Below are 72,089 nucleotides of genomic sequence, written 5' to 3'. Positions count from 1 at the left end.
TTGCTCAAGTTTTTCCAAATTTGCAACAAAACATCCACGATGAAAATTGGCTATGTGAAAGAACTATACTAGCACCAAGAAATGAAACAGTTGCGAAAATCAATAAAATTATCTTGGACCAAGTAACCAGCGATGCAACAACCTACAACTCCATCGACACAGTCATGTCATCTGAAGACTGTACGAGCTACCCCGTGGAGTTTCTTAACTCTTTGGAGCTATCCGGGGTCCCATCTCATAAGCTCGAATTAAAGGTCGGTATACCCGTTTTGTTAATGCGCAACTTGGACGCCCCGAGATTATGTAATGGCACTAGATTGCGAGTCACTGAACTAGGCAGGCACATTGTAAAGGCCACAATTTTAACTGGAGAAGATAAGGGTGAAAATATTCTTATACCACGCATCCCAATAATGCCCAATAACTTACCCTTTAATTTCAAACGTTTGCAGTTCCCACTTAAAGTTGCATTTTCAATGACCATCAATAAATCGCAAGGGCAAACTTTGAAGGTAGCGGGGATACATTTAGGCACGCCCTGTTTTTCCCACGGTCAGCTATACGTAGCTTGCTCACGTGTTTCTAAATCGCAAAATCTACATATTTTCGCTGAACGAAAGAAATCAAATAACATAGTTTACAGGAGTATATTGCAGTAAAAACACATAGATAAATTACCTGCAGATGTCCATTATTCCAATTACATACTAATTCTTTACTAACACGAACAATATTAAACGCAAATAACTTCAGTCCGTCCTGTTTATTAATCAGTGTTTAGTAATCCGTTTGTGATGAAATTTGATATGGATAATTTCAAGCCTGGGGAAGGACATAGGGCTACTTTTTATAAACACACCATACAGGCGAAGATTATATAAAACTGTAAACCTGATTGACTGACACACCTAGCGGTCAACGCACAGCCGAAACCACTGAACTTAGCATCTTGAAATTTGCAGATAGGTTCTATTATAGCTTAAATGAGCACTAAGAAAGGTATTTTGATAATTCCACCCTCAAGAGTTTCCCTCTTCATATTATAGGGGTTCAAAGATTGTATGGAATCCGTCAGTTTTGAAGTTAGACATCTGAAATTTTGGATGTACGAGTAACTAAATAAGATTATTTTTTTTTACTATTAAGATTATTTTTTTTTACTATTAAGATTATTTTTTTTTTACTATTAAAATGATCTGTCACGAAACTTAATGTGGCAGACCAAATTCCACGCGAGCGAAGCCGTGGGTAAAAGCTAGTAATCAATAAAGGTGTTATTGTTACACAACTACAATTTTATCCAGGATTGCCAAAGATATGTTAAACTGTACCTCCCATTCAATATGAAAATAGCATAAAGCAAGGTGTTGATTATTTCTTCACCATACTTATTTAAAGTGCTCGTTCAGATGAGCTTATTTTATGGATGTGTGTTATCCAAGTGAAAATCAGAAGGCGCACTGACCAATGTAATTCAATATGTGTTCAAATGATAGTTTTTTTTTTACATGGACCTAGTGTTCACGTGAGATAGATCACAGCATGCACAAATCTCTTCCATATATCGGATGAGACTCACCCATTTAAGTTAATGTGTGGGCAAAAAAAAGAATCCCTTATTCATCATCTGTATAACATCTGATTTTTATGAATATGTTGCATTTATTAATATAGGAAACTGTTTTCGGTCTAGTGGATTTTATTAACTGCTTATGTACTGTATAAAAATTAATTATTGCAATACGGATGCATGCAGATGACAAAACAGTGGAAAAATCGTCTGTTTTTTTCTAGATGAAAATGGGATGATTTTTTTTTTTTTGTACGCTCAGGTGAACTTAACCTAAAGAGGACCTATGTTTCCAAAGATATTGACCATTCTAGTTAGATAAAAAAATTGCTAGAATTCGCTGTAGTGATTCACTCTCTCAGGTAGGCATAAGGTAGCGTTCACACAGGCAATACTGTTTGGTGCAAACAGGTGCAGTTTTATTGCTTTGATAAAACTTCAAGGGATTCAAAACCAAAAACAGCCTCTTCTGGGCACAAAGTTATCACAGCAAATAAACCGTTCATTTAGCAGGGCACATACAGTAACAATGCAGTGACATAACAAGAATCTGCAGAACTAATCATATGCAAACTAGTTGCAAGTCACATTTATGTATGAGATAGCCAAGATGATTGTCTATAAAATGATGGTAGTCTCACATTTGAAACAGCAGTGGATGGCGAGATACGGAGCCTGAAAGTCAAAAGTTCAAAATATCGTTACTCTTTAGCTCATCAGTGTAGGCTCACCCGAACAGATTACAGTCCTGTTGTCTCGGGGCCAACTACATACACAGAAAAGGCACGATCCTACCAGTCTCAGTATCCCTTCAGCCTGAGTTCCAGCAGCGTCCAGCGCCAAATAGAAATATATATTTTTTTAAACAATTGTTTATTTAGAACAAATGAAGTAGGATACCAGATCAATACAGCAGTACAACTAGTACTGGTATGTAAAGTAGGATTGAAACAGCTTGAGACAGCTTGTTACATAATACAATTCAGTCATGCTGTATACAAAAATAGGACAAAGACAATAACAACAACTAAAACATCAACATAATACCTAGAAGTGGAGGATCTAAATAAAACTTAAAATAAAGTTGGCTATAATACAGGGTGGGCCATTTATATGGATACACCTAAATTAAATGGGAATGGTTGGTGATATCAACTTCCTGTTTGTGGCACATTAGTATATGAGAGGGGGGAAACTTTTCCAGATATGTGGTGACCATGGTGGCCATTTTGAAGTCGGCCATTTTGGATCCAACTTTATTTTTTTCAATGGGAAGAGGGTCATGTGACATCAAACTTATTGAGAATTTCATAAGAAAAACAATGGTGTGCTTGGTTTTAACTTAACTTTATTCTTTAAAGAGTTTTTTACAAGTTTATGACCACTTATAAAAAGTGTTCAAAGTGCTGCCCATTGTGTTGGATTGTCAATGCAACCCTCTTCTCCCACTCTTGACACACTGATAGCAACACTGCAGAAGAAATGCTAGCACAGGCTTCCAGTATCTGTTGTTTCAGATGCTGCACATCTTGTATCTTCACAGCATAGACAACTGCCTTCAGATGACCCCAAAGATAAAAGTCTAAGGAGGTCAGATCGGGAGACCTTGGTGGCCATTCAACTGGCCCACGATGACCAATCCACGTTCCAGGAAACTGTTCATGTAGGAATGCTCGGACCTGACACCCATAATGTGGTGGTGAACCATCTTGTTGGAAAAATTCAGGGAACTTGCCATCTTCAGTGCATAAAGAAGGCAACACATCATTATGTAGCAATTTCAGATATCCAGTGGCATTGAGGTTTCCATTGATGAAGAATGGCCCCACTATCTTTGTACCCCATATACCACACCATACCATCAAGATACGAGATGTGCAGCATCTGAAAAAACGGATACTGGAAGCCTGTGCTAGCATTTCTTCTGCGGTGTTGCTATCAGTGTGTCAAGAGTGGGAGAAGAGGGTTGCATTGACAATCCAACACAATGGGCAGCAGTTTGAACACATTTTATAAGTGGTCATAAACTTGTAAAAAACTCATGAAAGAAAGAAGTTATGTTAAAACCAATCACACCATTGTTTTTCTTAAGAAATTCTCAATACGTTTAATGTGTCACATGACCCTCTTCCCATTGAAAAAAATAAAGTTGGATCCAAAATGTCCGACTTCAAAATGGCCGCCATGGTCACCATTCATCTGGAAAAGTTTCCCCCCTCCCATATACTAATGTGCCGCAAACAGGAAGTTGATATCACCAACCATTCCCATTTAAGTTAGGTGTATCCATATAAATGGCCAACCCTGTATAACAAGCTTCATATTAAAGCCAATCTTCTAAGACGGAGGGGCCAGTGAAAAAGAAGAATGTGGACTGTACGCCCCTATTGGGTAAGGGGCCAAATTAAAGAATAAAGTTCAGTAAATCTGTGAATATCTGTCCCTAATTGTAACACTAATTTATCTAGACGAATCAATCAGGTTTCCAGAAGCTCCAGATTTTAAGAAATTGAGGATGCATAAAAGAATCCAAATTGGTTAATTCCTCAAAGCAACGAAACATGATAACTTTTTTCATCCACTCAGAGAGTGTAGGGGAGATTCCTGTTTCAAGTGCATGGGGATTAAGTGCAGCACCTAGTAGAAGTGGGAGTAGATCATGTTTTCTGAGCTTGAAATGTTCTGTCGGTCATGACAGTAGGACTTTTTTCGGCGTTAGAGTGTGTTTTATCAGACCTAAGTCTTTCACACAGAAATATTTAACTCCAAGCACAATTCACACTGAACAGGCTGCAGCTTCCACTTGGTTCTCTGCGCACACAGACTACTCAGCTATCCTAGATGACCCATGCAGTCTCCATTCAGAGAGAGACCCTGGCACATCTCTCTCTCCGCTACAGCTCACATTTTGGCTGGTCACTCACCAGCAGAACACTGAATTCTGCTCCATGCAACTGGCTAACACACCTAGTGACCAAAGGCAAAATAGCAAACAATAAAGTCAGCTCACCCAAATGGGAGTCCGAGGCTCGGAACCAGCAGTACCGCAGGGGTCCAATAGAAAAGAAAGTTTGTTCCAGCGTCAGGATATGAAAACTTAAAGTTTATTCCACATAAATTAAATCATTGCAATGATTAAAGATGCACCGTCTGAAATGTGTTTGCAACTAAAATAATACCCTGGTTGGTTGTGACCTATGGTGATTTTTAACTTATTTGGAATAAAGTTCAAGTTTTTATATCCTGACGCTGCGACAAACTTTCTTTTCTAGTGACCACAGGCTCTGGTTCCCAATTAAATCTAGCCAGGTGCATCTAATCCAGACCTGCAGTGCTAGGAGTTAACCCAGTCTTACCTGGTTTTTATATAGTGCACATATTAAAAAAACATAATGCTTACATGTTTCAGGTAGAAAAAACCCTAATCAGCTATGTTTATTGGTTTTCTTACCTGAAACGCGTAAGCATTACGTGCACTTTTAGTTTTAACTACTTTCCTTTGGTGCTGAAGAATATCCCCTTTTAGAACATTGAAAGCTATTTGACCTGGAAGCCAGACCAGTGCATACTCCATGCACCACACCCAGACCACAGACTGACTAACCTGTGGAAGTTTCCTGGGATGCTTTTCTATAACACGAGTGCTGAGCTGAATTGACTCTTTTTCTATTTTTTGCATTCTATTTACAGCTAATTTTTGCAATCTTTACCAAGGGGCCGTGGCTTACCTGGTAATTATGTAGACCCCCCACCACCAGAGAATCATGTAAGCCACACCCCTTGGTTGGTAAGGACCATTAAAAATAGTATGACATTAAAAAGGCCAATATTTTTGGAACTGTATAAAAAGTAAACAAAAAGAGAGAAAAAAAACCCCAGAATACTAAGGGGTGCAGTGTGAACAAAATAAGATAAACAACTATTTTCTCATGCTGTCAGGTGCTCTTTAAAGTATGTCTATAATTACAGTTGCATGCTAACTTCAGTATTACATGGTGGGGATATCTGAGACATGGCTGGACGAGAGCCATGACTGGGCAGTTAATTTACAGGGTTATAGTCTGTTCAGAAATGACCGTACAAACAAGCGAGGGGGGGGTGTTTATATGTAAAATCATCCTTAAAACCCATCTTGCTTGAGAATATATGTGAATCTAATGAAAATGTAGAGTCCCTGTGGGTGGAGATAAGGGGAGGCGGGGAAAAAATATAAATTACTGATAGGGGTTTGTTATAAGTCTCCAAAAATAATGGAAGTAGCAGAGAATATCCTCATAAAGCAAATAGATGAAGCAGCGACTCAAGGAGAAGTCATTATTATGGGGGACTTCAACTACCCTGAAATACATTGGGGAACAGAAACCTGTAGTTCAAGCAAAGGTAATAGGTTTTTGACAACTATGAGAGACAATTACCTTTCACAACTGATTCAGGACCCAACAAGAAGGGGGGCACTGCTAGACCTAATATTAACCAACAGGCCAGACCGCATATCAAATATACGAGTTGGGGGTCACTTGGGTAATAGTGATCACAAAATAATAAGTTTTAATTTATCCTTTAATAAGATGTGTAGTAGAGGGGTTACAAGGACACTAAACTTCAGGAAGGCAAATTTCCAACGGTTGAGAGATGATCTTAGTGCAATAAACTGGGACGATATCCTGAGACATAAAACTACACAAAGCAAATGGGAGACATTTATTAGCATCCTGAATAGGACCTGTGCACAATATATACCCTATGGGAATAAACATGCAAGAAATAGGAGGAAACCACTATGGCTAAATAGAGCTGTAAGGGGTGCAATAAGTGACAAAAAAAAGCATTTAGAGAACTAAAGCAAGTAGGTAGTGATGAGGCATTAAATAAATACAGAAAATTAAATAAATTCTGTAAAAACCAAATCAAGGCAGCAAAGATTGAGACAGAGAGACTCATTGCCAGAGAAAGTAAAAATAATCCCAAAATATACTTTAACTACATAAATAGTAAAAAACTAAAAAATGATAGTGTTGGCCCCCTTAAAAATAGTCTGGGTGAAATGGTGGATGAGGATGAGGAAAAAGCCAATATGCTAAATGATTTTTTTTCAACAGTATTTACACAAGAAAATCGCATGACAGAAAACATGATCAGTGATAACAAAAATTCTCCATTAAATGTCACTTGCTTAACCCAGCAGGAAGTACGGCGGCGCCTAAAAATCACTAAAGTTGACAAATCCCCAGGCCCTGATGGGATACACCCGCGAGTACTGCAGGAATTAAGTAACATCATAGATAGACCATTATTTTTAATCTTTAAAGATTCCATAATAACAGGGTCTGTAGCACAGGACTGGCGTATAGCAAATGTGGTGCCAATATTCAAAAAGGGGACAAAAACCGAACTTGGAAATTATAGGCCAGTAAGCTTAACCTCTACTGTGGGTAAAATCCTGGAGGGTTTCCTAAGAGATGCTATACTAGAGTATCTGAAGAAGAATAACCTCATGACCCAATATTAACATGGGTTTACGAGGGACCGTTCCTGTCAAACTAATCTGATCAGCTTTTATGAGGAGGCAAGTTCTGGACTGGACCAAGGAAATGCAGTGGATGTTGTGTATATGGACTTTTCAAAAGCTTTTGATACAGTTCCACACAAAAGGTTGATACATAAAATGAGAACAATGGGGATAGGGGAAAATATATGTATGTGGGTTAAGAATTGGCTCAGTGATAGGAAACAAAGGGAGGTTATTAATGGAACGCACTCAGACTGGGTCTCAGTTAACAGTGGGGTACCACAGGGGTCAGTATTGGGCCCGCTTCTTTTTAACATATTTATTAATGAACTTGTAGGGGGCATACAGAGTAGTATTTCAATATTTGCAGATGACACTAAAGTCTGCAGGGTAATCAATACAGAGGAGGACAATTTTATATTACAGGAGGATCTATGCAAACTAGAAGCTTGGGCTGATAAATGGCAAATGAGCTTTAATGGGGATAAATGTAAGGTAGTGCACTTGGGCAGAGGAAATAAAATGTACAATTATATGCTTAATTGTAAAACACTGGGCAAAACTGTAACTGAAAAAGACCTGGGTGTATTGGTGGACGACAAGCTCACGTTTAGTGGCCAGTGTCAGGCTGCTGCTACAAAGGCAAATAAAATAATGGGATGCATTAAAAGAGGCATTAGGTGCTCATGAGGAGAACATAATTTTACCTCTATACAAGTCATTAGTGCGACCACACTTAGAATACTGTGTACAATTCTGGTCTCCGGTGTATAAGAAAGACATAGCTGAACTAGAGCGGGTGCAGAGAAGAGCAACCAAGGTTATTAAAGGACTGGGGGTCTGCAATACCAAGACAGGTTATTGCACTTGGGGTTATTTACTGTGGAAAAAAGAAGGCTTAGGGGTGATCTTATTACTATGTACAAGTATATGAGGGGACAGTACAAAGACCTTTCTACTGATCTTTTTACTCTGAGGCCTGAGACAGGGACAAGGGGACATCTTCTACGTCTGGAGGAAAGAAGGTTTAATCATAATCACAGACGGGGATTCTTTACTGTAAGAGAAGTGAGACTATGGAACTCTCTGCCGCATGATGTTGTAATGAGTGATTTACTACTAAAATTTAAGAAGGGCATGGATGCCTTCTTGAAAAGTATAATATTACATGTTATATATACTAGATTCCTTGATAGGGCGTTGATCCAGGCAACTAGTCTTATTGTCGTATGGAGTCAGGAAGGAATTTTTTTCCCCAATGTGGAGCTTGGTGTTTGCCACATGTTTTTTTTTTGCCTTCTTCTGGATCAACATGTTAGGCTATGGGTTGAACTTGATGGACTTAGTCTTCCTTCAACCTTAAAAACTATGTTACTATGTATGTTACATGTGAATACAAAAAACCTTCTAATACTCTAATACATCATAGGGCTTGCCAACACACAGACCCATTATGGCCATTGCCAGCGCATATGGCAAACCTTCTACGCAGATAGATGGTCCTCATGGAAAAGTTCATAGCATGTACTATTTTGATTGATATTACGGACCACAATAATGCATGAAAAGAAAGGACAGCTCTAGCACCCATCCGCAATGTGGACGAGCACATGTGGATGAGCACATGGGAACACACAGGGACCCAGTCGTGTCAGCAATTTGTGCACGCGACTAGTCTGATATTCAGTATGGCCATCTGAACCTGGCCCTAGTGCGAATTAATGTTTTTCACTTTTCAGAAGCCAGCACCAATTTATCTTGCCTGCAGACTCACTGTATATCAGAGGTCTCAAACACGCAGCCCGAGGGCCAAATGCGGCCCTTCAGGCTTCTTCATGTGGCCCGCAGGCACCATAGATCCCAATCGCGGCCCGGTGCGCTTTAGTTCAGTGTATTGCTGCGCAGAGGCCGGCTCTCTGCACAGCAATACCAATGCCAGCCGGCCTATCAGAGGCCAGCAGCTGACATGTGCGTCCTAGCGCAGCGGCGTATGACGCCACTGCCATGCGCAGATGTCAGCTGCTGGCCGCTGGTAGGCTGGCATTGGTATTGCTGTGCAGAGAGCCAGTCTCTGTGCGGCAATACACTGAACTAAAGTGCAGCTGTCGGCAGCTCCTGGACCGGGCCACGATCGTCAAGGAGTCTATGGTGCCTGCGGCCCACATGTGTAGAAAGGACGCTGAAGGAAAGGAGCACGACTGTAGACAGATTGGAGGACAGAACTGTTAGACAGGCTGGCAGGCTGGACAGACAGACAGACGGGCAGGACTGACATTTACCGGATATGAGGGCTGGAGCAAGTGTTAGCACACGGAACAACAACCTTGCACAGGCACCTCCATTTTGGAGGAGGTGCCTTATAAAGGAGAAATCCTCCGGCCATTGGCCGGGGACTCTATAGGGCGGCGTGCAGCCCTTTGAGAGGGAGGGAGCGCACGCCCTAAGCACAGTGCCCGGGAAGCTGTGCTCGGTGCGTGCCACAGCAGCAGGGGAGCAGGAAGACGCCATACCAGGACCGTGGCGGTGAGGGGAACAGCGTCTCTGCCCAGCAGGAGGCCGATGCTACACTCTAAACTATGTTGTCAAGTTTAACATGAAAAATTTGGTCAAAGTAAAAAAAAGTAATTTGGTATTTAATTAAAAAAACAGGGGTAGACAAGAAATACACACAACAACAACCAAAGGTTTCTAGATTCATTTATACAGTACAGCCTATACTATAACAGAAGTCATCTTATCGGTTGCTATAGGCAACTGTTTGTCTGATTTTTACACATGAGGCCGTATGTTTCTGGGATGAGGGGGTTGTCCCCTTTCAAAAAATCTTGGTCCCCAGCTGCAATTTGTTTTAAAAAAAATCCAAACCACTCTTTACTCGCCGTCCCCAGGTTGCAGCTGGGGACCACGATTTTCTAAAAGGGGACAACCCCTTTAAATTACTTTTGGCTACACAGTATATGAACAAGCCAACAGTAAACAGGGAAGCTTGAATGATCAAAAAAAATAAGGCCCAATATTTTGGAGTATATGGTAATTATATCTAAAATTCCAACATCTAAAGACTTTTGTACAGTGACAATTCATTATCAAGCAGAAAATAAAAAAATGGAAAGGGATTGAGTCTGTGACTTTGTCTGCTATGTGGTACACATAATAAGGAGTTCTCAAACAGAAGGGAAAAGGCGTACTGTATAATTACAGGAGCTGCATGTTGGCTCTACATGTGAAGGAAGGATAATTATATTGTGGAGATTTAATGACTAGCCGGGTGACACCCATGTGAACCAAATCCTACATCTATAAAATAGTGCTAAAACTTATTCTATTCATACCTCTTACATCTTCTTCAAATAAAGGCCTGTAGAGAAATCCCATTATTCTGAATTTACATTAGTACCTAAGTGCCCCTGGATCAAAAAAGTCACCAGTAAATTGTGTCTTTGTCACACAGTTATCATCTATATTTATTTGTTTCCTTGTGATATTTATTTCTGGAGAACTTTCAGTGAAACATTCAGAATTTGATTAATGGGAATGTGTTTATTCTTATATTAACCCCCTAACAGGCCCTTTTTACAATATAAGTGATTGCATTGTATGGAAAAAAAATTAATTTCCAATATGTTAATTAGTTTCAGACTAGTCAAGGGGGTGTTGTTTTCCCCAGACTAATAGTCCCACTAGTCATGTTACTGAGTCCCTGTGGGCATGATAACGTGATTTACGAGAATTGGCAATGGCTTTCTGCAATTCTCAGATTTTTAATTCTATAATTTACTACTCGTTACCTAGGTTATCAGCCACCTCTGCAGCCTATTGGAGGTGGCTAGTTTCCAGGGCAAGGAGCGCACATTTGCAATCTATTTGTTATATAACTTGCAACTTCTGCTCTGAAGCTGGCCGGAGGAAAATCTCTGCTTTCGGCATGGCAGAGGGCACAGTTTGGGTCAGCGGTGCAACCATACCGATAGTCCAAACTGTCAATCATCAGGAGCTCACTGGCCCCCAGTAAGCAGAAAGCCGGGAGACGGGAGCACTGCATTCCTGATGATCAAAGAAGAAAATAACTGTGTAAATAATTTTGCTAAATTAATAGCTAGCACATGTGTGTTCTCTATGGGAAATCCTCCGGAATTGAGCTACTGGGAAATGAGATGATTGAAGAAGGTCTGGAAGGAATAATACATATTCTTAAAAGGATTCTCCAGCCTTAGTCTACAAATCTGAAATCACTCTATATGACTGCAGTCTTATGAATTCTCACATCTCGTGCATTGCGCGCTATCAAGATTTTCTGGTGCAGACGCCGAGAGCGGGTGGTCATGTAACCGCAAGTATTCTATTTGCATACTTCTGGCCACATTCTGACTAGACATGTCCGGCCTCGCTCTATGCAAGTGTATTGAGTGAGGCCGGACAAGTCTAGTTGGAATGTGGCCGGAAGTATGCAAAAAGAATACACGTCACTGCCTGTATGCAAGTCACGTACTTGTGCTCATGCACATACCACTCTTAGCACCAGCACTGGAGAATCCTCACAGCGTGCAGAGTGCACGTGATGTGAGCATAAACTAGTCAGCATTCACATACAGTGACTGCAAACTTATAGCCTATGGCTGGACAACCCCTTTAACCAAAGCAACCCCTGCATGTGTTGTGATTGTTACGTTCGTGGCAATTTTGGCAATATATTGAATCCCTATATTGCAGATATATATTATAAGGTAGGATAAAAAGATCTGAGCAATAGTAGTGCATGGGAATTTGATGACATAATAACTAAGTCTGATAGACAATGAGCGGCACTAAACATTCATGAATCATCCTTACAGAAGAATAATGCACAGCTGTTTATCTATGAGAACAGCTCTCACTGTGTTCTATGCTTCCACCAGACGCTGAGAATAATCTGCTATTCTAAACGCCTACATGACACTGACTGTGAAGTCGCCCAACCAAAATACTGGAGCACATCAGTCTCAGGCTGGAAAAGTCACTTCTAGTGAACAGCACCAATTTAGAGTGCAAGTGCATACAAGCCATTAGATTGGGAAATTGCTGCCAGTAGTGTTCACATAATGCAAATGGTGGAACTGAGAGTTATTGGGATACATTTGTAGATGCCTTCAAAAACACATGGAAGAACACACCTTCAGTATACACGTGACTGAGTTAAAACAAAGACATCAAGGGTCATTTCCTTTGGTCACCCCAATTCCTCCACACACCCATTAGTAAAAGCTGCAGTTGAGAATTGAGACACGTCTTTATGCAATTCAAGGTGTATTATGATCTCAAACATTAATGGCATATCCACGGGATACGCTATAAATGTATAGTAGATGTGGGTCCCACCAATGGGAGCTGCTTCTATAGTGAGAATGGAGCCTGTAGAGCTGCTGTCAGTGGACTGGGGTCAAAATTTCTACACAATAAATGACAATTTAGACCACCACTATGCCTACAGTGGCACGGCATCAGGGCTTGTTCTCCAGATAAATTCAAGGCTTATTGGTGGGACCCACATCTACTATATTACACGTATCATGTGGATATGCCATAAATGTGCAGGATGGGAATACCCCTTTAAGTTGGCATGGGAGTGGGTACTTGTGACAGTACGGTGACATAGGTTTCCTTCACCGTTTTAGATTTGCAGCATTCATTTCCTAATCAGTGGGGAAATAACACTCAGATCCCATTTGCTGAACATGGATCAGTGGCAGCATGAAGAGGTGGAAGCGTTCATATGGTCATATCCCAGGCCATCAGAAGACCTCTTATATTATTGAGTATATTAGGAAATAAGTTTATTGCTCTATTATTTGAACAATATTTCTATATTTTCACAGTACCTGTTATGCTCCGTGTGCAATGTTTCATAGTGGCTTATTACAACTTTTATAAATAGTCTGGAAAAAGAGGTTGGGAACATGTTCTACCACAATTCTCTGTTTAGTTTCTATTTTCAATATATTACTCAACCTTTATTGAAGATCCAAGCGATCTGTCTGGCATTTACTCCACATCAGCCATTACATAACAGCCGTTGGCATCAGCAGAGAATAATTACAGATGATTCCTCCTTGTACAAGATCTTCCACACCATTACAGGCTCCACCCAGACCCAGATAATGTGAACATTTTGTGAATGAACTAAAATTAGAGGACATGACTGTGACAAACACATTACAAAAGGGATAAGAGAATAATAATAATAATCATGAACAAATAATAAAGCTCACAAGGTTGTTCTACAAAGAAATTGAGATATGTGAATATCCTGTGTACCACAAGTGTTTAGATCTATTTACAAGAATATAATAAAATTTAGTATATTTGCTTACAACCCAAACTGCTAAATACAGATGGATTAACAGAGGAGGATTCATCGAGATCATGGGGCCCCATAGTAAAAGTTACAATCCCCCACCTTCCCCCAAAAATATTCAGCAAAATGGGCAGGGTCACAGCTCATAGGCACACAGTAGGGCATACTTCCAGGGAGAGGAACATAGATTGCAGTAAGTCCTTAATCTTAAAGTCCTTAATCTTCTCACCAACTATGAAACCCATTGGGCCCATGCGCTGCAATGCATGCTGTTGGCCAATCGGAGGCCAGCAGCTGACTTCAGCGTGCACGTGACTGGGGGCGCATGGTAGTGACGTCTACAGAAGAGGACGCCGCGCTTCGGGGCACCGGAGGGGAGGTGAATAGTGATGAGCAAGCATGCTCTTTTAACCTTTTAAACGAGAACGCTCGGGTACTCGCCGAGTAGTTTAAGCGTGCTCGGCATTTAGGTTTGATCCGCCGCGGAGACGAGACGTTGGAGACCATTAGTGGGGGCGTCGGTAGGGTTGAGGACTCAAGAGGTTCCACATATTTCTTCAGCAGAGACCTGTGAAAGATATTGTAGATCTTAAGTGTCTGTGGAATCTCAAGACGAAACGCTGCTGGGTTTATGACGGCGGTTATTTTATAGGGACCAATAAACGTAGGTCCCAGCTTCCAAGAAGGAACTTTCAATCTTATATTCCTGGTAGACAACCACACAAAGTCATTCAGATTCAGGTCCAGACCTGGAAGGCGTTTTCTGTCAGCCATACGTTTGTACCTGTCTCCCATGATCTCCAAATTACTCAGAACCCCCCCGCCACACCGAGGAAAGCGATGAAGCAAAACATTCCTCCTCAGGAACTCCCGAAACCCCTCCCCCACTAAAACTACCAAACTGTGGATGGTATCCGTATGCACCAAAGAACGGTGACCTGGTGGTAGATTCTTGACGATGATTATTAATAGCAAATTCTGCCAGCGGTAAGTAGGATGCCCAATCCTCCTGAGACAAAAAACCTGAGGTAAGTCTCCAAATTCTGATTAACACGCTTGGTCTGTCCATTTGACTGAGGATGGAAGGCAGAGGAAAAGAACAGCTGCACCTCCAGTCGAGAACAGAACGCTTTCCAGAACATGGAAACAAACTGGGTCCCCCGATCTGACACCACATCGGAGGGAATCCCGTGAAGCTTCACGATCTCTTTTATAAACACCTGAGGAAGAGTCTTGGCATTCGTTCGGAAGTGCAGGTAATGCAACAAAGTGAACCATTTTACTGAACCTATCTACAACAACCAAAACAACAGTTTTGCCTGCAGATACCGGTAGGTCAGAAATAAAATCCATGGACAAGTATGTCCATGGCTTGCTAAGAATAGGTAGCAGAAGAAGAGTACCAGACGGATGGGTGTGCAATACTTTAGAACGCGCGCAAATACTACAAGCAGATACGTGTTCAATCACATCCCAAAGCAACCCCGGCCACCAAAAACGACGAGAAAGGAGGTCCGCAGTTGCCTTACCACCCGGATGACCAGCAAGCACAGAGTTGTGATGTGCCTTAATTACTTTGCGGCGCAGATTAGATGGTACAAATAACCTTCCTGAAAGACAGGAGGCAGGGGCGTCCCACTGGGCCTCCAACACCTCACTCTCCAATTCAGGGTACAATGCAGAAATGACTACCCCCTTCTGTAAAATTGGGGCAGAGCTCTCATGGTCACCACCACCAGGGAAACTCCGAGACAAAGCATCAGCCTTGACATTTTTGACCCCTGGACGGAAAGTGACAACAAAATTGAACCTAGCAAAAAACAGGGACCATCTAGCTTGCCTAGGGTTGAGACGATTGAAGATATGACAAGTTCTTATGGTCAGTGATAATAGTAATAGGATGGACAGCCCCTTCCAACCAATGTTGCCATTCTTCAAACTCCAATTTAATCACCAAAAGCTCCCTATTACCCACGTCATAATTTTTCTCAGCCAAAGATAACTTCTTAGAAAAGAAAGTGCATGGACGCCATTTACCAGGGGACGGACCCTGAGACAACACAGCCCCAACCCCCACCTCCGATGCATAAACTTCCACAATAAAGGATTGGGAAACATCGGGTTGACTGAGTATAGGTGCAGTGGCTAAACAGCTCTTTAGGGAGGAAAAAGCCTACAGGGTGGCATCCGACCATTTGGAAAAATGAGGCCCCTTCCTTGTTATGTCAGTAAAGGGTTTCACAATTACTGAATAATCTTGGATAAATTTCCGGTAAAAATTAGTAAAGCCCAGAAAACGTTGTAGAGCCTTCAGGTTCTCGGGACGGTCCCAATCAAGGACTGCACGGATCTTCTCCGGATCCATCTGAAAACCCGAAGATGACAACAGGTACCCCAAAAACTACACCACCTGGACAGCGAAAACACATTTTTCTAGTTTGGCATAGAGTTTATTATCCCTTAATATCTGAAGCACCTGTCTAACATGCCTCCGATGTGTCTCAAAATCAGGTGAATAAACCAAACCAAACCAAAATATCATCCAGATAGACCACCACAAACCTGCCCACCAAATGATGGAAAATGTCATTTATGAAATGCTGGAACACCGAACATTGGTCAGACCGAAAGGCATAACCAGACTCTCGAAATGCCCTTCAGGTGTATTGAATGCTGTTTTCCATTCATTCCCCTCTCTGATTCTAACCAGATTGTAGGCTCCCCTTACATCCAACTATGGATCCTGGATGGTAATTTGATTTAATTCTCGGAAATCTAAACAGGGACGTAGACCGCCATCTTTTTTCTTCACGAAGAAGAACCCTGCCACCACGGGCGAAGATGAGGGTCTAATGTGTCCCTTCTCCAGACTTTCCGCAATGAAATCCTTCATGGCTTGTCTCTCAAGGCCAGAAAGATTACACAGTCTGGATTTTGGTAGTTTAGCTCCGGGGATCAGGTTAATAGGACAGTCATATGCATGATGAGGAGGCAAATGCTGACACTCCCTCTCAGAAAAAAACATCTTCAAAGTACAACAAAAATGCAGGTAAGGTCTCTTACAATTGGGGTGGGAAGACCGTCCAGAACATAGCAAGGAATGCTCACAATGGACTGACCCCACCCTCAGTTTTACACCATGTACAATCTGAGTAAGAGCTCTCTGTGCAAGTGGCGCTGAGTCGATGGCAAAGATGGAAATGGGCTTAACTAACCTACAGCAAGCAAAACCATGAGTTCTCAGAAACTCAGCATCCACAATGCTGACTCCAGCTCCACTGTCAACAAACACAGAAATTTTCTCGGTTTTGCTGTCTAGCACCACCTCTGCTGTCAGGAGAAACCGGGAACTGCAGGTTGACGATAAATGCACTCCTTGCTTATCCAACTCCAGACTACCAATGGTTAATCGAGTCTCCTTTTGCTTAGGAGTGGAAGGACAGGCCACAAAAAAAAATGTTTCTTTTTTCCACAGAAAAAACACACGCCTTCTTTTTGCCAATCTCCGGGGAAATGTACGATGCAGAAGCACCCCCTAACTGCATGGGTTCTTCCACCTCCCTCCATACTGGTTCAGCGCCAGACTGCCCCCTGGCAAAGAAGCATTACCTCGAAAAGAAGGCTCCGGTGAAGGTGGTCTCACCCACCTATCCCGAAGTCGTCTATCAACAAGTATAGCCAATGACATGGCAGCCTCCAAGGACTCTGGGGTTTCATACACAGCCAAATCATCTTTCAACTTTTCAGTAAGGCCCTGACAAAATTGGCTTCTAAGAACTGGGTCATTCCATTTCGTATCAGTTGCCCATCTGCGGAATTCGGAGCTGTACATCTCCACTGACTAATTACCCTGATGAAGGCAACACAACCTGGTCTCAGCCAAGGAGATTCGGTCAGGGTCATCATAAATGAGGGCTAGAGCCCTGAAAAACACCTCCACAGACTGGAGACAAACCGAACCCTCAGGCACAGAGAAAGCCCAGGATTGAGGATATCCTTGCAGCAGTGAGATCACAATTCCCACGCGTTGCTCCTCATTTCCGGAGGAGTAAGGACGAAGTTTAATATACAGTTTGCAAGCATCTTTGAATACAAAAAACTTGTCCCTACCTCCTGAAAACCTGTCTGGGAGGGCAACCTTGGGTTCAAGCTGGACCGGCCAACCAGCAGAGACCCCAATATTAGGGACCTGCAGCCGCTATTTCTACTGCTGAACCCCATAGCGGAGGTCAGTCACCATCACAGACAGCTTGTGCAGCTGCACTGACAGCTAAGCAATGGGACCAAGAGAAGAAAAAAAAAACACACACCCGAAAAAAAAACACAAAAAAAATAAAACACGTGTCAGTTTTTTTGTTTTTTTTTCTGAATATGCACGGCCGTTGATAATATCACGCACAGTGTGGGAAAGACTAAGTGCAACATGAAGGGATGAGGGGAAGGAAGCCCAGACACTAGGGAAAAGGGGAGATCTAATAACACCCTGCCTCCCCTATCGTCTCTATATTGGTTCTACACCAATCGCCGAGCAGGAAACCTAAGTCCTGTATATCCCTAGAGCTAGACCCTGGATAGGGAGGGGGGTGAGCACTGGTCAGTCCCCACTATAAGCTAAAGACAACAAGGGAGACAAATAAAGGAGGAGAAACTTAGCTTGAGCAGACTCCAGAGAGATAACACCAAACATCATCCAAGGGCACCAGAGAGGAAGTAAGCCGACTGCTATAGCATCGAGCCTTCACAAGGGAAAATGTGAATATCACCGGCGATTCCCTGAAGCAGACTGAGAGTTTATAAACACCCAGGCCAAGGTGTGTCAATCAGAGCAGGAGGGAGGTTGCCGCAGGGTCCAAAAGTCAGAAGGATTAAGAAAGCGTCTGCAATGCAAAACACAGAGACCTTCTGCAGCCAGATGCAGAGCGACTGTCTGTTGCATCTGACACACCCGTGACAATACCAGGATGGCGCCCAGGATAAGGGACTAATAACAGGATGGTGGATATATATACCAGGATGGGGCCCAGGATAAGGGACATATACCAGAATGGGGGGATATATATACCAGGATGTGGCCCAGAATAAGGGACATATTACCAGGATGGGGCCCAGGATAAGGGACATATTACCAGAATGGGGCCCAGGATAAGTGACATACAGTTATATGAAAAAGTTGGGGCACCCCTATTAATCTTAAGCTTAATGTTTTATAAAAATTGGTGTTTTTGCAACAGCTATTTCAGTTTGATATATGTAATAACTGTTGGACACAGTAATGTTTCTGCCTTGAAATGAGGTTTATTGTACTAACAGAAAATGTGCAATCTGCATTCAAACAAAATTTGACAGGTGCATAAGTATGGGCACCCTTATCATTTTCTTGTTTTAGATACTCCTACCTACTTTTTACTGTCGTACTAAAGCACTTTTTTTGGTTTTGCAACCTCATTGAGCTTTGAACTTCATAGCCAGGTGTATGCAATCATGAGAAAAGCTACTTAAAGTGGCCACTTGCAAGTTGTTCTCCTGTTTGAATCTCCTCTGAAGAGTAGCATCATGGGCTCCTCAAAACAACTGTCAAATGATCTGAAAACAAAGATTATTCAACATAGTTGTTCAGGGGAAGGATACAAAAAGCTGTCTCAGAGATTTAACCTGTCAGTTTCCAATGTGAGGAACATAGTAAGGAAATGGAAGAACACAGAGACAGTTCTTGTTAAGGCCAGAAGTGGCAGGCCAAGAAAAACATCAGAAAGGCAGTGAAGAAGAATGGTGAGATCAGTCAAGGATGTAACGGGTCTGGGAGGCGGAACCTCTGAGCTACTATACAAGGGGGCGGTCCTTGTAAGGGAGCGGGTGGCGACCAGGCAGGCAGTCACAGCAGGTGACCGGGACAGTCTCTAGAAGAACGGGCAGGAGGTCACGGCAAGTGACCGGGGCAGTCTCTGGATGAACGGGCAGATGGTCACGGCAAGTGACCGGGGCAGTCTCTGGGTGAACGGGCAGATGGTCACGGCAAGTGACCGGGGCAGTCTCTGGGTGAACGGGCAGATGGTCACGGCAAGTGACCGGGGCAGTCTCTGGGTAAAGGGTTGGTACGACCTGTGGCGGCTGATGGTAGACGTGAGCTCCCAGGTGAGCAGGCGAGAGTCTCTGGATAAACGGGTGGTCACAGCATGTGACGGCGGAGCCTCCAGGAAGACCAACAGACAGGCGGCAGATGAGCGCTCCCAGGTGAGCGGGCAGAAGTCTCTGGACAGGCGGGTGGTCACAGCACGTGACGGCAGAGCCTCCAGGTAGGCTAGCAGACAGGCAGCAGATGAGCGCTCCCAGGTGAGCGGGCAGGAGTCACTGGACAGGCAGGTGGTCACAGCACGTGACGGCAGAGCCTCCAGGTAGGCTAGCAGGCAGGTAGTTGATGTGCGCTCCCAGGTGAGCGGGCAAGCTGGTCCTTAGACAGACTGACAGGAGTAGTAAGGCAGACCGTCGGACCTCAGGCTAGCAGGCAGGTAGAAGATGTGCGCTCCCATTTGACCGGGCAAGCTGGTCCTAGACAGACTGACAGAAGTTGGAGGGCAGACCGTCGGACCTCAGGCTAGCAGGCAGGTAGCAGGATATCAGGCAGGAATTAGACAGCAGACTGGCAGGAATCTGGCAGGTATCTGGCAGGTAACTGGCAACGGGACCTGAGGGCTGAAGCAGAGTAGTGAACAGTGCTACAACATTGCTCGGGCACCTCCATTTTGGAGGAGGTGCCTTTTATATGGGAGGTCCTCCGGCAATTGGCCGGGGACTCCTTAGGACGGCGCGCGCGGTCCCTTTAAGAGAGGGGGAGCGCGCGCGCGCGCGCCCTAAGCACACTGCCAGGGAAGGAGCGCGTGCCGGAAGCAGCGAGGAGAGAAGCGCTGGAGGACGCCGCGCCAGGAGCGGGGAGGTGAGAGGGACGGCGTCTCTGCCTAGAACGGGGCAGAGACGCCGATGCTACAGTACCCCCCCCTTTTTAGGCCCCCTCTTTTTTTGGCCAGAAAGAAATTTCTCAAGGAGAAGCGGGGCGTTGATGTTCTCCCTGGGTTCCCAAGTTCTCTCCTCAGGACCAAACCCCTTCCAATCTACCAGAAAAAAGGTTTTTCCTCTTACCCTCTTGGAGGCCAGAATACTCTCTACCTCAAAGATGTCATCAGCGGAAACCGGAGCAGGAGGGGCACCTGGATTTTTGGAAAAAAAGTTAAAGACAATGGGTTTGAGGAGAGATACGTGGAAGGAGTTGGGGATCTGTAGGGTGGCCGGGAGTTTTAATTTGTAGGCCACAGGGTTAATTTGCCTGAGGACTTCGAAGGGGCCGATGAATCGAGGACCCAACTTGTAGGAGGGTACTTTGAGCCGCACATGTTTGGATGAGAGCCAAACCTTGTCTCCCGGACGGAATTGGGGCGGATCCAGACGTCTCTTATCAGCATATATCTTCATCCGCTCAGAGGAGAGAAGAAGAGCGGACCTGGTGCTCTCCCAAATAGTAGAAAATTCGCTGACAAAAGACTCCGCAGCAGGGTTGTCCACAGAAACGGAGACAGGAAGTGGAATCCGGGGATGTTGGCCACTGACTATAAAGAACGGAGATTTGGAAGAGGACTCGCTCTCATGGTTGTTATAAGAGAACTCGGCCCATGGTAAGAGATCCACCCAGTCCGAGTGGTGAGCATCAACGAAGTGCCGGAGGTAGCTGGACAAGATCTGATTGATCCGCTCCACTTGACCATTGGACTGAGGGTGGTAAGCGGAGGAGAAATCCAGGGTAATGTCCAGCAGCTTACATGTGGCTCTCCAGAAGCGAGAGGTGAACTGAACCCCACGATCCGACATGATGTGGAGGGGCAGACCATGGAGACGGAAGATGTGGCGGATAAAGTCTTTAGCCAGCTCGGGTGCAGACGGAAGACCAGGCAGGGGAATGAAGTGGGCCATCTTAGAAAAACGGTCAGCGACAACCCAAATGACAGTACAACCGGCAGAAACTGGAAGGTCGGTGATAAAGTCCATAGCGATGTGTTGCCAAGGAGCAGCAGGTACGGGAAGGGGCAGGAGATGGCCGGCAGGTAGATGTCGGGGAACTTTGTTACGGGCACAGGATGAACAGGCCGCGACGAAGTCTACCACGTCCTTACGCAGGGTAGGCCACCAGTAATGCCGGGTAATAAGTTGGAAGGTCTTCTTTTGGCCAGCATGGCCAGCTAGTTTAGAAGAATGTCCCCAGCGAAGAACCCTCTCCCGATCTGGCACAGCTACGAACGTCTTACCGGGTGGAAGACGAGTCAGATCCAAGGGGGCCACATTCATCACCTTGGAGGAGTCGATGATGTGCGTAGGTTCCTCCTCTTGATCGGAGGACAGGAAGGACCGGGACAAGGCATCAGCTTTGACGTTCTTGTCCGCCGGACGGAAATGAAGAATGAAGTCGAAGCGGGCAAAAAACAACGACCACCGGGCCTGGCGAGGATTGAGTCTCTGGGCATTTTGGAGATATGCCAGGTTTTTGTGATCCGTGTAGATAATTACCGGGTAGAGAGCCCCTTCAAGCAGATAGCGCCACTCTCCCAGTGCCAATTTGATGGCTAGCAATTCCCGGTCTCCAATGGAGTAGTTGCGCTCCGACGAGGAGAAGATTTTTGAGAAGAAGCCACACGTTACCATTCTCCCGGTAGAAGACTTCTGGGTGAGCACCGCTCCGGCTCCGGAGGAGGAGGCATCAACCTCCAGGTAGAATTGTTTATTACAGTCCGGACGGTGCAGGACGGGAGCAGAGGCGAAGGCTTTCTTTAGGGAAAGGAAGGCCTCCTCGGCTTCAGGCGACCATGTCCTGGGGTTAGCCCCCTTACGGGTAAGTGCAGATATGGGAGCAGTCCGAGACGAGAAGTGTGGGATGAAAAGACGATAATAATTAGCGAAGCCCAGGAATCGCTGTATCGCCTTCAAACCTTCAGGACGAGGCCATTTTAGAACGGAAGAGAGCTTCTCGGGATCCATTTGCAGACCTGTTTGGGAGATGACATAGCCCAAGAACGGAAGGGAGGTCTGATCGAAGAGGCACTTCTCGTATTTGGCGTAAAGGTGGTTCTGCTGAAGCCTAAGCAGGACCTGACGAACATCCCTCCGGTGTGTGGGGAGATCCGGAGAGAAGACCAAGATATCGTCCAGGTATACCACTACGCAGGAGTACAGGAGGTCACGGAAGATGTCGTTGACTAGTTCCTGAAAGACCGCGGGAGCATTACAGAGACCGAAGGGCATTACAAGGTACTCGTAGTGACCGTCCCGGGTATTGAATGCCGTCTTCCACTCGTCTCCTTGACGGATACGGACCAGATTATACGCTCCTCGTAGATCCAGCTTGGAGAAGATCCTGGCGCCCTTGAGACGGTCAAACAATTCGGAGATGAGTGGCAGGGGATATTTGTTTTTTACCGTGATGAGATTGAGTCCTCTGTAGTCAATACAGGGACGTAGCGAGCCGTCTTTCTTTTTGACAAAGAAGAATCCGGCTCCAGCCGGGGAGGTAGATTTTCGGATAAATCCCCTAGCCAGATTCTCTTCAATGTACTCAGACATGACTCGGGTCTCGGCTGCAGACAACGGGTAGATACGCCCACGGGGAGGAGTGGTGCCAGGTACCAGGTCGATCGGGCAATCGTATGGCCTATGGGGTGGCAACGTCTCAGCTTCCTTCTTACCGAAGACGTCCGCATAGGGCCAGTAGGGAGCCGGGAGACCAGGTAAGTTAGCTGGAGTAGGCTGAGGGCGAAGTGGACGGACCGGGACCAGGCAGGTCCTATGGCAGTCAGGACCCCATCGGAGTACTTCACCGGACCGCCAGTTCAATACGGGTTCATGTGTCTGGAGCCAAGGTAGACCTAGCAACAGGGAGTGAGAAAGTCCAGACAGCACATGGAATGAGATCTCCTCAGAGTGCAGCATTCCCACCTGCAGGGTTATGGGTTCGGTGACGAGCAGGATGGTCTCCGAGAGAAGTCTTCCATCCACGGAGGCGACTGACAATGGTTCAGCCAAGGACTTGGTGGGAATATGGTATCTCTCTACCAGAGACTGGGAGATGAGGTTTCCAGCAGCTCCAGAATCCAGATGGGCGAGTTCAAAGAGACGGTTCTCTCCCCAAGCAATAGAGACCGGTAAGGTCAGAGACGGAGAGGGCTTACTTTTGTCTAGGACGACCTCTCCGAGTGGTCCTAGACACTGGCGTTTCCCGGTTTTTCCGGGCAGGAACGGATGAAGTGCTTCATACTGCCACAATAGAAACAGCTTCCCTCGGCTCGGCGAGATTCTTGGCGAGAACCGACCATCTTGGTCTGGTCGACCTGCATAGGCTCAGGAGAGTGTAGCTGAGGAGAGACGGAGGGAGTGACGGTTTTCTGGAAAGTAGGAGCTAGACGTGGAACCCTCCTCTCACGGGTGACCTCTTTGGCACGCTCCTGGAACCGCAGGTCAATCCAGGTGGCAAGAGTTATAAGGTCATCGAGAGTGGTAGGAATGTCCCGACCGGCAAGTTCATCTTTAATACGGCTGGACAGACCCTCCCAGAAGACGGAAACCAGAGCGTCATTATCCCAGGCCAGCTCCGAGGCAAGGGTACGGAACCGTATGGCATATTGGCCCACGGTGAGACTTCCCTGACGGAGGCGTAGCAGAGATGATGCGGATGAGGTCTTCCGTCCGGGTTCGTCGAAGACTTTCCGGAAAGCCGTGAGAAAGGCAGGCAAGTCGGACACCAGGGGGTCTCCTCTCTCCCATAGAGGATTTAGCCAGGCCAGGGCCTCCCCGGTGAGATGGGACATGATGAAGGCAATTTTGGCCCGGTCGGAGTTAAACTGGTGAGACAGGAGTTCAAAGTGCAGGGTGCACTGATTTATGAAGCCCCGAGCCTGGGCGGAGTCGCCTCCGAAACGAGGAGGTGCAGAAAGCCGGGGTCCGGGGTAGGATACCATGTTATTAGTGGGCAGCGGAGCTGCCGGATTGCGAGTCATGGCACTGGCGGTGGTTGCAGGCAGAGCAGTCAGAGTGTCCAGGCGAGAATTGACATTCCGCAGGTGACCCAGGATGGACTCCTGTTGGGACCTCTGACGGGACAGTTCATGACACAGGTCCGAGAGCGAGGGAGCTTGGTTGCCACCGGGTTCCATGGCCCGAGCAAACTGTAACGGGTCTGGGAGGCGGAACCTCTGAGCTACTATACAAGGGGGCGGTCCTTGTAAGGGAGCGGGTGGCGACCAGGCAGGCAGTCACAGCAGGTGACCGGGACAGTCTCTAGAAGAACGGGCAGGAGGTCACGGCAAGTGACCGGGGCAGTCTCTGGATGAACGGGCAGATGGTCACGGCAAGTGACCGGGGCAGTCTCTGGGTGAACGGGCAGATGGTCACGGCAAGTGACCGGGGCAGTCTCTGGGTGAACGGGCAGATGGTCACGGCAAGTGACCGGGGCAGTCTCTGGGTAAAGAGTTGGTACGACCTGTGGCGGCTGATGGTAGACGTGAGCTCCCAGGTGAGCAGGCGAGAGTCTCTGGATAAACGGGTGGTCACAGCATGTGACGGCGGAGCCTCCAGGAAGACCAACAGACAGGCGGCAGATGAGCGCTCCCAGGTGAGCGGGCAGAAGTCTCTGGACAGGCGGGTGGTCACAGCACGTGACGGCAGAGCCTCCAGGTAGGCTAGCAGACAGGCAGCAGATGAGCGCTCCCAGGTGAGCGGGCAGGAGTCACTGGACAGGCAGGTGGTCACAGCACGTGACGGCAGAGCCTCCAGGTAGGCTAGCAGGCAGGTAGTTGATGTGCGCTCCCAGGTGAGCGGGCAAGCTGGTCCTTAGACAGACTGACAGGAGTAGTAAGGCAGACCGTCGGACCTCAGGCTAGCAGGCAGGTAGAAGATGTGCGCTCCCAGGTGAGCGGGCAAGCTGGTCCTAGACAGACTGACAGAAGTTGGAGGGCAGACCGTTGGACCTCAGGCTAGCAGGCAGGTAGCAGGATATCAGGCAGGAATTAGACAGCAGACTGGCAGGAATCTGGCAGGTATCTGGCAGGTAACTGGCAACGGGACCTGAGGGCTGAAGCAGAGTAGTGAACAGTGCTACAACATTGCTCGGGCACCTCCATTTTGGAGGAGGTGCCTTTTATATGGGAGGTCCTCCGGCAATTGGCCGGGGACTCCTTAGGACGGCGCACGCGGTCCCTTTAAGAGGGGGGGAGCGCACGCGCGCGCGCCCTAAGCACACTGCCGGGGAAGGAGCGCGTGCCGGAAGCAGCGAGGAGAGAAGCGCTGGAGGACGCCGCGCCAGGAGCGGGGAGGTGAGAGGGACGGCGTCTCTGCCTAGAACGGGGCAGAGACGCCGATGCTACAAAGGACAATCCTCAGACCACCTCCAGAGAGCTGCAGCATCAACTTACTGCAGATGGTGTCACTGTGCATCGGTCAACCATACAACGCACTTTGCACAAGGAGAAGCTGTATGGGAGAGTGATGCGAAAGAAGCCGTTTCTGCAAGCACGCCACAAACAGAGTCGGCTGAGGTATGCAAAAGCACATTTGGAGAAGCCAATTTCTTTTTGGAAGAAGGTCCTGTGGACTGATGAAACCAAGATTGAGTTGTTTGGTCATACAAAAAGGCGTTATGCATGGCGGCAAAAAAACACTGCATTCCAAGAAAAACACTTGCTACCCACAGTAAAATTTGGTGGAGGTTCCATCATGCTTTGGGGCTGTGTGGCCAATGCCGGCACCGGGAATCTTGTTAAAGTTGAGGGACGCATGGATTCCACTCAGTATCAGCAGATTCTTGACAATAATGTTCAAGAATCAGTGATAAAGTTGAAGTTACGCAGGGGATGGATCTTTCAGTAAGACAATGATCCAAAACACCGCTCCAAATCTACTAAGGCATTCATGCAGAGGAACAATTACAATGTTCTGGAATGGCCATCCCAGTCCCCAGACCTGAATATCATTGAACATCTGTGGGATCATTTGAAGAGGGCTGTCCATGCTCGGCGACCATCAAACTATTTTTTCAAAAGGAGGATCTACTAAATATTAATGTCACTTTTCTGGTGAGGTGCCCATACTTATGCACTTGTCAAATTTTGTTTGAATGCAGATTGCACATTTTCTGTTAGTACAATAAACCTCATTTCAAGGCAGAAACATTACTGTGTCCAACAGTTATTACATATATCAAACTGAAATAGCTGTTGCAAAAACACCAATTTTTATAAAACATTAAGCTTAAGATTAATAGGGGTGCCCAAACTTTTTCATATAACTGTATACCAGGAATGGGGGATATATGTATATATATACAGTTGAAACCAGAAGTTTACATACACTATATAAAAAGACACATATGCATGTTTTTCTCAATATCTGACATGAAATCAGAATAAACTTTTCCCGTTTTAGGTCAATTAGGATGACCATAATTTTTAATATTTGCCAAATAGAGAGCGAGAAAGAGAGAATGTTTTAAGGCATTTGTATTACTTACTGAAAAGTCAAAAGTTTACATACATTTCATTAGTATTTGGTACCATTGTCCTTAAACTGAATGACTTGTGTCAAACTTTTGGGATATCCTTCCACAAGCTTCTCCCAATAGTTGGTCGGAATTTGGGCCCATTCCTCCTGACAAAACTGGTGTAACTGATCCAGGTTTATAGGTCGCCTTGCTCGCACCTGCCTTTTCAGCTTTGCCCAAAAATTTTCAATAGGATTGAGATCAGGGCTTTGTGATGGCCACTCCAAAACATTGACTTTGTTATCCTTAAGCCACTTTGTTACCATTTTGGCAGTATGCTTCGGGTCATTGTCCATTTAGAAGATCCATTTCCACCCAAGCTTTAACTTCCTGGCTGATGTCTTGAGATGTTACTTCAGCATTGCCACATAATCTTCTTTTCTCATGATGCCATCTATTTTGTGAAGTGCACCAGTCCCTCCTGCAGCAGAACAACCCCACAACATGATGCTGCCACCCTCGTGTTTCACAGTTGGGATGGTGTTCTTAGGCTTCCAAGCTTCTCTCTTTTTCCTCCAAACGTAACAATGGTCATTACGCCCAAAAAGTTACATTTTAGTGTCATCAGACCACAGGACATGTCTCCAAAAAGTAAGGTCTTTGTGCCTGTGTGAATTTGCAAACATTAATCTGGCTTTTTATGTTTATTTTGTAAACATAATGGCTTCTTCCTGGCAGTAATGGCTTCTTCCTGGCAGAGTGGCCTTTCAGCCCATGTTGATACAGTACTTATTTCACTGTGGATATTGACACAATCTTACCAGCTTCCGCCATCATCTTCACAAGTTGTTCTGCTTTTGTTCTTGGGTTGATATGCACATGTCGGACCAAAGCACGTTCATCTCTGGTACACAGAACCCGTCTCCTTCTTGAGTGGTATGATGGCTGAACATTCCGATCTTGTTTGTATTTGCGTATAATTGTTTGTACAGATGAACGAGGCACCTTCAGATATCTTGAAATTGTACCCAAGGATGAGCTAGGCTTGTGCAAGTCCACAATTCTCTTCCTGATATCTTGGCTGATTTCTTTAGACTTTCCCATGATGCTACACAAAGAAGCAGTTTGTTTCAGGTGTGAATTAAAATACATCCACAGGTGTGTCTCTAATTAACTCAGCTGTTGCCAAAAAACCTATCAGACGCTTCCTAACACATGACATCATCATATGGGCAGTCCAGAATTGTTTAAAGGCATAGTAATCTTAGTGTATGTAAACGTTTGACTGTGCAGTAAGTAAAAATTACTTAAAACATTCTCTCTCATTATTCTGGCATTTGACAAATATTAAAAATTATGGTAATCCTAACTGACCTAAAACGGTAAAGGTTTATTCTGATTTCATGTCAGATATTGAGAAAAACATGTATATGTCTATTTTTATATAGTGTTTGTAAACTTCTGGTTTCAACTGTATATATCAGGATGGGGCCTAGGATGAGGAACATATATCAGGATGGGGCCCAGGATACTGCCTCATACTGCCCCCTCTTTATACTGTGCCACCTTTCACACTCTCCCCATACTGTGCCCTCACACCATCCCTCTCCACGCCCATCTTTGTCTACTATAAGAGTCTCCTCCTTTATTAATTGTATTCGCAGCTTAAAGACAGAGGACAGCAGGCAACCAGCCTACTATTGGTGCTTTGAACTGGCTGCCAGATTAACAAATGGTTCGGAAAACTGGCTGAATCCCACTTACGGGGGCAACATTTTGTCGCCCACTTGGGGAAACCTAAGACAACTAGTTGATGTGAAATTCTCATCTCGACTCATGGCAGAAGCAGGCCTTTCCTTCCCTTGACCTAAAGCAACCTTAAACAAGTTTTAATACATGATTTTTTATCATAAGACACATTATTTATGGACTATGTCATGGAATAAAAAAGCAGAGCTGAATTTCTTATACAATTGTGTTCGGATTTCCATTATGAACACAAACCGCAGTGCACATCACACCGCAAATAACATTGCCCAGTGGACCCTTTTGACTTAATAAGGGTCTTTCGAGGTTCCATAGCAGTATCTGACAATTTGATGGGAAGAATATCACTCTTCTTCTAATTAAATATGATGCAATCTGTGATGGATCCTTTGATGCAAATGTGAACACAACCTTGGTTAACTTGCAATAACTATATGGCTAATAATCATATGAATTATAAAGTATGTTATCAATATAAATATTTCTGCTTGGCCTAAAATACATTTGGAATAGCTAAATGATTGTTGACACTAACTGCAAATTTTGTAAAGATATATCAGTCCATATTCACTATTTTAAACTAAATTTTTTCTAATTTTTTGGATTGCAAGACAAGGAGACTGATGGACAGGTCTGGTCACATGCTTCTCCATCAGCTGCCATTTTGAGGACATCTGTGACGATGATGTGCAGTAGGGGAACCAGTAATACTGACATATTAGAAAATGCCATAAAATTATGTCTCCAACACATTTGATAAAAAAAAATTAAAATGGACAACCCCTTCAATGTGACTTCTTTGGGCACAGGCATAACTATAGTATGTACAAGGGAAGCAGTCACGCTTTGGCTCTGGAGCTTATTGGGGTTCAAAAGGTCCATGTGCCAATATAAGAAGACCAGTTTTATTAAAAGCGAGTTACAGTTGGGGCCCTATTGGAGATTTTGCATTGGTGTTCATGAGCTACGCCACTGTCTTCAGACCATGGCTGAAATAAGTTGGTGTCTTTTGAGCAATCAAGCATAAGGGTCTAATTAATTTGCACTCTTTAAAATATGGCTCTAACCAAGTACTAAAGACATAACTTAGCGAGTGCATTGCTATTGCCTGATGAACTATCCATAGACCATCTCACTGATACTCTTAGTTAAAGGGGTTGTCTCATCATCATCATATACTGGTAAAAGTATTTGTAAAAATGAGCAACTTTGCAATTTACTTTTTATGAAAATTTCTCTCCGCTCTCAAGAACAGTGGGATTTTTAATTCTATTGTATACTGATCGTTGACTAGGTTACCAGCCACTTCTACAGTCTATTTGAGGTGGCTGATTTACTGACAAGCTCTTTCCAATAGAGCTTGCAAATGTAGCTCTGAAAGTGGCGGGATCGCTGGAACCATTTGGCCTCAGTGCCAGTATGATCCTCCGATGCTGCAGAGGCAAAGCTGCCTCTTCTTGCAGCATTGGGAAGAACACAGTTCGGGTCTGTGGCACAAAAGGTCAATTAATAAGGAGATGCTGTCCCTTGGTAAACAGGAAGGCGGGAGGCTGGGGAATACTGTATTCCTGAAGACAAATGATGAGAAAACCTGTTTAATTTTATTCATCCTTTGTGGTAGATTCACTCGCTCGGCTCCTTCCAGAGGTAGACACGGAGACCCTCTTCATCCGCTGGTTTATTTTAATGTGGCATAAACCATGGCAGCTTCAACAAAATAAACACGGCCTTGCTGGCATAACGGAAAAACAAAAGATAAACTACAGCACAGTCCATATGTTCGCGGTATTCGGTTGCTCAGGTTATGATTTCCTTCAGCTCTTGCTGAAGCTCCGCACAGGACGCTTCCTGCTTCAAACACATAACAGAGAAAAAAAACTCAATGCTGGAGATTTAACTCCTCTAGCCACACCTTTGAAGTGGAGACATGGTGAATAGGTGTTCCGCCCATCTCACACCTACTTACAAAAAAAACAGCCCAAAACGGCTGATAAACCTCTTCGGCCTCTAACATGCTGGAGAAAACTTCTAGGTTCAGTTCACTGAAGCTAACAGCCGCAGTGAAACATATCTCTCCTCACATACTGTACATCCCCAGTGACTCTGTCACACCTTATAAAGTATTCCCTCTTAGGCAACATCTAGTCATGGCTGAAAGTGTTAGCACCCTTGAAATTGTTCCAAGAAATGAAGTATTTCTCCCAGAAAATTATTGCAATTACATGTTTTGCTATATGCTACATGTTTATTTCTTTTCTGTTTATTGGAACAACACGAAAAACTGAGGAAAACATCAAATTGGACAGAATTTCATACAAAACCCCCAAAATGGGCCAGAAAAAACTGTCAACACCTCTCAACTGGAATTTTGGACCACTGTTTTTTTTGCAAACTTCTCCAACATGTCTCATGTTTGCCATTTTTAAGTTTAGTGTTAGAACTCGCAATTGTGAGAACCCTTGACATGGGTTGCGAGCTTGCATATTTTGGCCAATATATTGACCAATACCTCATTTGGTGTATTTATTTTATACACTATTTTTCATCTTTTTTGCACATTTTTTTGCAGGATACGGGTAGGCCCCTTTGGTGTTGGCTGGGTGAATTTGGGACGTCTGTCCTGTGGGGCTTATATAGTGCTGGCCAGCCCGCCTGATCTAATAGTATGGGCGTTATCAATAGGCTGTAAGCCAGACACTGTGCATCACACGGATCTGTGTGACTGGCTCTATCTGTGTGCATGTATGGTACTGCACAGCCACCCCCTCCATGAACTGGTAGGTTGGTGAGTGGCTGTCACATTGGTATTTTGCACATGTGCTGCCCCCGCCTTAATCATGGAGGCTTGCTGCTAGTGCATTGGTAATCTGACCTGGTGTTGGGAAGGCTTCATCTTTTTCCTTGATGTTTTTTTTTTTACTTCTCCCAACAGCAATTTTAAGATCTCTCCACAGGTGTGAAATGGGATTTAGATCGGGACACATTGCTGGCCACTTCATTACTCTCCACCGCTTTGTTTCCATCCATTTCTGTGTGCTTCTTGAAGTATGTTTGGGGTAATTTTCCTGCTGGAAAACCAATGACCTAGGATGCAAAGCCAACTTTCTGACACTGGGCACTACATTGCGACCCAAAATCCTTTGATAATCTTTAGATTTCATGATGCCTTGCACACATTCAAGGCACCCAGTGCAAGAGGCAGCAAAAAAAAAACAAAAACATCTTTGAACCTACACCATATTTGACCTTTTTTGGTAAACAGTAGAATGATGTGCTTTACCAAAAAGCTCTATCTGTCCACAAGATGATTTCCCAGAACAATTTTGGCTTACTCACGTACATTTTGGCAAACTGCACTACAGTTTTTTATGCTCTATGTCAACAGTGGAGCCCTTCTGGGTCTCCTGCCATAGCATTTCATTTCATTTAAATGTCGACTGATTGTTCCCGCTGACACTGATGCACCCAGAGCCTGCAGGACAGCTTGAATTTCTTTGGAATTTGAATGGGGCTGCTTATCCACCATCTGGACAATCCTACATTGCAATCTTTCATCAATTTTTCTCTGCTGTCCATGTCCAGGCAGATTAGCTACAATGCCATAGGTTGTAAACTTCTTGATTTATGTTGTGCACCGTGGACAAAGGAACATCAAGATCTCTGGAGATGGACTTGTAACCTTGAGATTGTTGATATTTTTCAACAATTTTATTTCTCAAGTCTTCAGACAGTTCTCTTTTCCTCTTTCTCTGCGCCATTTTTGTAGGGTGTCAGGTAGCTTTATGCTGATAAAAGAGGCCTCTGCCTTCAGGGAATACTGTTATCATTAGGAAGTTGATTTGGTTGGCATAATGTTTAGATAGGTGGGATGAGTCAAAGTAACAAACATTAATGCCACGACCCAAGGTTTCACAGAAGAGCACTTTACAGAGCAATACCCTGCCTTCCCAGCTTTCCGTATTCCTCAGGTAAGTGATGTTCCTGCAACAGCCACTTTCTTGAACCATTTTTCGTAGGTGTCAACCGGGCAGGGACAAGGGGCAAGCAAGATACACACTTACCTGGAGCGCAACCTCTTGCCTACCCGAGTGGGGCCGCGCTTTGAAAAAAAATCTCTGAATGCCTGCGGCTGCCCAGAACCTTCCTCTGGCCACAGATATTCAGCACAGTGACAGCCGGGGTGTGGACACACAAGGGAGCAATGTCAGTCACTGACACTGGTCACCCCACTCTGCCTGCACTCTGGCCGTCACTCCCTTCCTGCATTCAGTTGAATTCACATCTGTCAGACGCAAATATAATTGTTGTGATCGTCGCCTGGCTCAGGAGCAGAAGAGCTGTAATCAGCCCCCTGCTCTGCTAGGAACTCCAGCAAGACAAAGACCACTTCCGGCTTGCTTCTTGTTGGAGAAGGCACACGCAGGAAATGTTGGATGGCGCGAAGGAGTGATGTCATCAAGCTGCCCAGCGCCCACTGCTGCTCTTCATAGAAGAGGAGACGGTAGACAGGAGCCTGGATTAGGTGAGTATAAGCTTTTTTTTTATATTACTGTGCAGGGGGGCATAAAATGAAGGGCTGTGCAGAGGGGGGGGTGAGGGGCTGTGCATAGGGAGGGGAACAAAATGAGGGGCTGAGCAGATGAGGGAATAAAATGAGGGGCTGTGCAGATAGGGAGGAAAATTAGGGGCTGTGCAGATGGGGGAATAAAATGAGGGGCTGTGTAGATGGGAGGGAATAAATGGAGGGATTGTGCAGAGGGATGAGGGAATAAAATGAGGGTCTGAGTAGATGGGGGAATAAAATGAGGGGCTGTGCAGGAGGGAGAAATAAAATGAGGAGCTGTACGGGGGGATAAAATGAGGGGCTGAACAGGGGGGGCATAAAATGAGAGGCAGTATGGGGGGCACAAAATGAGAGGCAGTGTGGGGGGCACAAAATGAGAGGCAGTGTGGTGGGCCATGAAATGAGGGGCTGTGCATATGGGCCATAAAATGAGGGGCTGAGCAGTTGGACAGCAAAGTATATAAGGAGCTGTGGTGACCATACTGTATATGGGTCTGTGGAGGACATTATAGTGGGGGCTGTGGTGACCATACTGGATAGGGGGCTGCAGTAAAGAATATCATATTGTTTGAGGTGCTGTTTGTGGGCCATAATACTGTACGTGGTGCTATGGGGGCCATCACAGTATACATTGAAGCTGTTTTGGGTATCATAATATTTATAGGGGGCTGTGGTGGACATCATACTATATATGGGGGTCTGTGGGGGACATCATAATACATATGGGGGGCTTTGGTGGTCATCATACTATATATTGGTGGCATGATATGGAGATGAGTTAGCATGGGGGGAACAGTGTGGAGATATAGAAAGTGTAATGGAAAATTAGAGAGGGGACAGCCATGGTATAGGCCATGGTTCAGAAGGGTGTATGGTGTGGCGGTTATAGCTGATAATGGTAGACAGTGTGGAGGTCATATACCATAGGAGGCTTAATATGAACAAATATTTTTATGCAGTGGGCATTTTAATAACACTGTTATTTTTAAGGGCACTGTGTGGGGATGTGCTGCAAAAGAACATATAGTACAAAAGGAGAGAATAAATGGGTATTATATGTAGAAATTTAGTTTATTTCTTAACCCAGAAGTAAAGGACCCATAATAGAATAGTAGTGCTTTGGACCAACGAAGTAATCAAAATTAGAAAACAAGAGGAACAAACTTCGCACCAAAGAATCAGTTAAAAAATATATTTTATTAATTGATATGATAAAAAGATAAATAACAGACACAGGGGTGGCTAAAAACATGACGGTAGAGGGGCACCAAAAAAAAGTGTGGTAAGTAGTAATGATCAACCAATAATGAAAAAATATATACATATCTACGAATGTCAGCTATCATACAGAAATTATATCAAATGATTTATATATATAAAGATGAATATCCAGAAAGAACAGGTCCACCTGACACTATACTGTACCCAACTCTATAGTATTGCCAATGGCTAAATCACATAGAATAATTGTGAATTCAGATGGACCATGCCGTTCATGGATAGTGTATATAATGGCATCATGAGATAAAGTAATCCTGTCATAAATGACATATAACAAAAGAAAGGCCAAGGTAGCAGCCGTGACATAGATATATAGTACAGACCAATACAGACCACCTCTTGAAGCTCATCAAGAGAATTGCCAAGAGTGTGCAAAGCAGTCATCAAAGCAAAAGGTGGCTACTTTGAAGAGCCTAGAATATAAGACATATTTTCAGTTGTTTCACACTTTTTTGTTAAGTATATAATTCCACATGTGTTAATTCATGGTTTTGATGCCTTCAGTGTAAATGTACAATTTTCATAGTCATGAAAATGCAGAAAAATCTTTAAATGAGAAGGTGTGTCCAAACTTTTGGTCTGCAATGTATGTAGCACCTAATAGATACTTACATCCACTGTGGATTATACTACACTCTTCAATGGAGCATGGTGACATAGATATACGTAGCACCTAATAGATACTTACATCCAATGTGGATTATACCATACTCTTCAATGGCGCACATCAATGCGAGTGTGGTATAATCAGTGTATGTAAGCAGGGCCAGCGTGAGCACCCGGGCAAGTGCCGGGGCCCTGAGCAGGCGGGGGGGCCCACTCACTGTCGGGCACCCCGGCGCACTATGGGACCCGTGAGCGGTGCAGCCGGTGTCAGCGCCTGCTCCCCCCGCTTCCTCAGGGCCCCGGCACAATACTTACCTCTCCCCGTGCCTCCGCAGTAGCTTTGGTCTCTTCTGCGGCTGCGGCACTGTGACGTCTCAGGTCAGAGTTAACTAATTCTCATCAGTACTGTGGTTCCTGTATGGCCTGCAGTCTGAAGATGGCTTTTGACAACAACTTCCAGTATCCCCTTACCATTCTTAAGGACTTACTGAGAGTTGTAGGGTTGTAGGTTCATGCAATACAATTGTTTATGAGGCTGACTTGATAGTTGTACTTAGCTTGGTTCTTGTATTCAAGTACTTTTGGTTCTGGTCATGTATTCATGTACTTATGGTGGTTCTGGTGATGTATTCATGTACTTATTGTGGTTCTGGTGATGTCTTAATTTACTGATGGTTGCTCTGGTGACGTATTCATGTACTGATGGTGGTTCTGGTGACATATTTATTTACTGATGATCTTTGTAGTGCCATATTCATGTACTATTGATGGCTCTGGCACTCTAATTATGTATTGATGATAATTTTAGCTTCATATTCATGAACTGATGATGGTTCTTGTGATTAATATTTCACCAGAAACATCATCACTACATGAATACAGCACTTGAACAACCATCACTGCATGAATTTGTCACCAGAACCGGAATACATCACCAGAACCACCATCAGTTTTGTGCAAGCTGTATTTGTCGCATGACAGATGCAAAAACCATCAGACGTATCCCTTTATTTATAATGGGGGTCTGTTTATTTTTCATTAGGGTATCTGCTAAAGGCTGGACACCTTAACTGAAACTAAATGGCCCTGATTATAGTTATGCTTTATTAGTTTCCATAACTATCCTTGAGTTCTACATTTAAAATATTGGACATCAGGGATGAATATCGCTATTTTTTCCCTTTATTGTGTGTATGGTCCACAAAAAATGATATTATTCTGTAGCTAACATTGAAATTGCACTCCCTGTTAAGTCCCATCTCTAAAGTACGCAACTTTTTTTTCTACTTTTGCTGACTTTTTTTGTGAAAAATGTAACAATTTTAGTGGAAGTGGTCATTACAGTTTGCTACCTAACCCATCAGAGGGGGAGGAGGGAGATGCATTAGGGGTCCTGTTACCTTAATCTCTGACCCATTTCTTTGCTTTTGGGTGGGGGGCACTATTGGCTTCATCTGCCTAGAGCATCAAAATGCTTTGTCCCAGCCCTAGGTGCCATCCATTGCATACCAGGAACACCACATAAAACCAGGCATTTAAGGATGCTCTGACCTAATCGTCTATATATCATACTTTGGTGTTTGTCCATGTGGCCCAAGTCCTTATGCGTGTCCATTTTCCTGTTTCCGACATATCAATTCCAAAACTGACTGTTCACTTAATGCCGAACATATCTCACCCTTATCATTGTCATTGTTGTGGCTGATCTGTGTAACTGTATAATGAAATGTCACAGAACACTGGCCATTACCATGTTCTCCTTGTTATGAGGCAGTCACGAGGATGATTTGTGTCATGTCATGATGTCCGCACATTGTGAACGCTCTTGGTGCAGATACTGCTTTCACAGGTCGATATGAGAACCATATTAGCACATAATGTATTCTCTCTACACCATTAAGTGATTTTTTTTTACATTTTTGCAAACCTTAAAAGAAACTACTTATCTCATGTTGCAGTTTGTTTTAAAAACAAACTGTGCTTTACTCACCCTGCCTAGGTCCAGCACTGAGTCACAGCTGCTGTTCCCAGTGTCTGGTATTGTTTGCATGGCTGACGTCACATCAACAGCGCGGCAGCCAATCAATAAGCTCACTGGCTCTGTGCTGCCAATAATAACAGACACCGGGAGCAGAGGTGAAGAACTGGACCTGGGGAGGGTGAGTAAAGGACAAGGAAGAGTGGGTCTTCTGAACCCGGAAAACCCCCTTCACCACATGATTAAATAGTATAACAGCAGAAAGCTTGGGAACACTGGACAGTAAATCGTAGCTTTTTCATCACACCTAATGAAGATATACAGTCATGGCCGAAATGTGGGGGAAAGCGGGGACACCTAGTTGCTCGAACGACAGCCAGATCGCCCCTAAGGAAACTTACCCGCAGAACATGGTAGATGAGTTTCCCATGTGTGTGTTTGTGGGCGATGAGGATGAGGCAACATCCCCTGAGGCCAATATCCCTGAGCTGGAGGTGTCCAAAGGAAACTTTGGAACTGCCCAACTCAGGGATTTAACTCTGAAAGGGGCCTTTGAAAATGTTACTGCGTTAAATGGGGTGCCTGTATAGAGTAACCAAGCCAAGGGGTGAGGTAATAGAACAGTTGCTGGCGCCAGGGCCCTATAGACGCAGTGTGTTAGACATTCTCATGTGTTGGGTGGTCATCTGGGTGCAGACAAGACTCAGGAACGGATCCTCCAGAGATTCTACTGGCCAGGTTGCTATAGAGAAATAAAGAGTTATTGTCGTTCCAGCCCCACATGCCAGATAACCTCCCCAGTGACCCACTTCCGCAGTCCCCTAGTGCCGAAGCCAGATGGGGAATGGCAGTTTTGCAACGACTATAGGAAGCTGAACAAGGTCTCGAAGTTTGACGCCTACCCATTGCCTAGGGTAGATGAGCTTATCGAAAGGCTAGGACCCGCTCGGTAAATCACCACTCTGGACCTCACCAAAGGATATTGGGAAATTCCCCTGTCCAAAGAGGCCAAGGAGAAGACAGCCTTCTCAATGCCAGACGGATGTTATCAATACGTCAGGATGCCGTTTGGGCTGCAGTGAGCTCCGGCCACCTTCCAGAGAGCCATGGACCGGATCTTAGCACCCCACAAAAAGTATGCAGCGGCCTACCTAGATGACATCATCATATTCAGCCAGGACTGGGAAAGTCATCTGGACAAAGTTCAAGCCATACTTGATGCCCTAAGGAAGGCGGGCTTTACTTTCAACCCGAAGAAATGTGCCTTGGGGATGGAGGAAGCCAAGTACCTAGAGTACGTGGTTGGTAAAGGGGAAATAAAACCACAAATAAATAACGTCGAGGCGATCTTGAACTGGCCACAGCCCCTATCGAAGAAGCAGGTCAAGGCGTTTCTAGGCATTGTGGGCTACTATTGAAGATTTGTCCCTAACTTTGCCCTGATAGCAGGCCCACTGACAGATCTTCTGAAAGGGACGAAGTCGGCAATGGCCAAGTGGTCCCTGGAAGCAGAAGCGGCCTTCCTGGAATTGAAACTGGTCCTCTGTAAACAGCCAGTCTTGGTGGCGCCCAACTTCTTCAAGGAGTTTGTGGTCCAGACGGATGCATCGGATGTCGGGCTGGGAGCAGTCTTGTCCCAGGAGATTACCGGAGAAGAACATCCTGTAATATACCTCAGTTGGAAGCTCTCCACTTGTGAGAAGAACTACTCCATTGTAGAAAAAGAATGTTTGGCCATTAAGTGGGCGTTAGACACTCTGAGGTATTACCTGTTAGGTAGAAGGTTCAGGTTAGTGTCAGACCATGCCCCACTGAGGTGGATGCGAGAAAAGAAGGGGAACAATGCCAGAGTGACTAGGCGGTTCCTGGCTCTACAAGATTTTATTTTCCGGGTAGAGCATTGGCCTGGGAAACAACATGGGAATGCTGATGCCTTGTCAAGGGTTTATTGTATGGTGACAGAAGGTGCTAAGCCCCTCGGCTTTGGGCAGAGGAGGGGGGTATGTAAGGTGGCTGCCGGACAGGTCGTGGATGGAAGGTATGTGTCCCCGAAGTGCCAAGCTTCAGTGATGTAGGACCCGGAGAAGCAGACTCCAGCACACATAGTGCTGAGAGGAAATTAATGGGCCCGGATTACAGGGCCGGGTTTTATGAGCAGCTGAAAGAGCTGGGGGGGAACAGCTGCTCACTTACCTCCAGTCCAGATCTTGGAAGGCTGATTTAAGACAGCTGAGCCTGTCTCTGTCTGTCTGTGTTTGTTGGGCAAGGTAAGCAGACCTTGCATGTGCTTCTCAGAGTCTGCTGGAGGCAGAGAAAAAACACTTTGTTTAAACGGCTGAGGCCGTGCTGCATGGACTTGTTATTTTGAGCTCTGTTCTGTTATTCCTTTTTGTGCCAGGAAAAGGCTGTTACTTTTGTTTCTTCACTGGTGTATGGACACTAAATAAACCAACAGTTTGTTTGAACTCGTGGACTGCATCACTGTGTGAACCTGTGCCTACCTCCAACGCGGCTCAGTGAGTACAAATCCCTACAGTAGGCAGATCAGGAGAAAACACCAAGATGTCATCCAAGTAAACTAGCACACACGTGTAGAGGAGGTTTTCGAAGATGTCATTTACCAGTTCTTGCAAGACTGCTGGGCCATTACAGAGTGCAAACAGCATAACATGATACTCGTAATGGCCGTGATGGGTGTTAAAAGCTGTCTTCCATTCGTCTCCCTGGCAAATTCCAATCAGATTATACTTTCCCCGCAGGTTGAGTTTCATGAAGACTCTAGAACCCCTAGCATACCTCTAACAATCGCACATCATGACACAAGGTATTTGTTACACTATGTACTGTCTCTACTGTCTCTGAGTTCGATCTGTGACATTGAAAGACAGAATTAGGGTATGTGCACACGATGCAGAAATGAAGCAGAAAATTTCTGCATCATTTCTGCATCTCCCTGGCAGAAAAAACGCATGCAGATTGTGCATGCGTTTTTCCTGCAGAATACATGCGGATCCACATGCAGATTCACATGCGTTTCCGCATGCAGATTGACAAGCGCTTTCCAGGCGATGTTAGCATCACCTGGAAAGTGCTTGATAACTAGGTCACACTATATAAATCCATGCAAACAGCATGGATTTATATAGTGTGACCCGAGAGAGTGTATATACTTACCTCCGATGGCCCGCGCTGTCCTGCTCACTCCGTTCTCCCGGCTGCCGGCAACTTTGAATTGAAAGACCTGCCGACGTCAGCGTCACGTGACCCGTCACATGACTCTGACGTCACCGCAGGTCCTACAACTCACTGCAAGTGCCGGGAACCAAGCGGGAGCGCTGCGCGGGCCGACAGAAGGTAAGAATACATTTATTTTTTATTTTATTCTTCTTTTTACAGCTTTTTTAATGGTACCTGGGTGTGGATGAGACTCTCCTCTCCTCCACACCCGGGTACCATCCGCACATTAGAACGCACCAATTACGCAAGTACAAATGCTGTCTTGCGGAATTGGCGCGTTCTAATGCAAGTCAATGGCGGCGAAATCGCCGCGTTTCCGCAAAATTAATTGACATGCTGCGGATTTTTGACCGCAGCGTTAACGCTGCGGAAAAATCCGCATCATGGGCACAGCACATGCGGATTTCCATTGGGGAACATTGCTGCCCTTCTACCATGCGTTTTTCATGCGTTTCCGCGGCGTTTACGCAACTGCAAAAACGCCGCGGAAACGCATGAAATACGCATCGTGTGAACACAGCCTTAGGCTGAATATTATTTCTTGTGATGATCCATAAGATCAACTACCAGTGACATTTTAGCATGCCCCACAGCTCTATATGATTACTAGGAAACCCTATCCATATGTATGGGATTCAGTATGTCTCTGAAACTTTTTTACTGCTACAGATATTTGAGGTTAGCATACGGACCCTCAACATTTCCTTAATGATATAAGATAATTCCTATATTATATATTGCTCTGTCTTGAGCCTATATTGGGACATAGAAAGATAATATTGGATTGTGTGTAATCCTTTGTGGCGATTTATCAAATTAATTACCAGCAACTATATGCATGGGATCTAGTGCGTCTCTGTAACACTTTTACTGTAATGGACATTTCAAACTTTTTCTGTATATAATGTCGTTTCAGTCCTCTTTTTCTTTTCATCCCAAACCTTTATATAATCTATTTCTATGTTGTATATTTATATGTCAAATAAAATTTATTATTTTTTTCATAAAACTGACCCCACAGTTTGAATTCCTGTCTGTTCTTAATGGAATATAATAACGATAGATCACCAGTGTGGTGATATGGATTCAGGAACTCATTGTTTTTTGGTTTACCAAACATGTATAGGTTCTTTTTTTTTTATTTAAGTGGTGAAAAAAAATCAGAAATTTGTAAGAAAAACAATGGCTCCATTCTCAGAGACCCGTAACGTCTTTGTTTTTTTGCGAATTGGGGCTTTCTTTTCTTGTCTTTTACCTTTTTGCGCCTTCTGTAAACAAAAAGTCACATAATGCTGTAAGATGTCGCACATTAAACTACAGCTGTAGAAAATAAAATTAGACAGATTTTGTAGTCCAGTAGAGAACAGGAGTACAACAGTGCAAAAATTCTGCGACATTCCAAAATGATGAGTAATACAGAAAAACACATCCACATCATCAAACATAAAAAAGAGGGAACCAAGTAGTTATCTACAAAAAAAGACTCAAATGGAATAATGAATAAAGGCAGAAATATAAAAGTCACTAATAAAGACCAATTTTTACTTCCGATAAAAAGACTAGAAGACCGAAGAATCAGGGCCATAGTATCTATAGTGGAAGTAGTGCAGGTTCTAATGCCTGGACCCAGGCTAACAAGTCCTAGAAGCCAGTTTAGGAATAGGTCTCTGGTAACAGAGGTCGCACATAGGTACAGTACTAGGGTTTATTAATCTGATTTATGCAGGGGTGTCATATCTTACAACTGATTTGACCCTATAATCTTCAGTGAGTCTGGTTTCACTTTTCAGTGTGATGAGCTGGTTAAAAGGTTACATTGTAATCCTTGTGTCTGATGTGCTAAGAGGATGTGGAAGGAGGAAATCCTTGTTAAAGCCAACCCATTCTATTTACAGCGGTGGATTCATGACACCATTGATGTTTCCATGATCTGTGGTCCAATGTTCTTCACCTGAACACAATGGAAATCTACAAAATAAAGCAACTAGGAACAATGACATAAAATTAAACTAGGGAAACAATAAGGCTATGTTCACACATTGCTTTTTTTTCTGCAGCAAAATCTTATCTCTTGCTAGGAGGTTTGTTCAGGATTTTTCTTGCTTTTTGGTGCGTTTTCGCTGTATTTTTTTCACTGTCCTTTTGTCTCTTTATGCATGTACATATAGTTCAGTGAAAAAAAATATCTCATTCAGGTTTTGGTACAAAAAACGCTGAAAAAAATGCTGAAAAACCTAATATCTGCGTTTAGTGTGTTATTTCAGCGTTTTTTACACCACCCATTACTTCCAATGGGTGGAAAAAACGCTAAAAATACGCTGAAAGAAGTGGCATGCTCTATTCTGCAAAAAAACTATGCAAATCCCGAACAAAAAAAAACATGATGTGTGCATGAGATTTCTGAAATCTCATAGACTTTGCTGGAACTCTAAAACGCAGCTGAAAATTTTCACAAAAAAATGCAAAAAAAAAAAAACGCTGAAAAAACGCAATGTGTGAACATAGCCTAAGCTGCTGCAATCATTACCATATGTTAAGTGCTTCTTGAGGCAATCACAAAGTTTTGCACAAATGTCCTCCTGTCCCCCATCCTGGAGAGTTGCTGCACTCATGTGATGCCCCTTCTGGATGTTGATGCCCTCATACCAGCATGGGACACAGGAGTGGAGCTGGTCCTAGAGGTGAGTCTAGAATTTTTTTATTACCTTAACCTGGACTAGAGATGAGCGTTGTTCTACTCGAACTGTTCGCCAATCTCAAATTCGAGCTGTTTTGGGCGGTGTTCGAGCCGTTCGGCGAACACGAACAATTTGAGAAAAATTTGGCTGTTCGAGGATATGTTCGATAACTGTTCGTGCACCAAAATCATAACTGGATTTTTTCTCAGTAATGATGAAAATTAATGTTAATACGCAGTTTGAGTGTACAGCGGGGTGGGGGGAGGGGCAGGGGATGGATCTCTGCAGGAACAATGAAGATCTCCATTTTTTTTTCTCTTTCCCGCATTTGCAGTGGGGAGGTGCAATCTGTCAGCCTATCAGCAGCGCACACACGGAGCGAAGTGCTTTTTTTCACACAAGCAAGGGCATGTGTCATTGGCAGTGTATGTCACATGTCCTTGCCCTATAAGACCAAGCCATTTTCCCCGTCGCCACCATTTTCTCACTGCTGCAGCTGCGTGTTAGACGGCACCGCTGTTGCTGTGTGCGCTATACCTTGTTAATTTCAAGCCAATTTTCGCACAAATCTACAGATAGCTTGGGAGTAGGGAATAGTTGTGATTGCAGTCCTTTTAAGGACTAGGTTACAGCATTTCCTACGACTTTTATCAGGGAGGTCTGTGCTCTTAAATAGATAGGTTGTGGGAGTAAAGACTAATTGTAATTGGAGTCCTTTTCAGGACTAGGTTACATCAGTTCCTATCAGTTTTTGCCAGGCAGGTCTGTGCCAGTGCTGTGCAAGTTTTTTTCACAGCATTTGGCTGAATCTAGCAAAGCTAATCCTTTTTGGCCTATTGCAGAGTGTGTTAGTCAGTGGAGTAGCCTATCTGTGTTGCAAGATATACCACCTGTGTATAGAATACCAATTTTTTTACTGCACCTAGTGAAGTAAAATCTTTTGGGCATAGCATCATTCTATTAGTCCATCTATACTGACCTCCATCAGGTTGCAAACTGAATCTAATTTTTTTCTGCATCTACAGTACCTCTGAAAAAATATTTGGGCTTCTAGCAGTGTGTGGGACTTGTTCTATTAGTCCATCTATACTGACCTCCATCAGGTTGCAAACTGAATATATTTTTTTCTGCATCTACCTCTGAAAAAATATTGGGCTTCTAGCTGTGTGTGGGACTTGTTGTATTAGTCCATCTATACTGACCTCCATCAGGTTGCAAACTGAATATATTTTTTTCTGCATCTAGCTCTGAAAAAATATTTGGCCTTCTAGTAGTGTGTGGGACTTTCTCTGTTAGTCCATCTATACTGACCTCCATCAGGTTGCAAACTGAATATATTTTTTTCTGCATCTAGCTCTGAAAAAATATTTGGCCTTCTAGTAGTGTGTGGGATTTTCTCTGTTAGTCCATCTATACTGACCTCCATCAGGTTGCAAACTGAATATATTTTTTTCTGCATCTACCTCTGAAAAAATATTGGGCTTCTAGCTGTGTGTGGGTCTTGTTCTGGTCTTGTTCTATTAATCAATCTATACTGACCTCCATCAGGTTGCAAACTGAATATAATTTTTTTCTGCATCTAGCTCTGAAAAAATATTTGGCCTTCTAGTAGTGTGTCGGACTTTCTCTATTAGTCCATCTATACTGACCTCCATCAGGTTGCAAATTAAAAATAATTTTTATCTGCATCTACAGTACCTCTGAAAAAATATTTGGGCTTCTAGCTGTGTGTGGGACTTGTTGTATTAGTCCATCTATACTGACCTCCATCAGGTTGCAAACTGAATATATTTTTTTCTGCATCTACCTCTGAAAAATATTGGGCTTCTAGCTGTGTGTGGGTCTTGTTCTATTAATCCATCTATACAGACCTCCATCAGGTTGCAAACTGAATATAATTTTTTTCTGCATCTAGCTCTGAAAAAATATTTGGCCTTCTAGTAGTGTGTGGGACTTTCTCTGTTAGTCCATCTATACTGACCTCCATCAGGTTGCAAACTGAATATATTTTTTTCTGCATCTACCTCTGAAAAAATATTGGGCTTCTAGCTGTGTGTGGGTCTTGTTCTATTAATCCATCTATACTGACCTCCATCAGGTTGCAACTGAATATAATTTTTTCTGCATCTACCTCTGAAAAAATATTGGGCTTCTAGCTGTGTGTGGGACTTGTTCTATTAATCCATCTATACAGACCTCCATCAGGTTGCAAACTGAATATATTTTTTCTGCATCTACCTCTGAAAAAATATTGGGCTTCTAGCTGTGTGTGGGACTTGTTGTATTAGTCCATCTATACTGACCTCCATCAGGTTGCAAACTGAATATATTTTTTTCTGCATCTACCTCTGAAAAAAATATTGGGCTTCTAGCTGTGTGTGGGACTTGTTGTATTAGTCCATCTATACTGACCTCCATCAGGTTGCAAATTGAATATAATTTTTTTCTGCATCTAACCCAGCCAATAGTTTTGGCCTAATACCACAGTTTGGCCACTCAGCTCTGCTCGGTTCCCATCCATTGTTTTTTGTGCAAACAACTCCAGAGTTGTGAATTAGTTTAACCACCAAAATGAGTGGAAAAAGGCCTGCTGCTGGTGGAAAGGGGAATAGGCGTGTTGGGAAGGGGAAAAAAGGTTGTGTCCGTGGGGTAGGTGTTAAAGCAACAGTAACATCTGCAGAAGAAAGACCATCTTCCAGCCAAACTAAAATGTCTACTTCTTTTAGCGGACAATGTGATAAGATCCCTTTCTTACGGCCACGCCAATCGCTACAAATTCCAGATGAGGCACAAAAACAGCAGGTGCTTCAACGGATATCAAGTGCTCCTTTAAGTGGGCTCTCCTCCACATCAACTTCAACATCACAAATACTCCAGTCCTCAAAGGTGTCACCCAAATCGCACTTGCTTCCTCACAGCTCCCAAATCTCCAGCTGCCCGTCTGAGTATGAGGTAGAACAGATGGTTGAGTCTGCAGAGCTGTTTACTCTTACTATAGCCTGGGAATCAGAGGTTGACTCCAGCGCTTCTGTGAATCCAGACGAGGAAATGATCTGCACTGATGCCCAGAATCTTTATGAGTCGGATCCAGGACCAGACGCAGAAGGTTCTGACCATAATGTAGACCCTCATTCCCAAACTGTAACTCCTGTTGGTGGAGACAATGAGGAAGACGATGATAAGACTCAAATACCTGATTGGAGCGACAACTTTAGTTTTTTGTCAGGGCAGGAACAGGTTGGCTCTGAGGACGACGGGTGTGATAACACACAGGGTGATGATGATGAGGTTGGAGATCCCACTTACTGTCAACCCACAGTCAGCCAAGAGATGAGGTCAGCAGAGGAGGTGGAGGAAGATGCTAGTGACGACGAGGTCAGGTTGCGCCTTCCTGGACAGAGACGTAGTACTGGAAGCACGTCAACAACTGCATCCTCAAACACAACTCTGCCTCTCACCACAAGTCGTGGTGGCTCTTCAGGTCGCATGGGTGCTAAGCCTTGCATAGCCTGGGCATTTTTTCAGATCGATAAAGATGACCCAACTCGTGTTATCTGTAACATTTGTCAGCAAAAGCTAAGTAGAGGCCAAAAAATACATAGTTTGAGTACTTCATGCATGAACCGGCACATGGACATGAAGCATAAGTTGCAGTGGGAAGCTCAGTGTGCTACAATGCGGCCTAGCCGGCCGGGCCAACCACCGTCTGCCATATCTTGTGCATCCGCGGCCTCTTCATCCTCTGTGACTGGGGGACAGCAGTCACACCTGTTTTGGGGCACAGACCTGCCACCTCTTTATCCGCAACAGCCAGCGTGATTGGCAGGTCATCATTTTCTTTGGAGGTGGTAACACCAGCTGGTGTTGAGCGCTGTCCGACATCGATAGCACCAAATTTGGATCAAGGCAACCTAACATGTCCGCCTGCATCTTCCTCACAGACCGGCAGTTTGCCGGGGACACCCTTATCAACCCCGTCTAAGCACAATAGCCAGCCCTCGGTCCCTCAGATGTGGACAAGTAAAAGACCATTTCCTCCTAGCCATGAGAAAGCTAAGAGGTTGAATTTCACCATCTGCAAGCTCTTGGCTACAGAATGCTGCCTTTCCGCCTGGTGGACACAGAGGATTTTCGAGACCTTATGTCCGTCGCAGTGCCCCAGTACCAGATGCCCAGTCGGCACTACTTCTCAAAGAAAGGTGTGCCTGCGCTCCACCAGCATGTCGCACACAACATCACCGCTTCTTTGAGAAACTCTGTGTGTGACAGGGTGCATTCACCACAGACACTTGGACGAGTAGGCATGGACAGGGGCGTTACATGTCGCTGACTGGGCACTGGGTAACTATGGTGACAGCAGGACAAGGGGCTGCTGTCCAAGTCTTGCCGTCCCCACGAGTTGTGCGTCAATCCTCTTTATGTCAAAGTTCCTCCACTGCTTCTGCCTCCTCAACCTCCTCTCGGTCTTCCACCTGCACCCAAAGCCTGTCTGGTCATGCCACAAGCTTTCTAACTGCGCAGAAGGGATCCTGCACACCTCCTTACTATGCTGGCAGTAGGGCTCAACGTCATCAGGCGGTTTTTACTTTGAAATGTCTGGGAAATGTGAGTCACACAGCTGAGGAGTTGTGGTCAGCTCTGGAGAACCAATTTCATGAATGGCTGTCTCCACTGGACCTGAACCATGGAAGGCCGTGTGCGACAATGCTGCAAACCTGGGTGCGGCCCTTCGCCGGGGCAATGTCACACACGTGCCTTGTATGGCTCACGTGTTGAACCTGGTTGTCCAGCAATTTTTAGCCCACTATCCCAGACTAGATGGCCTTCTGCAGAGGGCACGGTCGCTGTGTGCTCACTTCCGCCGTTCGCATCCGCAGCTCAGCGACTTACATCTCTACAGAAGTCGTTGGGCCTGCCACTTCACCGGCTAAATGCGATGTGCCTACCCGGTGGAATTCAACTCTGCACATGTTGCAGCGACTGTGGCAGCACCGACAAGCCCTGGTGCAATACGTTCTGACGTATAGCCTGGGCCAACGAGATACAGAGGTGGGCAAATCACGCTGGAGGAGTGGTCTCAGATCAGGGACCTATGCACCTTCTGCACAGTTTTGAAATGGCGACGAAGATGTTTAGTGCTGATGATGCCATTATCAGCATGACTATTCCGGTGATTTACATGCTGGAGCACATGTTAAACAGAATTCGGAGTCAGGTGGTGGCACAAGAGGAGGTGGAGGAAGTAGAGGAGGAGGAGTTGTATGCGGAAGGGCTAACATCTGCAAGGTCCAGACGGTCGGCAGCACCAAGGCGGCAGGCATGTGAGGGTGGGGGAGATGGTTTTACCAGGGCCATGGTAGCAGCCAAACTAGTGAGGAAGGTGCAGGAGCCCAGGAAGAAGTGGAGGACGAACTGATGGAAGACTCATCAGATGAGGGAGACCTTGATCACATTTCTGTTGTGCGAGGTTGGGGGGAGAGGACAGAGGAAGGAAGCATGATTGTTACCTCGCCACCAACACAACAGGGACTTGGTGCTCCTGGATGCGCAACACACATGAGTGCCTTCTTGCTGCACTACCTGCAACATGACCCTCGAATTGTGAGAATTAGAAATAATCCTGACTACTGGGTTGCCACACTGTTAGATCCCCGGTACAAAAGTAAATTTGCCGAAATTATTCCTGCATAGAAAGGGATGCACGCATGCAGGAGTATCAGCAGAGACTGTTGCAGAATCTTACATGTGCTTTTCCACAAAACACCAGTGGTGCACGTAGTGAATCTCACAGTTCCAACTTGCCAACCGTGGGACCGTCAAGTGTTCAGCACTCAAACCGTAACAGAACCACAGTATCTGCTGGTAACATCAATTTTGCGGAATCATTTCACCACTTTTTTAGCCCCATTCCTTTGCAAGGCCACAGGAGACAAGAAGTCTGACACATAGTCAACGCCTAGAGACGATGGTACAGGAGTATCTCCAAGTAAACATTGAAGCCACGACTGTGTCACTGGACCCTTGCTCTTTTTGGGCTTCCAATCTGGATAATGGCCGGAGCTAGCCACTTACGCCTTGGAGATCTTGTCATGCCCCGCAGCCAGCGTTCTGTCTGAACGTGTGTTCAGCGCTGCTGGCGGTGTGCTGACAGATAAGCGCACGCGGCTCTCCACTGATAATGTAGACAGACTCACGTTCATAAAGATGAACAAATCATGGATCCGAAACGACTTTTCTACCCCTGTGTCATCCTGGGGAGAGTAAAAGCTTGGATGATTGGTTAAAATCACCCTACCAACCGTTTTAAGCTTTCAAATTACTAATCATGTTTATCTGTATCTTGACTGGAAAATAATTTGGGCTTTGTAGCAGTGTGCAGCACTGATCCTATTAGGCCATCTATAATAAGCTCCACCAGATTTAAAATTAAAAATAATTTTTAGCTGCATCTAGCCCGGAAAATAATTTTGGGGCTCCGAGATGCGCAAGACACATAAGTGCCTTCTTGCTGCACTACCTGCAGCATGACCCTCATATTGTCAGAATTCGAAGTAATCATGACTACTGGGTTGCCACACTCTTAGATCCCCCAAACTTTTCGATCAACCTTTTCATTTTATAAAGGACAAAAAAATGGTCATTTTTGAAATTATAAAGCATTAGCAGGTTGTTAGAAACTGAAATCAAACAGTTTTCAACTCAAAACTTTATTCTAGGTGATGTTACATTTCACATACGACCCCTTGTTCGAAAGGAGCTTCTGAACTCTCTCGTCCATTGAATTTGTCAGGTTTTGGATGGTTTCTGCTTCAATTGTTTTGCATGAGGACAGAATACCCTCCCAGAGCTGTTGCTTAGATGTGAACTGCCTCCCGCCATCATAGACACTCCTTTTAATGATGCTCCAAAGGTTCTGAATGGGGTAGAGGTCAGGGGAGCATGGGGGTCACACCATAAGTTTGTCCCCTTTTATGCCCATATCAGCCAGAGATGAAGATGTTTTATGTGCAGCATGAGATGGTGCATTATCATGCAGAAAAATGATCTTGCTGTGAAATACACGGTTCTTCTTCTTGAACCATGGCAGGAAGTGCTGTTTGAGAAAATCCACATACATTATGGAGTTCATCTTTAGCGCCTTCAGGGATCCTAAAGGGGCCGACAATCTCTCTCCCCATGATTCCAGCCCAAAACATTACTCCACCTCCTCCTTGTTGGCGCTGTAGCCGTGTTTGCGTGGGGTGTCCATCAACCAGCCATCCTCCACTCCATCCATCTGGACCATCGAGCGCTGCACGGCACTCATCCGTGAACAAAACAGTTTTGAAATCAGTCTTCATGTAATGTTTGGCCCACTGGAGCCGTTTCTGCTTGTGTGAAGTGGATAGAGGAGGTCGACAGGATGGCGTATGCACAGCTGCAAACCTCTGAAGGACCCTGCATCTTGTTGTTCGGGGGACGTTGGAGGCACAAGCAGCTTCAAAAACTTGTCTGCTGCTATGACAAGGCTTTTTTGCCGCTGCTCTTTCAACCTGACGTAATTGCCTGTAGGAAAGAGTCCTCAATTTGCCCTTATCAGCACGCACACGTGTGTACTGTGAATCAGCTACATACTTCTTGATTGCCAAGACACTTCATCCTGATCATCGCACAATGTTGATTGTAGTCATGCCTTGACCTAAACACTCCACAATTTGTTGCTTCTCAGCAGCCGACACATCCTTTTTCTTTCCCATTTTGGCAGAAAATGTAGGCTGCTTAATAATGTGAGAGAGCCTTCTTAAGTAGTCTTGCCTTTCATTGGACACACCTGCCAAACTAATTAGCACAGGTGTCTGCAATTGCTTACAGTGATATAAAGAGCCCTGACACACATCACCATCAATGAGTTTAACTGACAAACAAACAAATTCTTCCCTTATCACTCCTAAACACTTTTTGCATAATAATTTGGAATGCAGTGTACATGTGCTTTTCCACAAAACACCAGTGGTTCACGTAGTGAATCTTACAGTTCTAACTTGCCAACCGTGGTCTGTATGGAATTGTTCAATAAAGGGCCCAAAATTAAGATAACATAGATGGGAGAGGTCTCTATGAATAGGAATTCCTAAGTATTTGATACCCTGTGAGGGCCAGGCAAAGGGAAAGTTGGACTGGATGGAATCCTATATGGTTTTGGGGAGGGAAACATCGAGGGCCTCAGACTTCGCTGCATTGATTTTAAAATTTTACCATGTAACAAAGTGATCTGTACTCCCCTCACCGCTCTGCCCCGTGCCCGGCGTCCCTCTCCCGCTCTGCTGTCAGCGCGCGCTCCTTCCCGGCGTCCTCCTCCCGCTCTGCTCTCAGCGCGCGCTCCTTCCCGGCCCCTGTGCTTAGGGCGCGCGCGCGCGCGCTCCCCTCCTCTTGAAGGGGCCGCGCGCGTCGTCCTAAGGAGTCCCCGGCCAATGGCCGGAGGACTTCATCATATATAAGGCACCTCCTCCAAAATGGAGGTGCCCGAGCAATGTTGTTTGCACCTGTGTCTCACCTGTGCTTCAGCCCTCAGGTCCCGTTGCCAGTTACCTGCCAGTTACCTGTCAGATTCCTGCCTGATTACTTGCTACCTGTCTGCTAGTCTGAGGTCCGACGGTCTGCCTTACTACTCCTGTCAGTCTGTCTAAGGACCAGCCTGCCCGCTCACCTGGGAGCGCTTCTCCGCTACCTGCCTGCTTGCCTGCCCGGAGGCTCCGCTGTCACGTGCTGTGACCACCAGCTATTCCAGAGACTCTTGCCCGCTCACCTGGGAGCGCACATCAGCTACCTGCCTGCCTGCCTGAGGTCCGACGGTCTGCCTACCAACTCCTGTCAGTCTGTCTATGGACCAGCTTGCCCGCTCACCTGGGAGCGCACATCTGCTATCTGCCTGCTAGCCTACCTGGAGGCTCCGCCGTCACGTGCTGTGACCACCTGCCTGTCCAGAGACTTCTGCCCGCTCACCTGGGAGCGCTCATCTGTCGCCTGTCCGCTGGTCTTCCTGGAGGCTCCGCCGTCACATGCTGTGACCACCCGTTCATCCAGAGACTCTCGCCTGCTCACCTGGGAGCTCTCGTCTATCTTCAGCCGCCACAGGTCGTACCAACCCTATACCTAGCGACTGCCCCGGTCACTTGCCGTGATCTCCAGCCCCGTTCACTCAGAGACTGCCCCGTTCACTCAGAGACTGTCCCGTTCACTCAGAGACTGTCCCGTTCACTCAGAGACTGTCCAGGTCACCTCCTGTGACTGCCTGCCTGGTCGCCACCCGCTCCCTTACAAGGACCGCCCCCTTGTATTGTAGCCCAGAGTTTCCGCCTCCCAGACCCGTTACAGATCTATTTCAGCCATAACAGCAGGGATGGATATATGTGATTGAGTGATATATACTAGGACATCATCAGCAAATAGAGAGCACTTGTACTCGGTGCCTCCCACCTCAATCCACCTAATATTGGGGTTATGGCGAATTGATGAGAGCAGGTGCTCCGTCACTAGGATGTATAAGAGAGGGGACAGAGAACATCCCTGCCTTGTCCCATTGGTGATTGTGAAAGGTGATGAAAATGTTCTGACGCACCCCCTGGGCCTTGGGACACCCGGAGCCGGACCCTTTTTGGTGGATGCTGGTGGTTGTAGTCTTCGTGGCGGCGACCCAGTTCCGTGGCTCAGGGCGGTCAAACCAGTGGCGGAACTATTTATGTGGTTTTGATGTTTAAATGTCCGACTACGCCACCCGTGGATTGCGGTCAGAGTGAACCGCCGCTACAGGGCAGACCGCTGAGGCTGGTGTTGTGGGTGCAGCAGAGCGTAGCATAACTCCCCACGGGAGGAGAATAGCCTCAGGGCAGTGTATGCGGAGGATGGGGGTGATGGTGCAGGGCAGCAGCAGTAACGACACGGAGTCAGTGATGCAGTCCAGGGCCTTTACTCACAGTTCTTATTATCCAGACCACATCTGCAGGTAACGGCTGCCCACATCGTACTGTGCTCACCAGGTGAGGGGCTCAGACAACTCCCAGATAACTTTGGAGCACTTCACAGGACCCCCTTTGTGTGTCCTTTGTCTGGCCTTTCTTACCAACACTTCTGTCCGGCTGCCTCGGGCCTCCTCTTGGTAAACTTGGCGCCAGTTTCCCTGACCCTATGTGGTGCCTTCCTAGCGGGTGTAGCGAGGGGCTGCGCCACATAAAATGTCAGAGCCTCCGGTTTCTAGCTGAGGGTCGTTTCCTGCCTCCACTAGTTCGGGGACCGGTCTCCCCCTTTGGCCTGACCCCTCCACGCAGGTGGATTCGGGCGTGCGGTGGCGACTCGCCCGTCTGCACCCCTGGGATCCCTTCATTCCTCGTTCCTGGAGCCTTCTCCGCTCCTCTTCCTTCCTTCTCCCTCTTCCAGGCCTGGGCCTCTGTTACTAGGCCCGCCTCCGGAGCAGAGCTCATGCAGAGCCCCTGCTCCCTGCCACTTCTGCTTAGACTTCTCTGCACTGAACTAAGATGGTGCCCACCTTTTATACTCCCTTCTCAATGCACCCAGGAACTGCTTCCTCCCTGCTCCTGCACTACAGGGTTCCCCTTCCTCAGTGTTCCCTCCCCCCACTCCAGCCAGGGACAGGGACTGTCGTGCCCATCTCAGGGGCATATTGGTCGCCCTGCCCCACGGCAGTGTGGTGTAATGCATGCAGGTGTTGGGTCCTGATCCACACTCCATCCTTACCTGAGAGTGAGATATCACACCTCTGGGTGAGGTGCAATACGTCTGTAGCAACCGAGCCCTCAGGGTGCTACAGTTCCATTTATCTTCAGCCTAGGTGACGTATTGCGATACAGGGCCGTGATTTTGGCTATAAAAGGGTCCCCTAGACCCCTACCCCAAGCTTTTTAAGAGAATCATATATGGCGTGCCAGGAGACTCTATGGAATGCTTTCTCAGCATCCAACGAGAGTATCTAATTACAAATTTTTAACTGCATCTAGCCCAGGAAATACTTTGTGCCTAGTAGCAGTGTCTGCTAGTCAGCGGATTATCCCGGCTGTTAAGCAAGCTACACCACCTGTAGTTTAGACACTTAATTTTTTCAAAGGAAATGCTTCGGGACCACGGGATACTCAGTGAAGAGCATCAGGAGGCACCCCAAGGCATAGGGGCTGGGACTGGCAGTAGGATGCCTTGCGGTGGACAGCCGAGCTCGATCCTTATAAAAGCTTTTTAACTGCAGCAGCTTTAGTGGGCGCTACTGGAGCTGGAATTACGCGGCTGCTGGCATGAGACTTGCTCTCCAATAGATCCTTGTAAATGGATTTAAAGTGTATTCATTCAAATTAGAGAGACAATTTAAATTAAAAAGCTTAGAGCTGCCTCCACCACAGGGGGGCTCGCTCGACCCACCAGCGGACAGGCACCAGTATTGGGAGAGGGGGGCTGGCCGTCAGGGTTCACCGCGGCTCTGGCACAAACCCGGCGACACGGAGGTGGCACGGGCAGGAGCGGACTGGCCGTGTCGGCTTCTCACTTTTTGGATTTTAGAAGGGCATGACATGCCTATATCTGTGTCTCCCCCTCCTTTTACTCCTCCACCTCTTTTATTTTCGCATGACTATATGTACTTGTCACTTTTCCATGTGTTAGTTATGTCTTCTGAGCAGTTTGTCAGCTTTTGGACACCTTTGAAGGTGTTTTCTATGTGTTTCTATGTGTTTTTGTTTGCCTGCCATTGGTTTTAACGGTGTTTGAAGGTGTTCGACGAACAGTTCGACGAACAGTTCGACGAACACACGGGTGTTCGACGAACCGAACCGAACTCGAACACTACGGGGGTGGCTCAACACTACCCTGGACCCATTGAGAATGACTTTAAAAAAAAAAAGAAGGAAGGTCAGTTTTACTGTAAAGTGAACACGGTGAATGAAAAACCCCAAAACAATTGTGGAATTGCACTTTATTTCCAATTTCATTGCAGTTGGAATTTTTTATTGTTTTCCAGTACACCATTTGGTAAAATTAATGCTGTCATTCAAAAGTACAACTCATCCCGCAAGAATCAAGCCCTCATGCGGCCATTTTGACGAAAAAATAAAAAGTTATGGCTCTGGGAAAAAGGGGAGGAAAAAACAAAAGTGCAAAAATGGAAATTCGCAAGATTGTGAAGGGGTCAAAGTAGCACTCTTCCCATCTAAGTATTTATTCTCTAAATATATCGCAGTCATCATATTATATAGCACTGTGTAATTACGATGGTCAGTCAATAAGTAATGCCTATTTTTTTTCTCCTTAAATAAGGTAGTTATGTTAAATATTCGAATTTAGCACAATTCCTCAAACCTTCTTCTCCAATCCACAGCAATTGCAACTTCCTGCACCAACAGGTGGCAGGACTGTATCCGTTTGCAAAATGGCTGACATCGATGTTCGTATTAGACAGCGTTCTGTGATTGAATTCTTGCATGCAGAAGGTGAAACGCCCATTCGAATTCATGACAGACTGAAAAATGTGTACGGTGATGCAACAGTGGATGTCAGTACTGTTAGACGATGGGTTTGTCCCTGTAACACAGCTGAAGGGCCATCACCGTTGGCTGACAAAATGCGAAGTGGCAGGCCAGTAACTGCAGTGACTCCAAGCAGCATTCAGTGAGTCGATGACATCATTCGTGGTGACCGCCGGGTGACTGCAGATGAATTGTGTGGCATTATCTGCCTCAGTAAAGGCAGTGTGATGAAAATTATTGGACAACTGGGATACAGAAAAGTTTGTGCACGGTGGGTACCAAGAATGCTTTTTACCATGCTGGAATACATGCCCTTGTTAAACGGTGGACCAAGACTGTGGAAATGGATGGAGATTATGTTGAAAAGTGACAAATTAATTGTTAATGTTGTGGTTTTCAACCTATGTAATTTCTTGCCAATTAAAAGGAAAAAAAAAATAGGAGGCATTACTTATTGACTGACCCTCGTACTATTGCTCAGTTTCCCTTTCTACCCAGATAATTCTCTTTTTTCTGCTCTATGTAGAAACAGGAAGTCTCTTGTCCCTGCATTTATCATTCCCCTTTTCAACCCCTGACCCAGCTGCTCCCTCCTCTCCCTGCCAGGGACTTTTTCAGTGACTGATGACTCATACAGGGAAAATTGTCCTCCTGTTTCTACATAGAGCTTAGAAGGATTCAGCTAGTCAGTTTTTAATCACGTGAGGTCATTCATATACCCACAGTGGTATCTCACTGATTATAAAGCCAGTAATAGACATGCTATCCTGTCCCCCAGAATGACTCCACTGCACACACCGCACCGCCATGCAGCCTCCTATCAGCCAGTGGCAGCAGCAATGACCTCACCCAGCATTCTGCACACTGTACTGCTGCAGGAAGCGCCCCCGCCCCCACTGTGCGCGCTGACGTCACCGCACACACCCTCACAACGTGCTGGCCCGCAATAAATGAAAGCGAGTGGGCGGGGCTCCGAGCACCGGAAATGGCGTTTGGAGCGGGAGCTGAGCACAGGCTCGGGGAGGAGGTGATAGCGATAAAGGAGGGGTACATGACGTCACGGCGGCCATTACACGGAGCAGGAGAGGCTGGGACGTGACGAGCCGGCGCTCCGGGGAGAAGCTGCATTTCCTACGGAGACTGGGATCTGACTGGGTGCCGGGCTGTTGTGATTCCCGGATTGCTGTGCACGGCGGGGCTGTCACATCGCGTCTTCTGGATCCGCTTAGATTAGAGCACCTCTGACAGCGGCCTCTGTGGTCCATCTCCCCGGTCCTTCCCGCGGCCACAGCCCGGCTTCCCCGCACTCTCAGCATGGACGAAAAGTCGTTCACCAAGGAGCTGGATCAGTGGATCGAGCAGCTGAATGAATGCAAGCAGCTGTCAGAGAGCCAGGTGAAGACGCTGTGTGAGAAGGTGAGTAACGCCGGCTGGTGCCGGGGACTACAGGGCGGCATGGCCAGACCTCCGGGACGGCGGGAGTAATGCTGCAGGTGTGGCCAGTGCGGGCCCGGCACAGGCTGATGGCGGCACATTGCCAAGTGCTGCCCTCCGGACTGGAGCGGCGGGGCTGACATCTTAGCCGGCTCATGGTGGCCGCTCAGCTCCTAAGATGGCGGCGACGGCTCCTCCCGCCCCCTCCGCAGGAATGCGTGCACTGCCGTGAGGAGAGGGGCAGTGTGTGTGTGTGGAGAGAGGGGGCAGTGTGTGTGTGGAGAGAAGGGGCAGTGTGTGTGTGTGTGGAGAGAAGGGGCAGTGTGTGTGTGTGTGGAGAGAAGGGGCAGTGTGTGTGTGTGTGTGGAGAGAAGGGGCAGTGTGTGTGTGTGGAGAGAAGGGGCAGTGTGTGTGTGTGGAGAGAAGGGGCAGTGTGTGTGTGGGGAGAGAGAAGGGGCAGTGTGTGTGTGGGGAGAGAAGGGGCAGTGTGTGTGTGGGGAGAGAGAAGGGGCAGAGTGTGTGTGTGTGGGGAGAGAGAAGGGGCAGAGTGTGTGTGTGTGTGGGGAGAGAGAAGGGGCAGAGTGTGTGTGTGTGTGGGGAGAGAGAAGGGGCAGTGTGTGTGTGGAGAGAAGGGGCAGTGTGTGTGTGGAGAGAAGGGGCAGTGTGTGTGTGTGTGGGGAGAGAGAAGGGGCAGTGTGTGTGTGTGGGGAGAGAGAGAAGGGGCAGTGTGTGTGTGTGGGGAGAGAGAGAAGGGGCAGTGTGTGTGTGTGGGGAGAGAGAGAAGGGGCAGTGTGTGTGTGTGGGGAGAGAGAGAAGGGGCAGTGTGTGTGTGTGGGGAGAGAGAGAAGGGGCAGTGTGTGTGTGTGGGGAGAGAGAGAAGGGGCAGTGTGTGTGTGTGGGGAGAGAGAGAAGGGGCAGTGTGTGTGTGTGGGGAGAGAGAGAAGGGGCAGTGTGTGTGTGTGGGGAGAGAGAGAAGGGGCAGTGTGTGTGGGGAGAGAGAGAAGGGGCAGTGTGTGTGGGGAGAGAGAGAAGGGGCAGTGTGTGTGTGTGGGGAGAGAGAGAAGGGGCAGTGTGTGTGTGTGGGGAGAGAGAGAAGGGGCAGTGTGTGTGTGTGGGGAGAGAGAGAAGGGGCAGTGTGTGTGTGTGGGGAGAGAGAAGGGGCAGTGTGTGTGTGTGGGGAGAGAGAGAAGGGGCAGTGTGTGTGTGTGGGGAGAGAGAGAAGGGGCAGTGTGTGTGTGTGGGGAGAGAGAGAAGGGGCAGTGTGTGTGTGTGGGGAGAGAGAGAAGGGGCAGTGTGTGTGTGTGTGGGGAGAGAGAGAAGGGGCAGTGTGTGTGTGTGTGGGGAGAGAGAGAAGGGGCAGTGTGTGTGTGGGGAGAGAGAGAAGGGGCAGTGTGTGTGTGGGGAGAGAGAGAAGGGGCAGTGTGTGTGTGGGGAGAGAAGGGGCAGTGTGTGTGTGTGTGGAGAGAAGGGGCAGTGTGTGTGTGGGGAGAGAGAAGGGGCAGTGTGTGTGTGTGTGTGGGGAGAGAGAAGGGGCAGAGTGTGTGTGTGTGGGGAGAGAGAAGGGGCAGTGTGTGTGTGTGTGGGGAGAGAAGGGGCAGTGTGTGTGTGTGTGGGGAGAGAAGGGGCAGTGTGTGTGTGGAGAGAAGGGGCAGTGTGTGTGTGGAGAGAAGGGGCAGTGTGTGTGTGTGGGGAGAGAGAGAAGGGGCAGTGTGTGTGTGTGGGGAGAGAGAGAAGGGGCAGTGTGTGTGTGTGGGGAGAGAGAGAAGGGGCAGTGTGTGTGTGGGGAGAGAGAGAAGGGGCAGTGTGTGTGGGGAGAGAGAGAAGGGGCAGTGTGTGTGGGGAGAGAGAGAAGGGGCAGTGTGTGTGGGGAGAGAGAGAAGGGGCAGTGTGTGTGTGTGGGGAGAGAGAGAAGGGGCAGTGTGTGTGTGTGGGGAGAGAGAGAAGGGGCAGTGTGTGTGTGTGTGGGGAGAGAGAGAAGGGGCAGTGTGTGTGTGTGGGGAGAGAGAGAAGGGGCAGTGTGTGTGTGTGGGGAGAGAGAGAAGGGGCAGTGTGTGTGTGTGGGGAGAGAGAGAAGGGGCAGTGTGTGTGTGTGGGGAGAGAGAGAAGGGGCAGTGTGTGTGTGTGGGGAGAGAGAGAAGGGGCAGTGTGTGTGTGGGGAGAGAGAGAAGGGGCAGTGTGTGTGTGGGGAGAGAGAGAAGGGGCAGTGTGTGTGTGTGTGGGGAGAGAGAAGGGGCAGTGTGTGTGTGTGTGGGGAGAGAGAGAAGGGGCAGTGTGTGTGTGTGTGGGGAGAGAGAGAAGGGGCAGTGTGTGTGTGGGGAGAGAGAGAAGGGGCAGTGTGTGTGTGTGTGGGGAGAGAGAGAAGGGGCAGTGTGTGTGTGTGTGGGGAGAGAGAGAAGGGGCAGTGTGTGTGTGGGGAGAGAGAGAAGGGGCAGTGTGTGTGTGTGTGGGGAGAGAGAGAAGGGGCAGTGTGTGTGTGTGTGGGGAGAGAGAGAAGGGGCAGTGTGTGTGTGTGTGGGGAGAGAGAGAAGGGGCAGTGTGTGTGTGTGTGTGGGGAGAGAGAAGGGGCAGTGTGTGTGTGTGTGTGGGGAGAGAGAGAAGGGGCAGTGTGTGTGTGTGTGGGGAGAAAGAGAAGGGGCAGTGTGTGTGTGTGTGGGGAGAGAGAGAAGGGGCAGTGTGTGTGTGTGTGGGGAGAGAGAGAAGGGGCAGTGTGTGTGTGTGGGGGGAGAGAGAGAAGGGGCAGTGTGTGTGTGTGGGGGGAGAGAGAGAAGGGGCAGTGTGTGTGTGTGTGGGGGGAGAGAGAGAAGGGGCAGTGTGTGTGTGTGTGGGGGGAGAGAGAGAAGGGGCAGTGTGTGTGTGTGTGGGGAGAGAGAGAAGGGGCAGTGTGTGTGTGTGTGGGGAGAGAGAGAAGGGGCAGTGTGTGTGTGTGTGTGGGGAGAGAGAGAAGGGGCAGTGTGTGTGTGTGTGGGGAGAGAGAGAAGGGGCAGTGTGTGTGTGTGGGGAGAGAGAGAAGGGGCAGTGTGTGTGTGTGTGGGGAGAGAGAGAAGGGGCAGTGTGTGTGTGTGTGGGGAGAGAGAGAAGGGGCAGTGTGTGTGTGTGTGGGGAGAGAGAGAAGGGGCAGTGTGTGTGTGTGTGGGGAGAGAGAGAAGGGGCAGTGTGTGTGTGTGTGTGTGGAGAGAGAAGGGGCAGTGTGTGTGTGGAGAGGGGGCTGTGTGGATGAGGGCTGGGGTTGATAAGGGGGTAGTGTGTGAAGAGGGGGTGGTGTGGCATGTTCTCCTGGCCGCCTCTGTATGTTGTGATGAGCCCTGTTCTGCCCGGCATGGTGCGTTGTGTGGTGCCGCGGCTCATGTAGTGTGCTCATCGTCATCAGGGCTGTGGAGTCGGTAAGCCAAACCTTCGACTCCCTCATACATGGCTCATGTGTAAGTGATAAATTTACTGTAGCACAGATTAATCTCCGCTAAAAGTCTACACCCTTAGATCAGGAATAGGACAGACATTTATAGGACATTTCATAACTTTCCCAAATTCTTATGAAAAAATATTCCCCACAAACTGCATTGAACTACTGTACCCAATTTATTATAAATTTAAAAATTTTTGTAGTCGGCCATTTAAGGCTGTGTGCCCACGATGCTTTTTTTTATGCCTTTCCGCAGCGGCAGAAATGCTTAAAAAACGCATGGTAGAAGGTCTGCCATGGTCTCCAAACTTCCTCTGCAGATTATCATTGCGGAAAAAACGCAGCACTACCAATTATTTTGCGGAAGTGCTGCGTTTTCGCCGCCATTGACTTGCATTGGAACGCATGGATTCCGCTTCACTAGATAAGCACATGCGGAATACATGCGTTCAATGTGCGAATGGTACCCAGGTCTAGAGGAGACTCTCCTCTGGACCCCGGGTACCATAGAAAACTGTAAAAAAAAAAAAAAAAAAAGAAGAATAAAATAAAAAATGTTATATTTACCTTCTGATGGCCCCCGATGCGCTCATCCTCTCATGCCGGCAGATCGCGATGGACTGAAGGACCTGCGCTGACGTCAGTTGTGATGTGTTATACGACGCTGACGACGGCAGGTCCTTCAGTGTACCGCGAGCTGCCGGCAGCCAGGACAGAGTGAAGCAAGACTGCGGGGGCCATCGGAAGGTAAGTATAGATTTATTTTTTACCACTCTCTCGGTCACACTATATAAATCCATGCTGTTTGCATGGATTTATATAGTGTGACCAAGTTGTCAAGCACTTTCCAAGTGATGCTAAAATCACTGGGTCCATGAAAAACACGTACAGCACATGGATGGCATCAGTGTACAATCTGTCTGCTGTCCATGATTAACATTAACTTGACAAAGCTTCTCTATATTTTGCATTTTTTCTTTATCCATACCAGAAAAACACTGATGACATACTGATACCGGTACTGGTTTTATAAAGGTGCATGATGGGGCCCTGTCACATACCTAGTTGTGCAGCCAGGCTTAGTTTGTGCTGCCCTTGGTTTTGGGTACATGAATTGATTGATTGGGTTGCCTTTTTAAAGGAAGTGTACATTTTCTGTTGAAGTGTGCATGTTGCCTGATCGCTTTCATTACGTACCTGGCATTCCTGTTGTAGTTACTAGAAGGCAGGGTGTACCCATAAAGCGGGCATGTTCAGGGGTGTGTTAGGAATTGGCATGACTTCTCATTGTAAAATGCTGACGGTCTTGCACATTTACTACTAAAAACCCAGCTATTGTGCCATGGTATTGTGTTGAATGTGAAGTCACAGGACACACAATTATATTGCAGTAGATTTAGGGCACGTTTATTTTACTCACTCTAAAGCACTTTACAGACATCATCACTGTCCCTATGAATGGTCAAAATGTAAATTCCCTATCCGTATGTCTTTGGAGTGTGGAAGCAAACTGGAGAACCCGGAGGAAACCCGAGCAAACATGGGGAGAACATCCAAACTCCTTGCATATACTGTCCTTGGTGGGATTTGGACCGTGCTGCTGTATAGCTATAGTGCTAAACACTGAGCTTCATGCTGCCTGGTATGCACATTAAAAGCTTTATTTCTAAAGGTTCACGATTGGCTTAGTTGGTAAGACCACCACCATGGGCAACATAACACCATTGTGGTAAGGAGTAATTCGATGAAAACTCAATCCAATTCCAAGGATCGGATACTTCTGTCAGAAGAGTTGGAAGGTTACCATACGTATAGGCTGTCAGCCGATCCCAACAGCCTCGGTGCATGGAGCCATTAGACTGGCTGCTATAAATGTCTGAGTGACTATCTTGTAATGGTGGTCTGTCTCTTGCTGGTCACTCTTCCCTCTTGTAAGAACTGAGATTTAATGCTATCAGCCTTAGTTTCTGTCCCATTAACCAGGTTATATTTGCAGGCAAAAGAAATTTTGACAAAAGAATCAAATGTCCAAGAAGTCCGATGCCCAGTAACTGTTTGCGGAGATGTTCATGGACAGTTTCACGACCTCATGGAGTTGTTCAGAATTGGTGGCAAATCACCAGATACAAATTATTTATTCATGGGAGACTATGTGGATAGAGGCTACTACTCGGTGGAGACTGTAACGCTACTTGTCGCACTAAAGGTATGAGTAGATTGTGCTTTGTGCTGGTGATCACACTAGGCAAAGGTTAAGAAACCTGACCTCCGTGTTTTCTAGGTGGTCTGGCAACATGCTGGACTTGTAGGGAATTGGTGAAGGTCACATGTTACTACTTTTGTAACCATTTTTAATGTTTTTTCCCAGGTTCGGTATCGTGAACGTATCACTATTCTAAGAGGAAATCATGAAAGCAGGCAGATCACACAAGTATATGGGTTTTATGATGAATGTTTAAGAAAATACGGAAATGCAAACGTCTGGAAATACTTCACTGATCTGTTTGATTACCTTCCGTTAACTGCCTTAGTGGATGGCCAGGTAAGGTTCTGAGGGGCTACCTCATACAGCTAGGCGTAGGTATAGGCAGTGAAAGTTTTCTGAAGGTTTCCTGTCCAGGCATAAACACTATCCTTTTCTAGAGGGTTTCTACTTACTACTTCTGTTCAACGTGCTTTGCTCACCACTGCAGGCTATATGGTAATATGGCTGTCCTAGTCGGTCCCCCATAGCATGTACTGCACAGCTTTTGCTGCAAGTTCCTGGACTTAGAGTCTGGACTTGTAGGAGTCTGCGGATTGCTAGTCTTGCTTGCGCTTTAGTATTGGTTTCCCTAATGGGACAGTCCCTTCTAGTGGTGGGGTCCTAATAAAAATTGCAAGCTGAATTTTCTTCTAGGCAATTAGTTTTTCTTTGCTTGCTTACTAATTAAACTAGTATACAGCGCTGCTATAAATCCCACAGAATCATGATGGATGTGTCAGAGGGAAGCTTGCAATGGATCAATCATATCCATTTTAGAGCCTATAACACATGAAGCCTTCTTTGCCTGTGGGCAGACGAGCTGACGACTTTAAGCTCGTGATCATGAAAAATGTTCTTGATGCCTAGAAGATGGATCATTGGAGATTTGGCCGTTCCTCTGAAAGGTCTGCTCTAGTCAAGCAGCCTCGCCTTCCTGTGCTGCATCGGAGGGTTGTTGGACAACCTTCTGAACTGCTATTGATTCTTGTCTTAATCTCTGCACTCGCCTGTTTACTATGCATCGGTCTGTGGACTTCTTGCTTCATGTTGGCATGCTAGTGTTCAGCAGTCTGTAGTTGTAATCTAGATTGCCAAATCAAGGTGTTGGCCAGGTCAGCGATATGCAAGTCCTATCCTTTTTGCAGCCCACACTACGACCTTGGATGTACACTAGTTGGGGAGCTAGAATAGCACGGCTATGTACACTCTATGTTCTGTAACTCAGGTCCTATTGAAGTGACTGTGATTTGAGCTGCAGTACCGAGTGGTCATTAAGAGTGTACAGAGTTGTGCTATTCTGACTCTACACTGTATATCTGCCTGCTGCTGGAGCTGTACACAGCTGATCAAAGGGTGTCAGACCCCCACATCTCATATTGCTAAGGGTTAGGTCATCAGTATACAATTCCTGGACAACCCCTTTAAGCTGGTGTGGGCTGCAGCTAAGATAATAGTCCTATGTTTAAGAGACCTTTATAATGATCACTGATGCTTGACATTATAGCAGTACTTATGACTTTGTGAAGGGTGCAGTGTAAGGGTTGACACTTCATTATGGTATGTGTCAAGTGTACTTTTTACTGGAATCCGCACATCACTTTGGTATGTTTAAATATCACTTCAGTCTTTTCTGTATTTCGGGTGTCTTTATCTCCCATTCCAGTGTTATAAGTGTTGGCTATACAGGACAGTGCGGTAGGAGCGCTCCTATTGTGCTGCCTTGTTTGTCACCGTTCTATTAATGGGTGGTTGGATAATCCTCAGTCAGTGTGCAACGTATGACGGGTGCTGTAACCCACTACTTGGTGCGTTTTCAGTATAGGATGGTTGGCCCAAGCTGTCGCCTCTTGAACCCTACTGGTAGTCTGGCCATATAATGGGTGCTGTACTATAATGTATTACTAAACTGTGAGTTTACCAGAAATGGTGTGCTGTAATTGTGTCCTTCATCCACAGATCTTCTGTTTACACGGTGGATTGTCGCCTTCAATAGACACACTGGATCATATCCGCGCACTTGATCGTCTGCAGGAAGTCCCACATGAGGTATGTTTTACAAGACTATTCCCTAATGTGCCCTCTGTGGTAAAGGGTGAAGTGCTTTATGGCATCATGAGTGTGCTGTATTCAGATCAGATTGTACAACAGCCAAGTAGTTTGACCCTTTAAATACCACAATTCATACTGATCGCTTTTCAGTCATTCACTGCTACTTGTTAGATGCCCTCCTTAAGGGATGCACCTGTTAGCTCATAAACAGTGAACCCCTTACTGTCCCAGGGCGTATTAGTACGCCCCAGGCCATCACCCCCGGTTCAGTGAGGGCTCCGGCGGTGAGCTGACGTGCCCGCAACAGCCGCCGGTGGAATCACGATCCACCCGCGGCTGTTAACATGTTAAATGCTGCTGTCAATCTGAGTGCGGCATTTAACATCACCGCGCCGGAAGCGTGGCATTAGTCCCGCCCATCGGTGACCCCTTCACGTGATCCCAGGTCACTGATGGGTGGGCATGACAACCCTGGGTCTGCAACAGACTCCAGTGGTTGTCATGTAAAGATTACTATGAGTGCCTCCTAGTGGTCGGTGCTCACGGCACAGGAGCATTTCTGCTACATAGAGGTGATCTGCTGATCACCTCTATGTAGCAGAGACGATCGGACAGTTGCTGCTTTTAGTCTCCTATAGAGACTTTAGAAGCAAGCAAAAAGTTTTAAAAAAAGTTGTTAAAAATATTAAAATATAAAAGTTTAAATCACCCCCCCCTTTTGCCCCATTCAAAATAAAATAATAAAAAAATAAACCCCACATACACACAATTTGGTATTGCTGCGTTCAGAATCACCCCATCTATCAATATAAAAAAATGAATCCGATCGGTAAACGGCGTAGCGAGAAAATTCCAAACATAACTACGTTTTTTTGGTCACCGCAACATTTCAATAAAATGCAATAACGGGCGATCAAAACATTGTATCTACCCCAAAATGGTATCAATAGAAACATCAGCCCGGCGCACAAAAAAAAAAAATAAGCCCTCATCCGGCCCCAGATCCCGAAAAATGGAGACGCTACGGGTCTCTGAAAAGGGCACTTTTTTTTTAATAGCAATCTTTGGATTTTTTCCCCCCACTTAAATAAGAAAGAACCTATATATGTTTGGTGTCTATGAACTCGTAATGACCTGGAGAATAATAATGGCCGGTCAGTTTTGGCATTCAGTGAACGTGGAAAGAAGAAAAAAAAAACTGTGGAAGGCTGAGTTCACACGATGAGTTTTTAATGCGTTTCCACGGCGTTTTTGCAGCTGCGGAAACGCATTAAAAACGTATGGTAGAAGGGCAGCAATGTTCCCCAATGATGATCCGCATGTGCTGTGTCCATGCTGTGGATTTTTCCGCAGCGTTTATGCTGCGCTCAAAAATCCGCAGCATGTCAATTTTTGCATAGACGCGGCGGTTTCACTGCCATTGACTTGCATTAGAACGCGCCAATTCCGCAAGACTGCCTTTGTACTTGCGTTATTGGCGCGTTCTAATGTGCGGATGGTACCAGAGTGTGGAGAAGATGACTCTCCTCCGGACCCGGGTACCATTTAAAAAGCTGTAAAACAAGAATAAAATAAAGATATATTCACCTTCTGACGGCCCCCGGTCTCCTTCCCTCTGCTCGCGTGCAAGACTGAAGGACCTTCGGTGACGTCAGTCATGTGACCGCAGGCCCTTCAGCGCAGTGTCTCGCGATATCCCGGCAGCCAGGAACGAACGCGGCAGCACACGCCGGGCCATCGGAGGGTAAGTATAGCTTTATTTTTTGACATTCTCTCGGGTCACACTATATATGCCGGTTGCATGGATTTATATAGTGTGACCTAGTTGTCAAGCACTTTCCAAGTGATGCTAAAATCGCCTGGAAAGCGCTTGTCAATCTGCATGCCGAAACGCATGTGAATCCGCATGTATTCCACAGGAAAAACGCATGTACAATCCGCATGCTTTTTTTCTGCCAGGGAGATGCAGAAATTTTCTGCTTCATTTCTGCATCGTGTGCACATACCCGAATTGCACTTTTTTTTGCAATTTCACCGCACTTTGAATTTTTTTCCCGTAAACAATATGGTAAAACTAGTAATGGTGTTTAAAAGTACAACTCGTCCCACAAAAAATAAGCCCTCACACGGCCATATTGCCCAAAAAATAAAAAAACGCTATGGCTCTGGGAACAAGGGGAGCAAAAAACGAAAATGCAAAAATGGAAAATCCCAAGGTCGCGAAGGGGTTAAACCTAAGTCCTCCTGTATAGGCCCGATCCTACGATATGCCTTTCCCTTGCAGTTTATAAATCGGCACAGTCGGTCTTCTCAGTTTGTGTGAATGTTCTATTGACCTTTTTCCCGTTTGCTCTTTCAGGGCCCAATGTGTGATTTGCTATGGTCAGATCCAGATGACCGTGGTGGTTGGGGTATTTCTCCTAGAGGTGCTGGATACACATTTGGACAAGACATCTCTGAAACGTTCAATCATGCCAATGGCCTTACCTTGGTTTCTAGAGCCCATCAGTTGGTGATGGAGGTAAAATGATTTAATGCCTCATCAGAGAATCCTAGATTAGTTTGTGCCCTTTGCTTTGCCTTATTCCTGGTTATTTTCCATGTTGGCATAACGTGCTCTAACCACTTGTCGTCTGATTTCAGGGATACAACTGGTGCCATGACCGGAATGTAGTGACTATTTTTAGTGCTCCAAATTATTGTTACCGCTGTGGTAACCAGGCTGCCATAATGGAACTTGACGACACTCTGAAATATTCATTGTAAGTATGACAATCTACAGAAAAAATCCTTGTATGCCTTTTACATATGCTATAATATTGAGCAGACTTGACTCTTTACAAGTCATGTTGGTAGTCCTTAGGGTATGTGCACACAGTCCTTTTTTTTTTTTTTTTATGCGTTTTTGTTGCAGCAAATTTGTGCACCCCAAAAACCGCATTGCAAACCTTATCCCAGCATTTTCTATGGGGCTTTGGAAGATCTGTGCACATGATCAGGTAGTTCTTGTGTGGCAAAAGAAGCAGCATGTCCGTTCTTTGTGCGTTTTTGTCTGAGTTTTTCTTATACAATTGATTGGAAAAAACGCATGGCAAAAACTCAAACCCGTGTAAATGAAAAAAAGAAAAGCACCAAACGCGTGGAGTTTCCACAGCATTTTTCTTGCCGAGAGGTGCAGAAATTTCTGCAAGCAAATCCTGATCGTGCGCACATACCCTTAATGTCTCAGGATGCAAGCATATATTTTAAGGAGGGGGGGGGCGACATTGACATATGGTACAGTTACACAACAAAGTTGTACATGCACACTGCCACGTCATTGTGTTTGACTATCTGCCATAATGTAAGTTAGTGTGCATGTTGACCATTGCAAACGGGACACAAGACCCCTTTTCTGGTGATCATTGGTGAAACCCTCATCAATGATAAATTTATCTCCTAAATTGTGTGATAGTTGGACAAATGGATCCGCAGGACTCTGGCCATGTGAGTAATCCAGAGCAATGTGAACCTTGCCTTACTGGTGGTATCCCCAGTGGCACTTTTCATTAGAAGGCAGCCATGAGGTGATTAGTCAAGACCTCGTAGTGGCCAAGTAATGAGAATTCCTGGAGGAAGGCACAGTTCATAGGAGGTTCTAAGGGCTCTGGTCTTGTGGTCATGGCCCATAATGTGGCTGCTGGACTAGAGGCCTGTGGATCTGTTGTGGCCATTGTGACTAGCCTCTTGCTAAGCATGGATTTGCACTTTGTATGATTGGTCAGCACCGTGTGATGTCTTGGATACAGTACTTCTCTGGTTTTGCTGTTAATTGTGACACCTTTTTATTCCCCCCCCCAGCTTGCAGTTTGACCCAGCACCTCGTAGAGGAGAACCACATGTGACTCGCCGCACCCCAGACTACTTCCTTTAAATGGAATTTTACACTTGTACAGTATTGCCACAATCAGGATTATGACCTGGGAGCCAAGAAGAGGAGCAGTAACTTCAGTCAGGAGAGAGCATTTGTCACACGTACTGTTCTCAAATGGACCAAAAGATGTGCCATATACAAAAGCAAAGCCTCTCATCTCAACAGCCCGTGACCACATTAGAAAAGACCCGTTCATTGCATGCTGAAGTGACATGTCTGTCTGTCAAGGAAACCCAATCCCAGTTTTCTGGCATAGCACTACTTGTAGTTCCTTTTTGCTTTCTCAGACTTCGACAAAATTATGATGTAAACATTAACGCCTCGTGAATCCAATTTTAACTCCATTTAGCAATAGCTTTACTTGGCATGATTGTAGATAAGGATAGACAGTCTGGAAAACCCTTTAGCTCTCTGGGGGGGGTGGGGGGCTGCAGCCTTTTGGGGCTTCCTCCATCAGTGTGAAGGGATTTAAGGACCTTTAAAGAATAAGTACCAAGGCCTTCATTGCCTCTTCTGTGACTTCAGAAATGTGTTCATTTTCAGGGAAAACAATCTAATTTTTTTTTTTTTTTTTTTTGTCTATTTCCACCTATGCCCAGCCATGTTTTTTTTGTTCCAATCTGCATTATTTTTGTCACTCTTCATTGTTTTAGGTTAGTTTTGACAGATCTTTCTGTTACCATTGCAATCCAAGGCGGCAATGTTTTTTTTTTTTTTTCTTTTTTTTTCATAATAAACTTGTGAACAAAGTACTTAATAATGTGAAGCTTAATTTGTTACTTCTACACGAAAAAAGCAAAGACACTGTATTGGAACTGTAAATGGGCTCCAGGAACCTAAAGTGTACCTTTTTTTTTTTTTTATCTCCCTGCAGCACATATGTGATACTTCATTTACATGGCATCTTATATTTCTGCCTGCAGGATAATGGCTTGTTCACACGTAGCATTTACACTGCTGTTTTCCACTAAGGTAGAACCTCTATTGTGTATAGGGATAAGTTCACACTTGTCTGCAGTGGATTTATTTGCACTAAAAATGCAGTCCCTTGGCAGGAATGACTCCGCATAGTGCACACTTACGTGTTTAGTTGCAGCTTTATGCATTGGTGAAAATTTACATCCTGCAGATTTAACCAAGAAAATAAATAAGCAGCATGTGGATGAGCTTTCAGGAATTGCATTCACTTCATTGCTGCTGTGAAACAACGCTGCGAATGCTCAATGTGAACATACCCAAGCAGTAGCAGTTCATTGGATGAAAATTTACCAAATGTGATAATGGGGGAATCTGCAATTGGCCCAAAAGCAGAGTTCAATGGGGAAGTCAAAATCTTAAACAAACTTTGTGGATTTTGCGGAGTATTACTACAGTTCTGGGTATCATCCAGGTCCTCTGAAAAGGCAGCTGGTACAAACACCATGCCCCACTGCTGCCATCTACAGACCAACAAGAGCACCACCGGAAGGGTTTTTTGTGCCGGATCTGTTCAGTTTGCCTGAAGTGCTGCAGGAAAAAGTGCCCTGTGTCTTCTCTCAGTAAAAAGCAACAGGTGGGGAATGAACATGAGTGACGCACTACAGGAGTCATCCGAGCCGTGTGTTCTCCACACATTGTCAAAATGTACCTTTTAGAAACGAGCTGAGGAGATGCGAAGGATTTCTAATGTTTAGGTTACATACACTATTTTCTGGGCTGTCTGGTCAAAAGTGATAAGATTGCAGTGACTGTGTGACTGCTGACTTATGAATCCCCCATGTATCTGCACAATGTGACCAAAGAAAGGAGTCCTCTGCACCTCTGACATGGCTGAGCAGTTCAATGACCTTCAGCCTCATTCAGACGTCCTTGTACACATCTGGGGTCGTCTTTTTCGGAGATATAACGCTTACCCATTATAATCAATGGTGCTATTCACATGTCCGTGTTTTGTTTCACTGATTGTGTCCATACATAACTTCATTTAGACATGTCTTTGGGTTTTTTTCTGGCCGCACTGCTGACAAGGGCCAATACAAGTCTATGGGTCCTTGAAAAACCAGTACAGCACATGGATGGCATCAGTGTATACTGTGTTTAAAGCAGTGGTCCGAAGGCAAAGTAATTTACCTCCTAACTCCTGATCTACTTAGAAAATAGCTTAGATTATGGGACTAACACATTTGCTTTAAAAATTCCCTAACTACACTAATGGCTAGTGTATTTTATTTTTTTTTCTATTTCCAGTCTGATTACTATTTGCTTTGTCACCAGTGCATGCTGGGATACTCGAAGCATCAGGGGCAGAGGCTGCAGTCAGTGCCACAGCCTCTGCCCCCTTCCTGAAACCAATAGTCACCAGTGCTGCTCATGTCAGGGGCTGGGCTGTCCCTGCACCGGCTGTGCGCAGGGGAGACTGGGCCGTGCCCAGCCCCTGACATGAGCAGCACTGGTGACTATTGGTTTTATCAGATGGCACTCGGCCCAATGATATGCCACGGTGCAGTGCCGATTCAGCCTGAGAAAACAATCGCAGCAAGTACAAGCGAGAATCGGATCACGCACACCCACACAAGTCTAAGGGGGCACGTGAAACATCGGACGCCAACTTTCCCCGTCTCCTCCGCACCTGTGCTGCAATTATCTCATGCAAGACCATCGGAGCACAGACACTCAGCTCTTCAGTCAAGTGATGTCATAATCAGCCAGATTCTCTTGCATTTGTTTTTAATGGAAAAGGGTTTGATATTTTCCACTTTTAGGCTATGTGCACACGATGCAGAAATGAAGCAGAAAATTTCTGCATCATTTCTGCATCTCCCTGGCAGAAAAAACGCATGCAGATTGTGCATGCGTTTTTCCTGCAGAATACATGCGGATCCACATGCAGATTCACATGCGTTTCCGCATGCAGATTCACAAGCGCTTTCCAGGCGATGTTAGAATCACCTGGAAAGTGCTTGATAACTAGGTCACACTATATAAATCCATGCAAACAGCATGGATTTATACAGTGTGACCCGAGAGAGTGTATATACTTACCTCTGATGGCCCGCGCTGTCCTGCTCAATCTGTTCTCCCTCGCCGGCAACTTTGAATTGAAAGACCTGCCGACGTCAGCGTCACGTGACCCGTCACATGACTCTGACGTCACCGCAGGTCCTACAACTCACTGCAAGTGCCGGGAACCAAGCGGGAGCGCTGCGCGGGCCGACAGATGGTAAGAATACATTTATTTTTTATTTTATTCTTCTTTTTACAGCTTTTTTAATGGTACCTGGGTGTGGATGAGACTCTCCTCTCCTCCACACCCGGGTACCATCCGCACATTAGAACGCACCAATTACGCAAGTACAAATGCTGTCTTGCGGAATTGGCGCGTTCTAATGCAAGTCAATGGCGGCGAAATCGCTGCGTTTCCGCAAAATTAATTGACATGCTGCGGATTTTTGACCGCAGCGTTAACGCTGCGGAAAAATCCGCATCATGGGCACAGCACATGCGGATTTCCATTGGGGAACATTGCTTCCCTTCTACC

At 45.9% G+C, this 72,089-nt stretch overlaps 1 protein-coding gene across 2 annotated transcripts; it reads left to right on the top strand.

Annotated features, from left to right (window-relative positions):
• The first annotated feature begins 56,554 nt into the window (after nucleotides 1-56,554).
• LOC141164404 (serine/threonine-protein phosphatase 2A catalytic subunit alpha isoform) lies at nucleotides 56,555-69,324 on the top strand. 2 transcript variants are annotated; one of them, XM_073649593.1, is made up of 7 exons: nucleotides 56,555-56,947; nucleotides 62,362-62,571; nucleotides 62,734-62,907; nucleotides 64,567-64,656; nucleotides 67,019-67,180; nucleotides 67,303-67,421; nucleotides 68,500-69,324. In XM_073649593.1, exons 1-7 carry the CDS (start codon nucleotides 56,846-56,848, stop codon nucleotides 68,570-68,572), a joined length of 930 nt encoding a protein of 309 aa, XP_073505694.1. In that variant the 5' UTR covers nucleotides 56,555-56,845; the 3' UTR covers nucleotides 68,573-69,324. The 2 variants fall into 2 exon arrangements, with proteins under 2 accessions (XP_073505694.1, XP_073505695.1); XM_073649594.1 differs by lacking the exon at nucleotides 56,555-56,947 and adding an exon at nucleotides 60,200-60,384.
• Nucleotides 69,325-72,089: the final 2,765 nt, after the last annotated feature.

Source organism: Phyllobates terribilis, unplaced genomic scaffold, assembly GCF_046119375.1.
Source record: "Phyllobates terribilis strain yellow unplaced genomic scaffold, ASM4611937v1 Scaffold_10__3_contigs__length_209671492, whole genome shotgun sequence".
Lineage (NCBI taxonomy): Eukaryota > Metazoa > Chordata > Amphibia > Anura > Dendrobatidae > Phyllobates > Phyllobates terribilis.
Note: the sequence above shows the minus strand (reverse complement) of the source record. Positions and strands in the feature narration are given on the sequence as shown.

Excerpts from the sequence above, each read along its gene's own strand:
- LOC141164404 (XM_073649593.1), top strand. The coding sequence starts at position 56,846 with ATGGACGAAAAGTCGTTCACCAAGGAGCTGGATCAGTGGATCGAGCAG. Across the intron at positions 62,572-62,733 it reads CGCTACTTGTCGCACTAAAG|GTTCGGTATCGTGAACGTAT; the intron begins GTATGAGTAGAT and ends GTTTTTTCCCAG. Across the intron at positions 62,908-64,566 it reads CTGCCTTAGTGGATGGCCAG|ATCTTCTGTTTACACGGTGG; the intron begins GTAAGGTTCTGA and ends CTTCATCCACAG.